Here is a 72089-nt window from a genome sequence, read left to right as displayed (position 1 = left end):
TCTCCGATCTCCCCGTCACCGACTGTTTACGCTCACTTGATTGTGCAGACAGGTTAGCAAACGTTTTGGCCCTGCCTTTGGAAGTGCTTTAGTGAGGATTACAATACTTACACACTGCAGGTGCGAGTGTGAAGGCATGCAACTGTGCCTTAAATTTAAGCTCAAATGGAAACACCCAAATTAGCTCGGAGACGTTCGACGTCATGCTGGCCACTGATAAGAGATCCCGCGTCGAAATGATTGCCTCCTGCTAATGAACGGTTTTGTTCTCAAACACAACTCGACACAGAAAGTGTGGAAATCCCCCTCAGCTGCTGACAGACTGTCAGAAGCCTCAGATTAATGAAGGAGTCTCTTAGTCAGCCTGTTCACAAAGGCCGACACACCTCAGCCCGGGGCTTAGGCGGCTTTTAAGCAGTTAGAGGTCGAAGTTGGACATAGGAATTGTTACAACAACTACATGCAAATTGGCAAACAAGCTTTGATATTTAAAAAACAGAGTATCCATGCGGAGAATCAAGTAAAATAGAGTTCCATCTGTCACCGCTGATGTTAGTTGATGTCTTTAGTGTTTATTATTGCATTAAAGATGTGTTGCTCTACAATATATAAGGAGAGTTGTGTTTGTCATGTTATTATTTCTCCGCATCATATCTGATTCAGCGTCTGTGTATTGGGCGGAGAGCTCAGTGGAGATTTTTCATTTTTGTAAAACTTCCCTGGTATGCAGCCAGAAGGACAGGCGAAGAGAGCAGCAGTGGAATAAGTGAACACTGATAGATTATTTAGACTCACTGTAAATGACTACACGAGTCAGATGGTTGGTATCAGATGACAGTGTCATGAACATTATCTCAGATCAGAAGATCTGCTGTCTGACAACTTTTTATTTGCTCCCTGATTTTCCCTTTCGTATTATTTTGCCTGCAATTGTTTATGCTGCAGTCTTGGCCAGGTCTCCCTTGCAAAAAAAATCTCAATGGAATTTAGCCGTTGAAAGTTAAATAGAGCTTACAGTAAGTGTAATCAATAGGTGTATTTAACACATTGTTTATTCAACGGTGTTCTGATAAGGAGTTTTGTTTGAAACGTGCAACCGTGAAACCTGCTGGAACTCTCCAACAATCATATAACTCGTTTCGAGAGTCATTGCAAACAACCTTTTCTAGTATTTAGGTATGAGGGCGTGTTGGATAAATCATGTCCTGTCTGAAGAGGCAACATCTGTGTTTCAAATCAAGTGCAGGTGATTTACATTGTCCGTGCTTATTGCCAATGGGTCTGGAATTTCATTTCTGCTTGTGAAATTGAAGACGGGTTAACATGTAAGCATTTATAGGAGAATCTTTCCAACGTAACCAGAAGAAAACTCCTTGCAATAAACTCCTCTTTGGGTAGCGGGATGGGACAGTGAAATCCAGCCAGCTACTGTGTCTGGCCATTGTGATGACAGTTGTGGGTACATATTTAATCTGCAGGATGAAAGGATTGAATGTGCAGAATATATTTAAAGCGTGTGCTCTGTGGACGGTCAACAATTCAACAATCGCTTACTGTGTGCAGCAAAGAGTATAACAATGTCCTGGCAATCCAGACTTTTGGACTGTTTAAGTGTGTGTGTGTGTGTGTGTGTGTGTGTGTGTGTGTGTGTGTGTGTGTGTGTATGTGTGTGTGTGTTTACCCGCAGGGCAAAAAGAGGCTTGTGACAGGCTTTGACAGGTTTTGCATGGTGGCAGACCTCCCAGCTGTCAAACAAACAGACAAGCCAAGCAAACTGGAGATAAAGAGCGCTGATACACGGAGAGTGACTGACTGATAGCTGAGCAGATGAGGGGATGGGAACATACAAACGACTGAAAGGCAAAACATTATAATAGTAAATTACCTTCAGTCACTCCCCATATTTCTCTCCCCTCCACTCTACCTCTCATTTCCTCGCCTCTCTGCCCTATTATTCCTCTCTTAGCTCTCTCATCTCTTAACGCCCGGTCCTCACCTGGAGGAATTGCAAAAATTGCAGCGCCCGGTTTATGCGCTCAGGCATATCTAAATACACCTTAAATGCTCTGAGTGCTGCAAACTTGCCTGAGCATGAGAGAAGGCAATCTGTGTGCAAAGAGCTGCTGCCAAGTACGAACTTGCAGGCAAAGGAAAATATACAGAGACAAAAGAGTGAGAAGCAGGAGGAAAATACATTTTGAGACGACTTCTGAGTGCGTATTTCTGTGTGTTTCCTCGTCGAATGGTTGTTGACGGTTTAGTCGGAGTGTGCTGTCAGGGCTTGTCACCTTGACGACCAACCCTGTATTTCACTCGCTCGCTAAAGAGAGGGACCGAGAGAGGGCCCCTGGCTTCTAACCCCCTGTCAAACCCATGTATTCACACACACACACACACACACACACACACACACACACACACACACACACACACACACACCACACTAACTCTCTCACACACACCCACACTAACTCTCTCACACACACATAGCAAATTCATCCTCCCTATTCATTTAGCTCGCCCAGCTCGGATTCATTTCACAGAAGTTACACAACCTGTTTACGTCACACTGAAACTCACTGTGTGTGTGTGTGTGTGTGTGTGTGTGTGTGTGTGTGTGTGTGTGTGTGTGTGTGTGTGTGTGTGTGTGTGTGTGTGTGTGTGTGTGAGTTCAGAGCAACAGCTCACCTGGCATGTAAGGTGAAAACAACAGGTACATAAGGTCATGGGAAGCAGCATGTTTCTGTGTGTGTTTGCGTGTTGTGAGGTGCACAGCTGTGTTTGGCCTTACCCGTGTTAAAGCACGTGCCATTTTCTACTTGAAATCTGTCACCATAACTCGGCAAAAATAAGTCGAGATCATGGCGGCAAACCACAACAATGTCACCCCGCACAAAAGACGGGACGGACAGATGAATGAATAACGGACTAACTGAAAAGTAGACGAGTGCGTAGCTTGAAAGATGGATGGCCTAAATGACGGATGATTTAAGTGACAAGAGAAATGACAGATGCTGTCGGGTAAATGGATGGATTGACAGATAGATGGAAGAGCAGGCGGATGAATAGAGACGCGAAGTGACACAAAAGTAAGACGGAAGCAACAGATGGATCTTTTAGGTAACAGCAGAAAGAAGACAGTGTGTTTAGCCGGTGAGTGATGAAAACGATGACCTCCAAATCTGACTAATTTATTTGTTATCACAAATTTTATGGCTCAACTTGAAGCCTGAAGTGTTGACAGCTTCCACAGTTAGTGAGAACCAGCATCCAAACTAGTCCTGGCTCTCCGTCAGAGAGTGTGGGCTTCCGATTGTTTCCGCATGACTGGATTGGCAGAAAGGAGGGGTGTGATGGGTGGTGGGGGGGACGGGGGACTGGCATTCCCCTGCTTCTTCTCAATGGAGCCATCTGATGCTGAAAAGGGTAGATCCCCTCGCTCCCTGCCTCGCCCCGTCACATCTATCAATGCTACGGCTGGGACCAGAGCAAAAGCTCTCAGAGAAACACGCACACTTCCCATCAAACACACACACACACACGAGGGATTGAAAGGAGGGCTGGGGAAGTTTGACTAATACATCTGTACTTTATAATTATGTTGCGTGCCTGCAACCCTCATAAGGCTTTTGTCAGTGTCTTGCTGTGAGTGTTGACATCTTGCTATTTATGTCCCTGGTGTTGCCCATTTGTTTTTGCTGTTGTCTTGGTTTATTATCTTTTGTCATTTGAGACAAACTGTCTTGTGGAGGCAGTGATATTAATCAGTCGTAGGGCATATTTATTGTGGATCCAGCACACAGGCATCAAGCAGTACTTTATTTTGGCTTGTAAATGTCAAAAGTTATTTCAATACCTCTCTCATGTCTGTCTGTCTGGGCCTGGCCTGGTGCTGTCCCAAAGAAAACCAAATCCAAAAGCAGATCATTAACTTCCTCATCACCGTGAGGTTGTCAGGAAACGTTTTACACTTTTGGTTTTTGTACAGATTAAACAAGATATAATGTGTTCACCAGGCTTCTCGCTCCAGTTACGTATCGAAGGGACAGACACGAGAGCCGTATCAATCTTCTCATCTGACTCTCCGCAAGAAAGCTAATGAGCATATTTCCCAAAATGTCAAACTATTCCATTCATCAAAATGGAAGCGAGCCGTCCAGTGACTTGCGTCTGATATTGGCACTCTGCAAAACGTTATCATCAGCTTCACAAACTGACTTTACTGACTAAATAATAACCTTCAGGACGTGTAATCCGCATAAAAACATGAGATGTCAGATGAGCTATTGATAATACACTCTTTTTTTTTCCTATTATGGCCATTGGATTATTTTTGGTGGATGCATGAACACAAACATCCCAATGAAGTACTGATGCTGTGGATGTGCCACAAAGTACAGTGGCTACAGTGCAGTACATCGGCAGTAGTCCATCAAATAATGTTAAGAAACAGCAGCAGCAAGAATTGTACCTAAAGGTCAGAGGTCGTGAAAATGTTTCGTGGTATCATGTCCGAAAATGTGCGCACTAATTTGTTATAATGTCCTATTAACTGATACAAACTCTACTTCTGCACCAACAAAACTTTTGTGTGGGAGACAAAGTTTTTCTTTTCTCTTTGGCTTTTCTTTCTTTCAGCGGTTCACTCAGGGTTATCCTGATTTACTGTTTCTTTAGTTTGACATGTGCCAAAGATATAAAACCAGTTTAGCTTTATTTTGCTGAATGCATTACTGTTGTCATTTTTTATCTGAAGACAGAGAAACATATATTTTTTTGTCTGCTCGTTGATTAATGTAATGCAGCCTCAACGTTTCACTTGTCAGTCAGTGAGTTAAAAGTGTTACAAATGTACCCATGCAAATAATCACCTCCTCCCTTTTCTCCTTTTCTTTTCACGCACTAAACACACGCACACACACACACACACACACACACACACACACACACACACACACACACACACACACACACACACACACACACACACACACACACACACACAGAAGAAAAGTATATGCGGTTATAGTGGAGCTTTGTGAGTTTCTCCCATGTCACTCTGCACCTCACAGCTGTGGGACAAGAAGTGTTGAAAAGGATACAGTATAACCTGGCACCCCCCCTCCCACACAGACACACTTACAAACCAGCACACACACACTGTAAGTAAACACAGGCTCAAGTTTGTGCACTCTGTGACATGCGCCCGCTGACCCTCCAGTCTCGTCTACACACATGCATTCAGGTCTCTTATTCATTAATCTTCATTTCAACACACACTCTGGCCGCCGTCAGCACATATGCTCCCAACAATCACTTGGCACTGTGCTCTCTCTCTCTCTCTCTCTTCCACACACACACACACACACACACACACACACACACACACACACACACACACACACACACACACACACACACACACACACACACACACACACACACACATGAACAAGCTCTCAGAGGGTGAGATCTGATTGCTGACACGGATATCAGGTCCCCTCCTGCTGCTGAGCTGTCCATCTGGCTGCCCGATCAGAAGACAGAGTGGGGTCCTCACAGCGGGGCTCCTGTCACTGTGCATTAGGAGAAGGCTGACGGCAGATCCGAGCTGACATTGAGGATAATATTGGCATCAACAGAATCCTTTGGCGCCGGTATCACATCAGGGTTACAGTGGAACACGATGACATCCGAGGTGGCCAGGTCGAGTCGTTTCGAGGGCATAGCGTTCCCAGATGATCTGACGGATCTTTTCCTGGAGTTTGCAGGAGTTTGGACCACGTCCAGTGGACAAATCCACGTGGTGTGTGTGAGCTACTAGAGGATAAACTTTGAGAAGCTGGGACGCCCTACTTTTAGTCCAGAACTACATCTGACTAGAACCGCTAGTTTTTTTTTTTCCATTTTCTTTCTGTGGTCTAATCAGAAAGATATACTGAATCAAATCCAGACCACATGAATCATGTCGCTAGAAAATCATGTATCACCCACAAGGATGTAAAGTGCCAATCCACTCAATTTTTACAATGTTGTTTATAAAGATCTCTAAATAGTGGGACCATGTGTTTGTTTGAATCCTTTTTTCTAAAAGGGATGACTAAATCCAGTCCTCTCCAAGCCTCTGATTCACTACAACAGAGACAAATAAACTCCAAGCCTGCGTTTGGCCAAGCAAATCAGTGCTGTTGAATGATTCAATCCCACCGTTTATTATGGTTTTTACGCCATGCATTCCAAATGAAGCCCTGAGCACGAACAGGCATGTAGGAAAAACCAGGCACTTATGATTTGTATATTTCTCTCTCTCGCACTCTCTGTCTGCAGCTCCCTCAATAAGCCTCTTGTTCCCAAAGATCAATTATTCACCTAGTACTGTAATAAATGCAAACAATGCTTGAAAACTTTTATAAAAACTGAACCCCCTGTTTTCACATCATTGACTGCTCATTCACAAATTGTACTGAACAGAGAGGGCTGTGTGGACTGTAGTATTTTATGTCGCTGTCCCCAGCTGTGACTTGGCTGTCAGTGGGACATTTGGGGTGCTGGCTGGGGGCGACAGGAAGGTTTAGGTGTTGTAATCAAACTCCCCTTATTCCCCCCAGGCTCGTTACAATGCTCAAATTCTGCACTAATTGGCCGGCGAGTCACACGGCAGCCAGGGAACCTGTCTGACCAGTAACCCCGAGAGAGATGAGACGAAGGGAGTTTTATTATCTTCAATTTGTAACAATATATAACCTTTAAGTTGATTTTCTGCATCGCTGTGAAATATAACTGTGGAAGCAGCAAATATAACAGACCTATTATTGAGGTTTAAAAGGGCGTTTTGCTTTAACTTATCATTATGAAGTAAATGTTGATTGCACATGTAATGGCATGTAATGGCTATACAATAAGGACACCATCTGCATTATGATTGGTTCCCTATAAAACTCTTTTTTTACTATACAAGTCTGTTTTCCTCTGGGTCGCGATCCCCCGGCCTTGATTTAAGACACAAAGCAAAGTGAGTCAACAATTGTGCAACCCAAACAGGGCTTTTGTTTTCCTAATAGGGTTAGGTTACCAAAGAGTATCAAAGTAAGTTATTTGCGGTTACTGTCCCCAGTAGCGCAAATGGCAGACCATGGAAAACAAAATGCAGTGTCTCCCGTGCAGTGTAGCCAACTCTTTTCCAAAAGTTGCCAGATGACACCATACGCTCATTTGCATATTGGTGACATCATTTGCATAAAACTTAGCGGTTGTGTCAGCGAGGGAGAGACCCCGTGCTGTTGTAAGAAGGGGCCTGCAAATACTCTGAGATCAGCTTTGGGAATGAAATAGAATATTGTCAAAATAACAAAATTAAATGTCTTTCATTTTCCCTGACGGTCTGAATAAGTCGCTAAATGTGTTGCTGGTAGAAGGCTCGGAGGAAAGCGGAAAGCGATCCGGTTGTCTTTTGTGACAGAGGCACTAACAATTATACAACTTGGAAATGTGGGGGGAGTTGAAAAGTTGCCACTTTAACTGTAAAAGTGAATCAGGGTCTACATAAAAATGGATAATGTGTGTTTTCATATAGATTTCTGCAGGATATAGAAGATGGATTTTGAAACTAAATGGATTCTAACGTGGCCAGGTTCTAAAGATAATGAAGTGTAACACATAAAACTGGGTAAAGCAACCGTGGTTTTTCAATAATGGGTATTGGAAGATAAACAATCTTTATCTGCTCCTCTATCTATTGTAACCACCAGCCCCTCATTTGTCTGGCCCCCCTCCTACTTCAATCTTCCTTGTTCCCCCTGGTGCCTGCCTTTCGGAGGTTTACGGCTCGCAGTTCTTTGACTGCTGAACCATTACCCCAAAGAGCAACAAACTGATCTGCGGTCACACTTTATAAGCTGTCAGCTGAACCGTGCTCCTCCGCCGACAGGTGAGGAATGTTTTCCTTCACCTCGCTGCCTGTCTGTGGGTGTCTCACTCGCTCGCACACACAGTTAAACGCATCTTTTTCTCTGCACCTGGGCACAACACTTTAAAGATGAAAAGAAAGGGACAGCAGAAGACAGAAGATGAGAGGTGGAGGCGAGCGGGAAACGTGATCCATCATAAGACGAGTCTTCCTTTCACCTCCCAAGCCATCAAACCCCCCCCCGCCCTTGTTCAAGTAGGGTGTACCTGAATCAAAGCAGACATCTGAGAGTCCTTATCCACCTTCTCCACCTTTCACTGCCTTTTACCCAACAAGTCTTCCAAATTAAACGACAAAGATCCGTCCATGCCCTCTAGAATGACAAACAGAGCTCACGCTCCTATCAACAGGATGACATCATTTCCTCTGTGCCTTCCAAAACAGTTACAAGTCACTGTTGTAAAGCTTTAACCGTAGCCATGTTATGTTATTTTACAATAACACGGCTATGGTTAAAGTTTGGTTCGGTTTCAGGCACAAAAGCAACTCAGGGAAAGATCATACTACATCTACTTTCTTGACGGCAGAAGGAGTACCGGATGGTAAACACAACCTTCAAAGTTGGCTCCTCGTCCCCGACTCGAACCTCACCAGAAGTGCACGGTTAGGGTTAGGAGGCTCGCCGGCAGGTAAAAGCCAAAACCCAGATTCACTCTGCCATTGTCGTAGCTTCCTCTGGGATGCATGCTTGCGATCTTGCACCTGTTCGCTATGTTTTTATAGAGATTTAGGCCGGGAAAAAACCAGGGCAGGGTCTCCGCAGATACAGTCGTACATGATGATTGAGAGGGATTCATTTTATATGAGTCTATAAATAGTTCTGCCTTTAAGGTCAGGGGCCTTTGTTGTCATTGTGACAGTAACAACCACTTGGTTAAGGGTTAGGGAACGACTTGTTATAGTCCGACGTTTTGTTCTCCCATCCATCCACCCCGACTTCCTCCGTCTGCAGACACTACTTCCTCCTTTTCTCTGAGAACAGTCATCATTACTACGTCTGATAGAGGGCTCTGACACTTGAACGTAAATGTAAATGTGTCATTTTTGGGTAACTGATGCTGTCATTTCACCACACACGAGCTGCAGAAGCACTTTCATTGTTAAAAACTGAAGAAACTTTGCTTAAATAAATTTCTTTCTGTCATTTTTTGCTTGCCAGACAGCTATTGGCCGTTTGATCTCCGTGTTGATCCACATTAACTGTGAATTTGTTTGTGCCTGTGTGGCTGATTAGTCTGCGTTTGATGAAGGCTTAGGTTTCTCGCTCTGACTCGTGCCCACCCTGCAGCCATCATGGGTAGCTGCTAACGGAAGAGAGGGATTGTGGGAAAACACAGAGGCCTGGGGTTGGCGTGTCACCATCGCTCAGCATCCTTTGGCCTTGTTACCAGCTTGCACACAAACGCACACACACATATGAAAATGTCCCAGCCATCAGCTTGTATGTGACATCAGTGTTCTGACAAAGACAAGCTGGCCCAGCAGTCTAGATTTTAACAAGCTCCAGCTGAGGGTGGACATAGGCCACTGTGAATGAGTGTGTGTGTGTGTGTGTCGGCTGGTACCCATGGTGACACAAGGCAGCCTTGTGTATGTGTCCACTCCTTCATTTCCTGTTCCTGTGAGGCAGACTTTCCTCTCACAGAACATGGCAGCTCACCGTTGGGGGGCAAATAGGCCCGTTGTGAGTATGTGATAGTGTGTGTGTGTGTGTGTGTGTGTGTGTGTGTGTGTGTGTGTGTGTGTGTGTGTGTGTGTGTGTTCTCTTTCTGACGGGAATGAAAAGTCATGCACTCAAAAAGGAATCAATCGCACTTGTTGCTGATAGAGCCACGACTCCACCTTTTTGCTCTCCTGCTACCTCTGCCTCTTCTCCCTCCTCCTCCTCCGCCTCTACCTCTCTTCAGCTGTGAGTGATTAAGTTGAGCCAGGGGGGCGGGTGGAGGAAAGGTTGGAAGGGTGAGAGGAGGGGACAGGGTACTCACTCACTGGCTGAGTAATGGCTTCCAGAGACCCCCGACTCCCTGGCTCTGTGCAGCACGAGGGCTAATCAGGAGTGACGGCTCGGCCCGTTTGGACAGTGTAAAGGCAGCCCCGCTGCTGTCAGGCACAGACATGGACAGCCACCCCCCCCGCCCCCCTTCTCTCCCTTCACCACAGGACCTCCATCGCTCGGCCGCTAGTCCCTGTCAGATGGTTGTGGCAGGGACTAGTAAGAAATGTAAGAAGGTGGAGGGGAAGGACAGAGAGAAGAGGAAAAGCAAAAATGAGAGAACAATTCAAGCTGATTTTAGGTTGAGACAGATATAGGCAAAGAATAGCACAGGGAGACACATGGAAGGTGTGTTGGTCTCGTGCTTGTGCGTGCTTGTGTATCAGATTGACTGTGTGTGTTTAATGGAACCTCTGAGCAGCTGGGGAAACCCATCGTGTTCATTTAACAGTACAGATCTCAGGCAAAAGCAATACTGAGGTTACCGTGCCTATGTGTGTGCTTCGAGGCGTGTGCATCCAGTCTATGTATGTGTGTATGTGTGTGTGTGTGTGTGTGTGTGTATGTTTGCGAAGGTTGCGATGTGGTCCGCTGATTCGTGCTGTTTCCACGGTGATTGGTTTCCATCACGCGTCCGAGGGCTAAACCATCGACAGCGCTCCCTCCTTCCCAGCAACCTGACTTCTTTTCATTTTTCAATTTCACTTTCATCAACCGCTGCCGCCTGTTTTTTCATTTTTCTATTTCCAACCGATGACAGAAAGCGCGTGAAGTGTGAAATTAGAAAGAGCGTGTGTAAATAATGGCGTGTAACACAGAGAACACACACGTGAACAAATGCGTATGAACCCACACGTACGCTATTGCGTAAGCACGAGACAAAACTCATTACCTTCAAACTGAGCAATGGGAAAAAGTCAACCGAATGCAAAGACTTGCCTCCAAATGACATAATTACATACAGAAGATGATAATGGGAATTCTTATTCTTTGATTTCATCAAGTGGGAATCCAGAATAATGTGCCAAACATGCACAAAGAGGCCTCCGTTACTTTATGGCACTGCCTGAGACATTTAGTCTCGAGTTTAAGTGTGTTATTCCGTTCTTTTGGGGTCTCTCTGTAAAGAAGCCCCTGTTCTATGTCACTCTTTGGCACACACACACACACGCTCACACACATCTTGTTCCCCACCTGGGTTTAACTGTCTGACAGAATGAGATGTTGGCGCGGCGGAGGGCTAGAGAAGGAGGTCAGGGGCGCAAGGGCAGTTGGGTCCCTCAGACGTCCATCAAAATGACAGGTACCCCAGCCTTAAAACTCCCCGACCCACCCCAAAACCTAGTTTCCCTCTGTTTTGCACACACACACACACACACACACACACACATATTGAAATACCATGCCTAAAAAGTAGCCCCGCAGCGAAGGAGACCAGCTCTCCGCAATTAGGACATTCTGCGGCCATGAAATCATTCTGAAAATTAGCTCCAGGAAGCGAGAGGAGGGAGACAGAGTGCTAAAGAGAGACAAAAAGAAAGGAAAAAGAGTGAGAGAAAAAGGAAAAGGGTGAAGTTTGGGGAGAAAGAAAGTGTTCTGGATCTCCTCAACAGTCAAAAGGACAGGCCACATGTGCTGGCAAGGCGAGAATGAAGGAATTTAGAATTATCCCAGATAATGACGGCTGTTAAGATTAACAATTAATCCTCTGGCCTCATGACATGTTAGATTTGGATCTGGGGAAACAGCTCTAAGAGGTGCAAAAGGGTTTGAACAAGGACTCAGTCAGCTAAAATACTCTATGTGTGTATGTGTGTGCCTCTGATGGCTGACGATGTCCAGGCCCGAGGTCCTGACAGGAGAAGGAACCAGGGTTCGGATCTCAGCTCACGACTGAAGAGACCTGCTCTATGTTCTCCGTTCGTCCTGGACGTGGCTACAACAACGTCTTTTCTATTTTCTGCAGATCCGCAGCGCTCCTGTCACCCCTGGTTTACCCTGCTGTGACCTTCTGCCATTACACAAACAGCATCTGCCAGCGATCAGCCTCCGACAAGCCCTAACTAACGCTGGGACAACATTACCCAGTGCCACCCCAACCCTTAGGCCATGCTGTCTCTTAAGCTAAGCATTTGAGAGATAGACTTGGGGATCACTTGCTGCTGGCCATTTCTACTAACTTTAGAATAAATGGATGTGTGTGAGCCCAGCTGTGGGTTGTTAGTAGCGAATTCAGCTCAGCGGGGAAGGGGCACCAGATGGTTGGATGAAACGATTGTGAGTTGAAAGGAAGAGGTGTAAATCGCAATTAGAGAAGACGGAGAAAAGCCTTCGGAATGAGGAAATGTGGAGAAATTGCAGAGCGAAGTACAGACATGATCCCCAGCCTGAACTTTTACATCGTCTTAATCCAGCAGTATCCTGCCGAGACACACAAACGATCACATAAAATGAGACACACAGTTGCTAGGAAATCAATAAACAGCAATTTCATAAACTGACGTAGTGTCTATGTGGGCATGAGTCTACAGTGTGTGTGTGTGTGTGTGTGTGTGTGTGTGCCTGTTCATGCTTCATTATGCGAACGCAAAACCATTTCTACCTCAACATGTTCTTCAGCTCCACATTTTTCCCCATGTACCTCAGCTCATCTTGGAGGGAAAATGGGAGGACATGTGGTTCCAAGGATCTATAATTCACATCTTCTAACTTTACAACAACATGTGTTTTTCTTGATTCTAAAAAGTGTATCAAGCTAGGATCACGCGAGCTGCTAATCAAGCCATGGGGAGAGGTTGGGAATTCCTTGAGAGCCAGACAATGGAGGCAACGGGGTGTTTTTGTGGTATCCGGAACAGCAGGCATTGGGAAATCACATTCAGCTGAGCAGTCCCACACGCACACTATTATTTAACAAACATTTGGCAAGAGATGTACCCATCTTGATTAAAGGCTGTATGCTTGTGTGATGTGTACATTTCTGCTGATGACAAGTTTCTTTCCTAGCGTGTATGGACAAGTTAACTTTGCCTGTGTGTGAACTTGCTTGCGTGTTGTGTATGCATGTCTGCTGTCTGATTAGCTGCTGTTTCTTTCAGGTGTCGCTCGTCCTCCTGCTCTTTAATCAGAGCTGAGGCCCCCTGACGAGGCCGGAAGGAAACCCTGTTTTAGGAAGTGCCTGCCTGATACTGCGCAGCTGGCCTCGCTGCGCCCTCAGTGCCAATCAGACATCTATTCATCTGAGGAAAAGGAAAACTGCCATTCCCATCCTAAGTCATTCCCAAATCCAGTTACTGTAGAATCATGTCCTGAATAGGAGGTGTGGTCTTCTGTGTGTTTGTTTTGAACTCAGTGATTGACATCTTGTTGATGGGTGTGACAGAAATACACACCGGTTACAGTCCATGACTCAACACCCTTGCATAAAATTTTCTAAGGAATGTTCTTTTTGTTTCAAACAAGTCAAACTCAAGTTGCATCTGAAGTGCACCATGGGCCATCAAGGCCTCACTCAGGCACTGAGTGATGATGTCATTCTTCGGAAACCACCATTGGAACAGCAGGAAGGAAAATAAGAGCTGTAGCATGAAAAGAGAGGGAAAGACAGAGATTGGAGGCGACGGTTGTGATGTGAAAGAGTGTTTCTGGGCGCCTTGGCTGAGAGTGTGCAGTGCGGTTTCTGGCAGACTGAGGGTTTTTAATAAACAGCCTGTTGAAACATGACAGGAATATTGGGTGAAATCATGGTTGTTTTACTGTGATGACTGCAGTGACTCTCTGGACTTAGGAGACTAAGCAGATGGGGACAGGGTAAGAGCACGAATGTCGGTTTTTATGATTGTCAGTGGTGACACATTTGGTTCCACTACATTTCAACAAATACCCTTCCAATTCTTATACCACCAAATAGGAGTCCTTCTTGTTTACCAGTCAGGAGTCAGAATTCTTCAAGCAAAGCCTCTGTGACCCTCTTCTCCCACGCTTTACAAAGTCAGAATTGGGGGGCTTGAGTCAATCTTTGCACCTTTCCAAAACTGACAATCCAACTTCACGCAGCAATTGGCCAGTTAAATCACTGTAGGGGGATAGGCAGGATTTCATTTTTTTTATTCTTTGCACTTTCCATCAGTAGTTCTTGCCTTGCCTTGGACAAGAGACTGTGCGAAAGTGTACGCACTATCCCTATTTGCACAATTACTGGATGTAAGTTAAGCTCTAGGACGGCAGGTAACAGCTATAAACTTCTGCCTTCAGACAAAGTTGGACAACATTTTGTTTCAAGCTTACTCACTCTCTTCCTATAGGCCTCTCTCATTTGTTTTCTTTGTCTCTAAACGTTCTCATAGCGGAGTAATAAAGTCTTGGAATTATTTATTTTTTTACAAGCACATCTTTGATTCAGTTCGCAGCCATCGACAACACATCTTTCTGTTTTTCTCACAGTATTTCCAGTAATTTTGTTTCCTATCTCCACCTGTAAATGTAGCTTTCTGTTCACCTTCGACCACACCTTGAGGCTCTCAATACGATCACACAACAGCTTCTACAATTAGTTTAGTTACTCAGTGTAGGTGTCATGCAAATGCTGCAGCCATGGAAAACAGAACACAACAGGCAGGCAATACCAACCCCCCCCCCTCTCCTGGCACTAAGTGCTCTCAAAGGCAATTTGGAGGACAGAGAGGATGCTGATGTGAGCAGAATGTATCCTTGCCTACCCTGATCCTTCAACAGACATATTATGCTGCTGTTAGGGTGAAGGGTGAGAGGTCAGAGGTGAGAGGCGAGGGGGAGGGCTTGCCTCTGGATGACGGCTCTCTCCCTCATGCGTAGACCAGCTGCCCCTCACGCATACACACACACATATGCTGACATTCATGCGTAAGCACACTCTACACATTAACCCACTCAACCTCTGTCTCCCCCAAGCTCCAATCACTCCCTATTTTCAACAAACACTTCTTCCACGTTTGATGCCAGCATTATTCATCCTTTTTTTCATGCAGGTGCTTGATGTCTTTTTGAGATCTGTCCTGCAGTCACAGTTTGACATTTACCCAGTCTGCTGCTCTAGTAGCATCGTATACAAGCACTAGTCACCGTTTGATGGGGATGTCACTGCGAACAACAATGGCACTTGAGGTGAAGCTGATATGGGCTGTTTTTTGGTGCGACTACAGAGCACCATGGCGCTGCGTCGTTGAGCGAGCAGCAACGGGTGCTGAAAGACTGTGAGAGGTACAGGCCTACAGGGCAGATGTTAAACACACTGTGACTGATGGGGGACGGGGCGAGAGACAGGGCTACTGTCAGAGCCTGACAAAACTGAACAAACAAAATAAAAAGCATACAGCACCTGCCACGGAGAACGAAAAGATGCAGGTAGAAATTGTTTTGTTCAAATTCATCTTTCAAGATCAGGCCTCAAAGTGTGAAACATGCTGAATCAAGTGTAATCAAGCTATGATCAAAGATCTCTCTACGAGTGCGATGTAGGTCTGAGCCGTCAAGGTGATGGAAATGAGCACAGGCGCTGATCCGTGGGCCCGATCAACACGTGTGCTGGCCCGTGAGCGTTCAGAAGATTTCCCCTCCTCCTCCTCCTCCTCCTCCTTCTCCTTCTCTGTCATCCCTCCGTCTCTCCCATGGTTTCCTCCCATGGTTTATTATTACGGTATAATCGCTTCCATCTGCCTGTCAAGCCACCGGGTAGACCGTGATCAGGAACAAAAGACAGTGAGAGGGAGAAAGAAGAAAAAAAAAGGGCAGGAGGGGATTTTTCTCTCCAATACAAACACATCTCCTCCCTCCCCTCTCCTCCTCTCAAAGTCCCTCGTCAGACCAAATCAAAATGCTGCAGAGTCACTTTTCTCTTTCTGTCTAGGATATTATAATTCAGAAAGACTTCTGGACAGCTTCATGCACAATTAGAAATTCAGCAGCTTTGGGCAAGAAAATGTGATTCAAATTAGTGCTGTATTACATTACTGTTTACTTATGATCTCTCCTGCCATCTCACACCCTCTCAGTTTCTCTTTGAGGCCGTTTCGTGTGTGTGTGTGTATGTGTATGGACGCATGAATGCACTTACACGTAGGATGCATACACATACCCAGCAGGAATTTATTTATATAAGGAAGTAGTTTGCAATTCCTATAAAATCACAGCATTGTCAAGGAAGTTGTAGCTAGCAACATAAACACATAAAACTTGTAATATAGTTCTACTCCCAAATCACACGGCATTGACCGGTAGCAATCAGCTGTGTTACAAACAAGCGTTTGATGTGAACATCCAGGGTCAGTGCAGGGGCGACGGGATACTCGCTCACAAGCCACACAGGACCCTCAGTCCTCTGATCTCCAATCAGATTAGCCCATCGTCGCAATTACAGCCAATCAAAGCCAATTAAATGCAATTATGACCAATTGTGGATAATTAGAATGCCCCGGAGATTGATAGCTCAGAGAGATGGGGCAGCAGGCTGTCACATTCAAGAAACCGTGACACTCATCGTTTTTTTTTTGCTTCACTCATTCACTCCATCTCTGTCCAAAGCAAAGTGCTGGATCTTTTCAAAGGATGCCCGCAGACTTCAAAAAGACTTCACGACAAGTCAACCTAAAAATATACTGTAAATAACACAGGACTGTGCCCTTTGCTTGCATGCCCTTCTGCGTTCTCTACTCCATTACTTGCACATTAGGGAGGTTCCCACTGAAAACTGGAACACTGAAATGAATGACCACCAATCTGCAGCGTACTGTTAGTTCTGCCAGTTCAACATGGCTTTCCTGGCTGCTTTTCTCAGATGTATGACCACTTTGATTGTCAGCCATTTACCACAAAATAATCTGCTCTTTCGACAGTTGGGTATTTTGGTAATGTGGTTTGCGAAGCTTAAAGTAAGAGCAGGCAAAGACTTGCTTTCATTCCCACTTCCAGATCATTTCAAGAGTTACGTTTTAAAAAATATCAAATGCAGTACCTGTGTATTTTTTGGGGCTTCCCTATATGTTGAATGTTTTCGCAGTAGTTCAAGCCCTCGCACTGGGTGCTATGGAATGTCTTGGGGTTGTGTTATTGTATGGCTTTACGTTTCGGACTGGCAGGGTGTTGGTGTTTGACTTGGATTGATACGAGATATATGGACACACATTTCCATCATTCAGACGTTGCACAGACATGGAGAAATGTGGAAAATTAAACAGGTCTTCAGTTTAAAGTCAAGTTGACATTCTTGAGCTCCACAGGTTCATCGCGTTTGTCCGTCAAACTGTGTGGGGCTCCTGTCAGTCAAAAGGTCAAGCTCTGACCACGTCCTGTCCCGCCTCTTGTTATCATTCAGTCCACTTAAGGTAGTTACAGCATAGCCTTTCATTTCAACAATTCTGTTTTCCATTCAGCAGAGCAGTTGATGTTATCGTTTTGATTAAAATCACTGCTCAGATATTTGGCTTTAATGGTTGACAGAGAATAATGAGGCCTGTTCCAGAAGAAAAAAAAAGTCCAGCCAAGATAAAGTGCATAAAGTGCAGAGCGCAGTCTTTTGCTGGTTTGAGCATTTTGAAGATTTAAATAATTACTACAAAATACTCACGTAAAAGCTTTGTTCTGTTTCAGATTTCCGAGATAGTGCCTGCAGGGTTTTCTCTTTGCATGGGAGTTGAGCGAGACTGGAATAACCTCGGCCACAAAAGCTACATGGTGACCCAACTTTAGATGAACCCCATCATTGTTCATTAGGTGAAAGTGTGGGTGTCTTTTTTATACTTTTATACATTAATCAGTCTTTCTCTGCATTTCTTTCTTTCTCCATCACACTTACACTTAACTCTCTTCTGTGTTTCCTTTTTTCTGTTGGGTTATATAAGTTCATACATATCAGTGTGTGTTTGGGGTGGGCGGGTTTCAAAGGAAACATGGAGGATAAACAAACAGACTTGCAGAACCGTAGAAGGCTCTGCACTGACCGGCTTAGATTGACTCTGCCCTGGTTTATTTGTCTATGTCACTGAGATAAACATCACAGTAACCCTTCGACAAGAAAAATGAACCCGCGACAGGATGAACGCTCACCCTGGTGAGCAGAAAGCACTCATACATGTATACTTTTACATGCACAGTTGTAAAAAAAAAAAATGCACCCACAAACACACACTCTCTCTATTTTACATACAAACACACATTCCTTCATGCCTTCCCTGGCCCCTGCGATGAAGAGATCTCTGTAAGAGCTGTCAGTCAATGCCGGTCACCATGGAAGTGACTCGAGCTCGTAACAAAGACCCTTAAGAGTTTCTCACAAGGCAAAGGGAAGGCACACAGAGAAAAACAACAAAGAAGAAGACAGAAACAGACAGTGAGAGACTCACAGGGAGACACATAAACGCTTGCGAGGCACAGAGATTGACTGACTGAGCGATTGAGACGCCACACAGATGAAGATGGATTGAAAGGACGTGATGGACAAATGAGACAGAAACATATTGAGATAAAGAGGTTGGGAGACAGAGTTGAAGTTGGCAAAGAGGAGAGAGAAGCTGGAGAGAGAGGGACAGAGAGGGGAAGCAGATTTTCTTCCATTGCTAGACATCCTACCAAGGCTCATTACACACGGCTGGAAACCCTTTCCCCAATAACACACACACAAGTATATGCACTGCACATGTATAAAACAAACGTTTTCAAACTTTTTCTGTACATTTTAGGGGTTGAAGGCCAGTGTGGGTGGTTGGCTGAGGTGGCAAAACCAGCCAGAGGGAGCGTGGGACAGTGGGTCAAGAGGTGAGGGGTCAACGGGTGCAAAGGGGGCCGGGGCAATGGGCCTGTGGCTACGGGGTCAGATGGGTGTGTGGCCCCGCGGGCAGAGTGCCAGGCTGAAAGGCACTTGGGTGGGCTTACTTTGGGTCCGATGGGTGAGAGGGGCATGGAGTGGAGGGCGGAGGCCCAGAGGATAAGGGTGGAGATGCACACTGGAAGATTTCCTAAAGCCAACTGAACATCAAAGTAACCCACCCGTGTAATGTTTCCAAAATGCTGAAACGCCAATAAAATCTCACCCAACAGCTTTTGCAGGTAACCTCTGAATTTGGGTGAAACGGCTTTACATTGAGCAAAGGAGTGTGTCAACACAGACTGAAGACGAGAGGAGGTCACAGAAGGATTTATGCCCACGACAAACAACCCTCAAACTGTCTGTCTCTCTTCCTCTCTAACACAGACAAACTGAAGTCCTTCTCACACAACCCTGTGCCTATTTTGACTCGGTTTAAAACACTTTTCTTTTGACTCTGAGAGACGGAACTGAGAGGCAGTCAAGCTGCTCCTTAAGACTTTGTAACACGGTGATAGAAAACAGTGCAGAGCAGTGACAGACAGAGTGAAAGGGAGAAAGAGAGGGGAGGAGGAGAGACAGTGAAAAAAGGCAGAACCTTCAGTGAAAGAGAAAAATACCCACAGAGAGAGAAAGAAAGAAAGAAAGAAAGAGAGAGAGAGACTTTTTTTTGAAAAGAGGCTGATGAGAGAGAGCCAAAGCGAGAAAGGGGCCAAGAGGAAGGAGAAAGAGCAAAGAGCAGTGCCGAAAAAGAGAAAGACAGAGAGTTAAAGAGATTACTTTCAGGTTCAGAGACGCTCTTTCTGGCTGCTTACTGGCTGTCACTCAGTGCTTGGCTCCTAGGGGGAGGGACGGCTGGCTCTCATTGGTGTCATTCACCTGTCAATCGGCCTGACAGGCGGACCATAGGGCCTCATGTTGTGGTGCGGAAACTGTCTGTCAGCCATGCAGCAGCTGCGTATGACATCATCCAAGATCAGGTTTGGAACACGCATACACAAACTGTGTGTGTGACAAAGAACATACATGTTCAATTTGGAAATTCTAACTATGGGAATAACACACCATAAACCGGTTTCGGCGCCGAACAACACACACATATGCACCAAGACACACAACTTGACACCCTGTGGATTGCACCTCACGGCCTTGCCAATCCCCTGGCTGTCCTCCCCTCCACTTTGCTCCCAAAAAGCCCTTGTTACTGGCAGGACAACAACCCTACGACATCTGCACACCAGAACACACACGCACACACACAAACACTCACACACCCGCACATACGACAGCTGGACAGTTAGACAGCCAAAGAGGAAAGACAGATTTGTGCATACATCTGAGCTGTAATTAGCCACACACACACAAACGTAGAGGGAGATCGGTACATGAATAAACTCCGTCTCGCTTACCTACACACACACACACACATGCACAGGACACACACATAGCGCTCATAGAGGAGGCTTGGCAACGAGACAGCACCCATCTGTTTTGAGCTAATTTAACATGGTCACTAAAACAAAGCAGACAAAGGCCCGTCTTGTGAATAATGATAAAGTGACTGTCAACTGAAAAACACGTCGTCTGGCTCTCGTGTGTACATTTTACTCTATTGGTTCACGCAGCACAATGCGGCGTTTTGGTTGGAACATTGGCACGTGAGATATGAGCTCCTGTTGTGTACTTGTGCTGTGTGGGAGGTTTGATTGGGAAGTGCATACATTGAACGTGTGTACATCGCTGTATTGTGAGGATGCTTATTTTGTGTAATATAGTAAAACAATGACACGTTTACATATCATATGAAAAGTTCTTTCAGTTTTGTTTGAGTACTGTTAAGGTTATGATCATGCTACACAGTCCTACCTGAATTATTCCACCTCTTAATACCATCATTATGAGGCCATGGCTCTAGAAACTATACATTTAGACAGAAATGCAGTATAACCGGGCGTTGCATCACCCTAACAACAGAGTTATATTAATATTTAGTGGTAAATAGCAGGCATTCCCAGCAGTACACTGTGCAGTGCCTCTCGGAGGCTGTGAGCCGGGGTACCGCTCGTAGTTAATGATTTGAAAGTGGCGGACAAACCCGGCCAAGGCCGTTCTCTTCTCACGATGTCTATCTTTTCTTGAAAATGGCATTGTAATTATATCTGCGACCAAATCGTTCTCTTCCCCTCCTTCAGCCATTGTGGGTTGAAATCTACACAAATTAGCTTGTTCAAATTTTGCTAGCTCTGCCTCTCAATAGTGCGTATCTAATCAAAAGACGTGGACGTGCTGACGTTATCGTACGCCTGCTAGCTGGCCCCGGTGTCCCCAACTCGAAATCTGATTGGTTAACGCCACAGTTTTGTCTCTGTTCACTTTAAGCAACAGGCGCCCGCACGGTTGATTCTGAAGGCCTTAGGGCAGATCTCTTGGACCCTGGCAACACATCATTGCTGAAATCTGATTGGATAAAAGCTCTAACATAAAGGCCAGCCCTCCAAATCTCCATCTGAGGCTGGAAGCAGCGCAACCAAGAGGAAAGCTATGACATGAAGAGAAGAGACTATGGGGAATAATTTAATACATATTGGTGGAAAAAAATTAAATGTATATTCTGATGATGTTTAGGCCAGCAGAGAAGGCCTTGCTGGCCCTGACAGCCCACCACTGGATTTTACTGCATTGTTACACCACCATAATAACAAGTTAGTATTCTAAGATGTTACATAATGAAATGATCAGTTTATAAAATATGATCCATTCTCATGTCCGGTAAATTCATAATATAACACTGAACGGGGCCATTCTGTGTAATGATTACACGACTTTTGATACTTTAAGAACATTTTGTTGCAAATACTTATACTGTATTTATTTAATTAAAATATGGAATATAGGACATTTACTTGTTGTAATAGAGTATTTTTAAAGAATATTTCTGCTTTTACTGAAGTCATCTGAATACTTCTTTAATCACTGATTGTATTCATTAAGCAGCACTAGTATGTAACTAAGTATGTTACTCAGATGTACATTTTTTTCTGCTTTTCACTTCTACTCCATTATATTTCAGAGGTTAATTCATATTTCAATTATTGTACTTTTTACTCCACTTCATGTATTCACCAGCTACTAGTTACTTTGATACTCTGAACATATTATGTATTGTTATAAATTAAACTACCCAACCGTATAAAATTAGATCCACATTAACCAGCTGCATTATAAATAATCCAATACTGTAACATATACTAAAATACAACTTCCTGGGATCATGTTTGCGGGTACATGTTGCTCACTTCTGCACTTACCTAAGTAATATTTTAATACAGATCTTATGGAGTATTCCACATTGCTGTATTCTACTTTTACTCAAGTAAAGAATGAGAATAATGTACTTCTTCCCCCAGAAACGCAGAATCTCATTACTGTATATGCCATGAGATCAGGCTTGTGTACATACAGACAGGCTCACATGTGTGTTCCTGCAGGCACACACAGCAGATGGGAAATGGGAACTGTTGAACCATATCATTGTGACAGCTATTATGACGGATGACTGTATCATCTTAGAGAGGAAATCCCTCTTTCTCCTCACTTGCATCATCTGAGGTCTGATTACTCTGTCTCTCACCAGCTTGTCTCTGATTTTCTGTGTTTGAGGTCAAAAGACGACATTTCAAAGGTTACGGAAGAAAATGAAACCATTAAGCGCACAGGCACACTTGCATTAAGCAACTAATAGTAAAAGACAGAAGATGAAAAATGCCTAGGTATTGCCGACAGGAGGTTTATCTGTCTTTTCATTTTTCTTCTCAATTTAACTAAACTGACATTAATCTTTGACAAAAAGTTTTTTTTAAATATGTTTATTTATTTATTTTCATGTATTCACTACTGATTGCAGGTCATAGTTTAGCAAACTACCTATTTACGCTGGTAATTATAGTGGTAAAATGTTTATTGTCTTTGTATAACCCCATTGATCTTCGGTTTACACCAAACACAGGCATGCAGGTCTGCTGAATGTCCTCGTCTCTGTCTGTGATGTGTTGCCTGCTGACAATGTTGTGCATTGGTGAAACCAGCCAGGAGGCTGTTCATACAGCATGACAGTCCACAGATTCTTTGAATGCCTCGCATGGATGCTCAAAGGGTTCAGTGTGGTTGCCCGGACACTGTTGCTCACAGTTACATCTCATTTGGATCACATAAGGTTGCTACCCACAAAAGATCATCCTCCTATTCATATTACAGATATTATCTCTGAATTGCAAGTATTTTTGTATCAGATGAATGAGATCAAGCTGATGGCTGTAAATCTGTAATCTTATAGCACTGACCTTTGGAATACTAAAAATGATATACAACGGAGACAAATCCAGCCATTTCTCGTAAGAACTGCTGAGTGAGTGGGAATGTTTAACCGCAGATACAATCAGAGAGCACTGAGCCTTTTGTACAGATTTCTCTCTTCCTTTCTTCTTCGCTTTCTATCATCTGTTTATCCGTCCTGATTCTGCAGCTTAAAGTGATGTTGTTATTCCAGATGGCTTGCTGCTATATTGAGAACAGACAGAGGAATACCTCATTGAAAATGTGGAAATATGTCAGCATGCGGACATCATTATGGCAGCCTAGATCATTTAAGCACCCCTAAAATTACCTCCAGGCCTCATGGAGAAAAATAATAAATGTGTGAGTGAGCATGCATGAAGGCTCACATGTATGCCTCCGCATCTGCACTGAACTTAGATGTGCAGATTTCAAACACATGTCTGCCTGTTTCTCAGAAACCTTGATAGCAAATCATACCTAGCGCTAACCCAATTAGCTTTACATCTAGCTTAGAAGCCGAAAACCTTGGACAACATAGAGATAAATAAGAAAAACAAAAGACAAAGTGAGACACAAAGTCTCCAAGGCAGAAACAAAGTGCAAGAGCTCGATGTATGTTTTAGATTCTTCCTCTGCTCACTGTTTTATATCACTCAGATTGGTGCAGAAGAGCCAGTCTCCATGTGAGGCTCTCCCTAAATCTGCCTCTGGTTGGTCCTGAAAGTGCCCCTGTGCCAAATGAGCAGCGTAAAGCATGCCCCAAGGCATGGCCCAAAACGACACCCAAACAGCAAAGCTGTCAGCCCATGAGCCAATGCACTAAAACATGAGTGCAGCCAAACCGTTGGGTTTTATAGCCTACAACTCCCAGTCACAAGCCCTCTAATGCCCCGTTTAACAAGCTGAAAATCCTCTATTTATTCCCACTCCATCTCCCTTTAGGAGCTCCTCCATTACCATTCACAAACAAAGGCGGGCTGAAATACACTCCATGTAGCGCTTATGTGCTGGTGTAAATGGTGTTAATGCATGGGTGAGGTGAGGGGATAGATTGGCACTCCATGTTTGCACGTGTGCTTGTTTGCTTTCATGCATGTAGCCTCGGCAGGGAGAAAAGCTTCACGTACAGCCATTAGATCAGCAATGGCAACTATCACTGTGCTGAAACGGATACTGATGACAGTTTTGGGTTGGTTTGTGTGTACGTGGATTGCAGCACAAGGAGAGGGAACTGAGAGAGAAGAGGAACAAGAAGAAGAAGAAGAAGAAGAGGGAAGAAAAGAGATAGCGATGTGGGGTCGAGAGGTTCGGGGGAGGATAGAGGTCACTCTCCCCGCTTTCCCGTCATGAACAGAGCAGATTGGATGAAGTCTTCATCAGCGTTACACTCCACCAGTCACAATCCTGCGAAACCAGCACCGTGTCCCCAGTACACACACACACCTCCTCCCCCTTCAACAATGGTGTCACTCATGGAGGCCGAAGAGACACAGGGAGTGCTCCATCATGGGTATTAGCTATGGGGATCAGTTGCTTTGAACAAGAGAGGAGGGGTGTGCTTTTGCAGCCTATCATGTAACAACTGCAGATGAATACCTTTGAAGTTTTGTCTCTATTTATTAGATGTATTTCCCGTTCAAATTGGTTTGTGAGGACAGTAATGCAGCAGTACAGGCGGGACAAATATTCTGGATTGCCTGCTTGTAAAACATCCTTCCCTATTTGTATGCATTTAAATGATTTCCAGGTGTGTATTTAGCTTAATTTTCATCGTAGGTTTCACCAATCTCTATTGAAGCGGTGCATTCTTTCCACTTCATTTTCATTTTACAACACATACTGTGGGGTCCTATTTTACCATCTCTGGGAGAAGAAATTAAATCAGTTTTGAATGCACGAGACAAAATAGCAATAAAAAAGCTCTGTATTGAGCAGATCTGGCTGGAGTGGTTATATTTTCCAATCAGGATTTTGTTTGCTTGTTTGTTTGGCTATTTTTCCCACCCTGAAATACAGAGATTGGAAACATGCAAACTGTCTCAGTGGCCTAACGAACCGGTGGTATTGGAGCAGGGAACACGCGTTGCGAGCCAAATTGTTTTTTTCCTCATAAAACCCTCTGTTTTCCTCTAGTCAAGCACGGCAAATCAGGGGGTCATCATCATTCATTTATGTGTGCTTGCTTGATCACGCTCCACAATCTCCACGTAAAGATGTAAGGTGAATTTATCAACACTAACATTGAACTCGCTGTTTCCCAAAAGGAAAAGTGTCGTTAGAAGTGAAGAAGTGCGGAATACAAACTCAAAGATGGCCCGAATGGGAGTTGTAAAATGTTTATTCCCAGATGTGGGGATTATGAATTCTTTCACAATTTGTAAGTATGAGCAACAACCCGGACCACAGACTGGATTAGCCAGACTTAGCTTCTCCAATATACCTCCAAACTATTTTTTATTTTTTTTGACCATGTGTTTATAGCTTTGGGAGGACATGTTTATGTTCGACACCGTGACAGGACTAGAATTCTCAAGGGTGCTATGATGTGGACAGGAAACTCTGAATCTCTCTCCCTCACAAACATCGTACACATTTTCCCTCTCCTCACCCAGTGCTCAAGAATAACAGCTTTGACACGATCTGCTCCGGGTTGCCGGTAACTCGAGAGCAGCCGTTTCTCGAACACAGAGCGCTGAGGAATCCTGTGGCTGTGAAAGAGGCGCAGTCAAGGAACCAGTCCACATTGAGGCGGGTGGAAATCGATGGGATGGCTGGCCTACACAGGACCCACTGGGCATAGGCCCCTGGTGAGATAGACCCAGGCCATCTGGAAAGGGTAGCAGCCAAAGAGGCTGGCAGGGGAGCCCAGTGTTTTTTCCACAGCTAAGAGGAACATTCACCACATGTCCCTTACAGTGACGATAGAGGGGACAGGGATTTTTTTTCGTGGTACATACATACACACGCAAAATCCTTTTCCCGTCTTATGGCCACAGAAGTGCAGTCAGGCCTCCGTAAACATCTGTCAGCCATTGCCTTCCTGGTCCACCCCTCCTCTCAAGACCCCAGCAATTCAGCGTGCCCTTTGACCTATGACTAAAGAAAGAGAAACTCTCTGCCAAAGACTTCAATTCTTTGACTACCTAACCCTCAAAAAGGAGACAGATTGAACTGCAAGTCTGTATATGGATACATTAGTGGTATCATAACAACAAATACTTGTTTGGCTCCAGGTTCACAGTCCCGGAAAGAGGATGTTAGAGAACGCAGCTGTACGTTACTGATTACCAGAGAATGTGGCAAAGTGGAAACCCCTCTGGTTATTTTCAAAGGTTTTTATACTTATGGAAGAAATGCCTTAAAGTATCCAACATAAGAGATTTATCCAGTTGAAATACCAAACGGTGCCAATTAGCAGTTAAAAGACTGCAAGGAAATTCAAGCTGTTGCATTTACTAGACAGATTATATTCTTTTTTTAATCATACAAGTTTTTCCTTCCTGTTTCGTTAACCAGTCACTTTAACTAATAAGATTTGTCTGCAGTTTGGACAGTGAAGGCTCTGATCTACCGTCCTCTCACCCACTCTACCTCCCATGGGATCCAGACCAGCACCACAGACGCGTGGACACAGACCAGAGCTCTCATCTCTTCCATTCTTGCCTCTCTCTGCGGCCTCAGGTTTCCCCTCCATCCCTCCCGCCTGCTTCTGCTTCCAGCAGCCCCCACTGGCCTCCCTCCCTCCCCACATCAATTACAGCCTATCCCCTGTAGCGCCGGTCCCTCCCTCTGTGAACCCGGGGGTTACAGAGTCAGGCAGGTCAAAGGTCGTTCTCCCCACTGCTACTCCAGGCATCTCTCAGAAGTCTCTGCGTCTGAAGCCCTGCGGCCCTGCAGGGCAACACCCACACGACCCTCGCCCAGCCAGGGGAGACAGGGATCCCCCCCCATTCTAGTCAACAATGGTCTGTTCCTGTCAGTCTCCCCAACAGCCTAATTGTTTCCCCTAAATATAATTTGAAATATGCAATTTTGCATTTGCACTTTTCCTTCTATTACTTGGAGCAAATCACTACTACAGCGCCATTGGTGGTCCAAAAATTGATGATTGATTGTCATGAAGATCAGACTAGTATTGTTTTCGGAATCCTTTTGGCAAACAAACCAACCAACCAAACCATAAAATAACCTCCTTGACCTCCTCGCTTGTTTTGTACATCCATAAATACATTTAAAAAACAACTGAGCGTACTTCCGTACTCACAATAGAGAGAAAAACTTCAGTTTTACCAAAAACACAAGAACCTTACTGAAGCTAAATGGTAGCTTTCAACCAAACAGCGATGATATGAATATGGAATAAGTCAGCTTGTGACCCTGAAAATCAATAGCTAATATGATAAAAGGGGTTACACCAATTTCCTTGGAAGATACTGGAATATTGTGGGTATCTTGCTGAGAAAATGCCAGTATAATCAATTGTAATGCTTTTAAATTCATTTTCTCGTAAGGAGAACGTGAGTTATCCTCAATACTAAATGTATACATTTTGTAGCAATCTCTTTAAATGTATCATTAATTTTACCAAAGATATTGAAGAAAAGAAAAAGTAGAATTGCTTTGGAAATCAATTGCACTGATTGAGAGGTAAATCTCACAGTGAATGGCCAACAATGAAAAGATGTAGCACACAATCAACCTGGTTAAACAGCAAGTCGATGAGTCAGGTCGTTTCGGTGACCACAGCGTTTTGACGTGGAACTCGGCCTCACAGAGCAAAACTGCTTTTCTACCCAGACCTTGCGGTGTCAATACCAGACACATTATCTCTAATGGGAGAGTCTAAGGGTGGAGGGAAGAGGAGACAGGGAGAGAGAGAGAGAGAGAGAGAGAGAGAGAGAGAGAGAGAGAGAGAGAGAGAGAGAGAGAGAGACATGGAGCACGTAGAAGCACGGTGTCTCTATTGATTAACTGGAAGAGGACCTCCACTCCACCCTCTCCTGTGCAGACATATGGGGTAATAAGGACCACTCTTCTCCACTGCCATCCCCCTCTCTCCTCCTCTTCTCTCTCTTCTCTTCTCCCCTCACCCCAGCTAGAAAGCCTTTTAATCAGCCCCCGGGGGAATACATGGATATGATATGGGGGGGAAAAAAGGAGGGGAAGAAAGAGGGAGGAAAAGGAGACAGGGTGAGAGGAGTCCATTAGTGAAGCAGACACAATAGCTACAGGAGCAGAGTGGGCACAGGGAGGTTTCCTTCAAGCACAGAAAATAACATGATAGGCCTGAAAACATACACATCCTGTATGCGTGCACACGCATAACATGCACAAAAAATAAATAGAAGTTTTGGTCCCTCCAATTTATTCTGCAAAGTCACAACTAAGGGTCATTTTAACATCTTATGATGGCGTGATGTGTGTTTGTACGCCATTTGTACTGAGCTGATATAGGTCCAAAATTACCAGGTCACATCATACAGGATCTGTTTTTCTGCTCGGCCAGGGACATTTTCCTCTGTTTATGTAGGGCCTTTCTGTTTTCTTTTCCAAGGAGAAGGCTGCCAATCTCTGCGAGCCAGACCGACTTTATCAAGGCGGCCATCTCGGTCTCTGACATCAAATCCACGACTGCTTCTCAAGCAGAAAAAAAATTGAAAAAGAAAATCTGTCAGCGCCTCGCCCCACTGCTGGCCCCTCAGCCTCTGGACTCTTGAGAGATGGTGAGAGAAAAGGAAGGAGGGAGGAGAAAGTGAGGATGAGCTCTAAAAATCAGTGTGTGGTTAAAGCAGCTTTGATGTTTTTTAGTTATGAGTAAGATGATCATAATTGTGTCTCTAGTCAGCACAAAGCCTTATTGAGCTGCACAATTCAATTTGTGAACCAGCTCAGTTAAGGTTCCAGTTGAGAGGAGGGAAGAACCCACAGGTCAGGCATCACGGTCCACAAAACTTGGACGGTAGCGCCCCCTCGTGGCCAATGTGGCATTAGCCCTTTTTGGGAAAAACAATTGATTTGCTAAATATTATCACACGTTAGAGACTCAAAATAGGAATACAAGTTAGTAATGATCGTGTCTTATATGGCTTAGTGTGGTAATAAACACAGCAGTCCTATATTAGTGCCAATAGGAGATGTATCACTGCTGCTGGAATAAAGTAGAAACACTGCTAACGAGACTAACACAAAGCAGTCAGTTTCCTGCACACCAGTGGGACACATACTGTGGGAGAAGTATGCACAGTCCATCAGCATTAAAACAAACCCCTTATTGAAAAGGAGAAGAAATAAAACCCTGAATATAGCAATGCATTTTCATTATTACAACTCAATTTGCAGAGAACCAGCCCGATGTAAAATTGCTTCCATATGCCTCCGCTGCGGGGCGCAACAGAGTCTGCCAGCACGGCTATCGTAGGTTGTATGATGATTTACGCTCTGTGATTGGCTGATGCAAGCAATTGGGAGAACCAATAGTAAGTCAGAGTTGTGATTCGTTCGTTCGATTGGCTTAAACGCGGGTGTCAATCAAGCAGCGATGGGGTCTGGAGGCAGAGAGCGGCCAGTCTGTTGTTTTTCTCTCTGGAGGACAGAGCTCCGCTAGCTGAGCCCGTCCAGTCACACACACACACACACACACACACACACACACACACACACACACACACACACACACACACACACATACACATACACGCGCGCGCACACACACACACAGACTGCATTCACAGTCACTACACAAGACTGTTCAAATACATTTACACTTTAAAGGGTAAAATAATTACATTTAGCCTACTAAACATTTTTTACATTTCTAAATTTAGTACATTTATACATCAATAGATTAACTACATTTTAATTAAGGACATTATGATAAACTATTAAAATTATGGCATTGCTTCTATTCATTAAAAACCTAATTGTTGACCACACAATTAGACACAAGTATATATCTAGTATTTTACATTTTTTATCTAAATAATAATTCTTGTTATAATAATTAAAGGGGTATGAAATTATAATATTGTCCATGAAAAGAAGTTTATTTTAAAAGGTTGAATTTACTTTGTACGTCAATTAAGAAGAAACATATGTATTCTAAAAATCAATTATAACCCTTACACTTGTTTAAGATATTCACACATATATAATATATTTGTACTGGCTTAATATTTTTTTAAAGCATAAAACAAATGTTTATTTTTATATATAATATAATTTTCCAATAAATGTCAAAGAATATTATTTCAAATGCAATATCAGTCCTACAAAATTAAGTGATTAAATAGGACTACATTTACAGTATTAAACTGTCTTTTGCTTTGCTTATTTAATCATCTCATTTAACCTATAACCGACACCATATTCAGTAAATCCACTTTAGATTATTGAATAAAGTGGGCTACCCATCAATAGGTTAATGCTCAAAATAAATTTTTCTCAGTCACTTTTCATGAAGACTGGAAATGTGCTGATCTGCCCCAAAAGTATGGTAATAAATAATTAAATAGATAAATAAATAATATTATATTTATTATATATATTATAATTAAAATAAAATTGAAAATAATATATGAAACAGTAGGTTTTGTTTTCAACATAGCCTTAAATTACCAATGTTTAGGGAGGACCGTCAACGCGAGTCTAAATTTCAATTCCTCAGATAAAAACAAATAAATAATAACGACAAAATAGTCCCGTGGAAGTCATCTCGATTTCCCTCAGATTTCCCATGAGTCTTTGCGGGAACCAATATTGTGCGCACGCGCACTAGCCTCCCACATATCATGTATAATTCCACCAATCAGCTTTGTCCTCAGAGGAGCATGTGGGGGTGATTTAAGAGCTCGCCCCTAATAAATCTGTCAGAACTTCACAAAGTTGATTTAAATGTGTTTCACATCGTTATGAAAATACTTGTGGATTAATCAAGTGACTGCACGCTCGTGTCACATCAATTGGAGCTGATTACTCTTCACAGCTTTTTTAAAGCGACGCGATTTGGAGCCTGTAGACTCAGGATGTGTCGTGCCACCAAGTCAAACCTGTAAAGCTCGCATGAGGCGGACCGCAAATGTCACTTGTTAATTTCAACGGGGTGTTGTCATAGCTTTGAAAGACTCTGATGCAGCCAGCGCATAAACAGCTTAGGACGCTATTACACACCATTTCTGCCGGTGATGGACTATAGGCTACAATTTGAAATAGCTAAACTATCTCATCAGACTCCTGTGTGAATGCTGCAGTATTCCAGTTGCTCTGTAACAATGTTGCAGCTGCATCCTAAAACTAAGTGTGATGTTGCCAGTCAGATACACCTTACAGAAGCAGTTTGACTTGTCTGCACTAGAGGACTTGTGCTCACTCTGCAGGAGGGCTCGACTTTGCTGACACCGGCAATGTGTGTTAAACTTGCTGTGTTTGAACTAGGCTTGTTAAAGCCGGTCATCATTGTTCCTATAATTGAATACGACTTTCTAGATCTCTCTGTGATGCAATGGCATATAAAGGTATGTGCAGACTACTTCCAGAAGGATTACGGTGGATTTTCATTGCACAGGAAAACTCCAGTAGAGCAGCCACACTCAGAGGTAAATAGGCCAGCACCATAAAGACCCGGTGGAAGTGTTTGTTTTATCCATTTGGACTTCAACTACTTACTTTCACATTGCATTTATATGGTGAAGTGTCGTGATGGATTTTTGTTTTATGTTATAGCCTACACGTGGTTCTATGTCAACTAAAAATATAAGAAAGCGAAAAAAATATATACCTCTTGTACCATTATTTTATCAAACAAATATGTTTAATATCTCTTTCTTCTTCTTCTCAAAAAAAGTGTACAAACCTACGAACCTGATGTCTACAAAATATGTTTTTTGTAATTATCTTCTTGATTTAATGTGAGTAGTGGAAAAGCGACCGACAAATTGATATCCATTCATGTTACCACTCTTCGCCAGCAGGGGTCGCAAACGCTCCAGATCACTGACACTCTCTTGTGTATCGTCTTCAGCAAAGTCCAGCCCAATGACTCAGAGCCTGTAGCCAGTCCTGCTTCCTGTTTTTGATTACTTTAATCCAGTAGTGGAATGTAACTAAGTACATTTACTTAAGTATGCACTTAAACATCATTTTAAACTATTGTAATTTACTTGAGTATTTCCATTTTATCCTTATAGTACTACTCCACTACAATTTGTACTTTTTACACCACTACATTTATTTAATAATATTAGTTACTAGTTACTTTGCAGATTTAAATTATTCATGCAAAAATATAAAACATTAATTATAATATAATAGCTACCCGGCAGTATGTAAAGTCATTAAAATGAGCCTCATCTTTACCAGCTGCAACATTAAAGTGATGAACACATTAATGCATCAATATTTATAATCCAATAATTTAATAAACATTACTCAAAAAATGGGCCATTCTGCAGAATGAGTACTTTTGGTACTTTAAGTATCTTCCTCCTTTGATTTAATCCTAGCCCACAGCATCATATACACACTGGTATGTTTAAGTATGTTGACCTACACATTGGAGGTACTTATACCTAATTTGAGTATTACTATTGTATGCTATAACCTGTGCTTCACTAGGTGTTAGTAGTTAATTTGAAGATTTTGATTTTACACAGATATGATTGTTGTAAATTGTTATATTTTTAACAACCCAACATAAAAATAGATCCACCATGCAGAAGCTTCAACATCTAAATGATGCTACAAGACATCTTTAATTACGATACTATACATAACAATAGCACTCCAAATGTGTTCATTCTGTATGAATATTGTGATATTTTCCTTTTTCTAGTAATACTTCTGTACTTTCACTTAAGTAAAGTTTTTGAATGCAAGTCGCTTTTTGAGTTTTACCTAAGTAAAGGATTCCACCCCTGCATATACAGTACATACTGTATGTATTTAATTTTTTTCTTCCACAATAAACGTTTTCTAAATGTGCAATCAGTGTCTGTTTTTAATTCTGTCTGTCTGTCTTCTGGTTCTGTTCTTCGAATTTAACTTAAGGTTGTCCCCTCGCACCCACATAAGCTTGCATAGGCCTGTTATTCTGGAAAGACCCTGGATGTCTGAGTGTGTGTGTATCATAAAATCAACCCTGTTGATACTGCCTTTATAAAGGACAACTAGTTTTTATGTCTGAGATCTTGGAGGACAGGACTGCTCCTCATTTGTTTTTTTGCATGTGGTTCTCATCTTGTATGACTTACAATTTAAAGTTTTTAAATATATAGGGATTTCTATTCTTCATTTCATCTCTAGATCATTTTTGTGTCTGTTGCAGTAACATGAGCCTACAGCACCTATAGTAATCAATCTTACTCAGCTGGAGGGGGAAACCTCAAAACGTTATGTCAGCTGGGGTCAAATGTATATGTATAGTATTAGCAATGTGAATAATGAGTAGTTATGAACAGCCATAGATGTTTTCAAAACTATAGTTGTGATTAAACAATATGATTCAGATTAAATAGACAACTTGGCTATAAAACTACTGACAAGACAGATCTTGAAACATCCAAACTGTTGCTTCAAGGCCAAGGATTAACTGAGCTGACCTCATTACACCATCAATCTGAAAGGCAACGTATTGATCTGAGATGGCTTAATGTTTCAATTTAGATAACACATCTTTTTGTCTATTGTGTCTAATCTAATAGCGTGTTCTATCTTAGACCCACGGTAAGATTTCACTAAATCAACTCAAGATTTAACTGTTGAGGATTAAAACTCCCTCTTTCTCCTTTCAATTTCAATATCATGAACATTTCTGGAGCTATTCAAAGTATTTATCTTTGACTTAAGCAAAAGTATTAGTACCAATAAAACCCTGCATTCAATGATTTACTTACAAGCAGAGACGTTTTGCTACAAATGTGCTCACTCATACAAAACTGTCAATAAAGATATTTACAAAAATATCACAGATGTGATAACTCTGACTTTCAAATGTTGAAATAGATTGAGAACATAAATAAATAATGTTGCATGTTTAGATATATCTGTGTTTCCTACCATGATAAATCATTGTTAGTAATTATTGTGAGAATAATTAACATTAACATGTGATCAGACAGTCTCTTCACATATATGAATATTTATTATGATTATTGTTAATGATGATATAATCATTAAAGGTGAACCATGCAACTATGTTATTCAGGAAGTTTGTATCAAACATGTATTACTCGGTATCCTTGAAGTAGCTCTCAGTTTCAAAAAGGTTGTTGACCCCTGTTTGAGAGACTACTGGAGTGGATGTAGGTTTTTTAGCCTACTTCCCACGAATGATCATAAATTAAGTAGGAATTGATTTGTTTACGATGTCCAGTTGGTATGGTGTTTTGTAAACGCCAGGATTCCGCCATTGACGTTTCCCTTTGTTATGGGGGTTAGTTATATAGGCAACATCATAGTTGAACAAGTTCAAACTGTAATTCAGCCACTGACCACTAGGCCAAACATGGGCATGGGACATATTAGGTCAGTAGAACAAACGTCCCGGAACTGCATGTTCCTGAGAATCCAATTTAGATCAATGAACTGTTGGATGTAGGAAATGTACACAACACAGACCAATATTTATTATATTATTATTATATATTTCTGAAGTAAAATCAGTTTGGTTTCTGCTATTCTTTTCTGTAAACATTGTGTGTTGTTATAAATGGGGTGAGGGCTGGCGATACATAACAACAGTCGCTAACTCTCATTGGTCAGAATTACAACTGACATTTCTATCGTCCAATCACAATCTGTTGTGGCGAGCGCTTCTGTCCAATCTGCATGAGCTATGCAAATCTTGAAACGAAGTTTCCCCAGTAGCAGCACACCACGGTGACAGCATTTAGCTTTTCAGATGTTTCAGTTTCTGTTTAATTTAGAAACATCAGGAAGGTTTTGATAGCTAGGTGTCGCCGACGAATAACTGGAAAGCAACGTTTTTGCTATGTTTGCGTCAAGAGGTTCCCATTAACCGTTATAAAAGCTGATAGCTAACTGCTAATAGCTAGCAAAGCTATCCAACGATTTCGCCGGTACAGGCGGACCTCTTTGTCTGACAGGGGAAGGCGTGCTCTTTTGTTAGGCTTTTCCCTTTGTCCATTCGGGAAAGAGGAACTATTGGGTCAGTATTTCGCTATTATCTGCAGCTCTAAAAGTATTTAGAAAATGCAAATCGCGAAAAAATACTTATCGGAAGGCCTGATTCAGTTGACGATCTTACTCAGTTTGATTGGAGTTCGTGTGGATATCGACAGCTACTTAAGCGGCTATTATACGCCTCTGATAGAGATTAACTTGGGTCCTAGCTCAGCCTACACCCAGACACCCTTTCATAATTTGAGAGACAATCTTGACGGGTACAGTGTGCACCCAAAATGTCCCGAGTTGGACTATTTCTTTGCAAGTCGTCGCCTACTAGACGAGGTGAGGACCCTTGGCTCACCACGGTTCCCCACACAGTTGAACGCATGGCTGGTGCACCAAGTATCTACAACTGACAAGGCTGACTCTGGGCCTTCAACCAGCAACAACACTAACACCAACTCTGGGTTAGAAAGCACCGGGGACGAAGCAAGGGATGACAGTGAACACCTGCCTGAAAGTGGCCAAGAAGTGTGCCAAACATCCCCTGTACTCGGAGGAAGGCCTTGTAGCACTGGAGCCTGCGGGTTTCTAAAAGAGGCAAGTGTGTGCGTGATATGTAACATACAGTTAAAACAGACTTTGCTGCTAAATATGCTATACGACCAAGACTGTTGGCTGTCAAGCTAAAGTACTGAGGTGGGGTACTAGCGTTTAAATGTCCTCAATGCTTAACAGAGCAGCTAATGCTATCACTACATAACTAGCAGCCCTAACCCATGTTATACAATGATGGGTGTCTCCATCCAACAAGTAACTTATTATTGTGTAACCTTTCCTGGTGCACCAGGAAAGAATAAGAAAAAAAAACCAATGTGGTCATATGTTTGCAAAACTTCTCATGTGCATTCACAAATTGCAATCCAGTGGCAATTTGGTGGCTCAGTTCAATACCATACCTACCAAACAAACAATACAACACCTAACTGGTCTCTTTAAACAAGTAACTTGTTAACAAAACAGCCAGACAGTTGTACAGCATTACATGTCTGCAGCACCTGTCACCCTTCACTCAGGAACTTCAGCCATTCCTGAATAGTCCAAACAGTAGAATTAACTTCACAAATAAGACTACTGTATTGGGTGACCACACAGCTGTACAACTACTACTTGCAAATAAGTTAAAAACTTTAAACCTTTTTGAAAATAAGTACAAATAATAACCAATTGAGAATGTGTGGTTTCATGTTCCGTGTTGTTAACTGCCATCTGTAATCTGTGACTGTGTCCATTATAGTTTTAATAATCACACCCAGACCTTTTTATATTCAACTCTCTCAGTGATCCTGTTTTCCTAGCTCAGGGTAGAAACAGCTGCTTAGTGAATGTTATGTCCTGAGGGCAGTTGATGTCGCCAATTGTGTAACTTTATCCCTTTTCTTCAGACTCACCCGCCAGCTGTGGGCCTTGAGAGGTGGAGAAGTGAGGCTTAGCCCCTCACCCTGTTTGCTTACACAAAAGCGGTGGTCCATACTTGAACACTGCCCCCTCCCAGGGTTTTTTGTTCACATTAATATTGTGATGTTGACACACCTTTTTTAATCCTTACCGAAGTAAGTAATGGCTTAACTGCTTGTTGGGCAAGATTTTGTGGTTTTTGGAAACCACGCTTTAAATGAGAGGACTACAGCTGAGATATTTGAAAGTAAAGATCAATAACTATCTACATTTACTGGAAACTACTACAATAGAAGTCGACAAGCTCAGACAAAACTCGGGCAGAACTGTGCTGGTGTAACGTAGTCTGTCATATTTTTGCCCCTAGCACTAACGTAAACTAACGACTCGGCAGTCTTTCTCTTTTTGGTATGGGTGAGAATCAACCCCCTGTTATCACTTGGGCATGAAACAATTATAATGTTTCTGCGTGTGTGGTGGACACATCAAGACTATTGTGTCTGTGGCAGACAGCTGGTGACCTACATTAAATACTGTACATTGTGTATCTGGAGTGTCTTACAACTTCTAACAGGGTTGGGGCATGTCTAAGAGTAATTAGCCTAACTGTTGGTGTATGAAACGTACTGAGCCCCATTTTTATACACAAAAACAGCTGCTAATGCATTTTACGCGAGTCACAAAAGGCCCTCACCACAGTTGACGGGACGATAACTTAAGTTGGGGTTAAATGTAGTCTGATCAGCTGGGCTCTGTTCCCTCCAGAGTTACAACAACTGCCTATTAAAACAAACTTGTTCTCCGTCAGAACAGTTCTTTTCAATATTTACTAAGGTATCTAATTATCTGCGACTGCTGGATTGGGGTCCACCAATCCAGCAATGAAGCCTTTAAGGATCTTGTATGTCAGCTGTCCTGATCCCCCCCCCCCCCAATAATCTCTCCCCTTTCTCTCCCTTTCTTTGCCTTACCAGGAGGATGATGCTAAAGTTAAAGAGGAGGACAAACCTGCCCCGCTCGCTCAGCTGGCTCACAGTTCCACACTGGAACAAGAGGTACGATCCTGGTTCGTCACAGTTGCCTTCATTTGTTATGCTGTGTACTGTTACAAATGTAGCACGTTGAATCAGTGTTTTGTCACATTTGAAGTTTACTGGAACATGGCTAGACTGCTTTTTATTTTAAGAGTACACACTGAAGGGTTGAGTAAGTCGGTCACAATACACTAAGTCACGCCTGCATAAGAATTACAGTCACGTGACGGCGTACCTATTTTTAACCGGAAATTCACATTCTAACATGACTTCATCACTCTAATTGCACCATTCTGATGACTGTGGGAACACCGTGTAAGATTAGGGATGTTGAAGCACTATAATTACAGGGAAAGGCTTTGTGTTTCAGTTCCCTTTCCTAATAATTTAGTGACATTTTTCTTGTGCATTGTCAACAGTTTTTCTCTTGTGTTTTTATGTGATATTTAAGCAGTTACTGTGGTATCATTTGAACTCTTCCACAAATACTTTAATTCACATTGGAATAGCATAATCATACCCCTTACTCTGTCAGTGCTGTATTCTATGTCATTTCTTTTTGCTTATTTCAGAGTCTGCTTGAAGGCATCACTGGACTGTCTGATCCAGCACGCCAGCATCCTCCTACCATTGATATTGACCAGCACTGGAGCAATTTACTGTCTCTGTCTGTCACCGACCTTGATGTAAGTTTTCTTTTCATGTTCATAAGATGCCTGAAAATGTATTTTATAGTGATCGACCGATTTATCGGTTTTTATTTAATTTTTTAGGACAATAGAATAAATAATTTGTCACAGCAGGGAAAGAATCATTCATCTGCTTTGTGCTTGTTACGTTCATCTTTTCTCTCCGTGCCCTTATGAATGCATAATGTATAAGCTTGTTCTATATATTTATTATTACAACATTTGAAATTAAATGCTATTAAATATCCTTTATCATAAAAAACAAAAGCGTGTAATCATATATTATGACGGAAACCTTTCGACCCTTTCCGTCATTTTGCAATGCAACCCCTGGAGCCCTTGTGGTTTACACTTAATATTGGTTTGCATACAGTAATTCAGATGCATAATCTCTATTATGAACCATCAGTATGTTAGAATGCAGAGTGTTACCGTCCTGTGATGATCTGCATGTTGTGGAGGTTTTTCAAAATCGCAAAGACTAAACTTCTGCTAAAATGTTTGTCTCATGTGTAGGACTTGGACTCCCTTGTCACTGAGCGTCTGTCAGACCTTGACACAGACATCACTGGTGCCATCAGCCAAGATGTCAGTTTGCATGATGCTATGGTATCCAGTGCTGGCGTGTTTGGCGTGGCTTCTGAAAGAGTTGAGCCCAGGCCAGTCACCCAACAACAAAGAACCCTCTTCCGACTGGAATCCACAGGCTCCTCGCACTCGGACGCATCACCAGGGATGGCAGTGGGACTGGCTGCTCTCCCCTTTCCTTCAGTATGTAATTTAACTGGGAATGTGAATAGTGCACTGGGTGGCTGTCTGGATGAAGCAGTGTTTGACCAGATCAATCAGCTAGGTTTGGAAGGGCTGGACACTCAGCTGATGGGCTCGTTGGAGTGCATAGACCCACAGGTCCTCGAGGACCTGGACTCAGACTCCGGTCTCTCCTTGGAGAGCAGCTCTGGAGGTCCCGTCTCCCCAGGTTGGTTCAAATCTCTACACATATTTGTAGATTAAACACCTTTTGATAGCCGTGGCTTGTGAAGCCAAGAAATTGTTACTAATACAATAATGAACTCCCCCCTCATCCAGGCTCATCTGAGATGTCGTCGTCATCCAGTTCATACTGTGAGGATGAGTGTGGAGCTACAGGCTACAGCAGTGAGGTAGATTCAGTCCCCTCAAAAGGCATCATGGACTACAACACAACGTGGTCCCCTGTTGATCTGAGTGAGAGTGTGTGGCATGACCACAGCTACTCATCTCCTGCTTTCTTCAACCAGCCTTCAGTTACACTTCCTCACAAAGGTATCAAAGAGGAGCCGCTCAGCGATGTTGATGATGATGGGCCAAGGTTTGATGACCGGGAGCTGAGTCGTGATGAGCTGCGCGCCCGTTCAATGTGCATCCCGTTCTCTGTCCTGCAGATTGTCAACATGCCTGTGGAGGAGTTCCTGGAGGTCCTTGACGGTCACGGCTTCTCCCCTGAACAGGTGACCCTACTGAGGGATATCCGCAGGCGGGGAAAGAACAAGCTTGCAGCACAAAACTGCCGGAAGCGCAAACTAGATGCCATCACTGGGCTGCAGGAGGAGGTGGAAATGTTGCATGCTCAGAGAAACAAGCTGCTGAGGGAGAAACAGCTTACAGCCAAGACAATGGGTGCTGTGGGCCAGCAGATAAAGCAGCTGACCAGGGACCTCCTGGCCCGGCTTAGGGATGATTCAGGACGGCCCCTCAACCCAGAAAGATTCACCCTGCAGTGCGGGGCTAATGGGAGAGTTGTGGTTCAGCCTGTAAGACGGCCTGCTGTCTCCACATCAACAGGCAACAAAACAGACAAGAGGAAGAAGGAGAAAAAGCAATGATGCGGTATTGCCACTGAGACTTGAACTTTTAGGTTTTTGGATATTTCTGAACTTACTTGCCTGACTCTGGTTTTGGGATCTCCTCTTTGCAAAAGTGTGTGTGGATTCACCGCTGTCGGGAGCCTAAATAGGCAAAAGCTGCAAAAAGAAAAGAAAACTCAGAACATAGATGAATAAAAAAATGTCTGTAAATAAAATTTCTCATGGGGGGAAAAATGTAGCTTACACACTGGACATTTTTTTGCTAATTCTAGATGGACACGGCATCCGGGGAAGTTTAAGGGATCAGCAAAGCTGCTGGCGATGCCACCAGTCTCTCTTTGTGCCTGTTAACATTAAAGTCATTGAGTCCTATCGTTTTTACAAACAAACGTAGACAACCAGATGTTTCTAAAGTCAACATGGCCAACAGTGACACTTACTGGATAGAGATATTTGTTTGTTTTGTTTCCATGTAATCTTGCCTCTCAATATATACCTATTCAGTATAAGAAGGAGGTTGAAGATTGTATTTATTAAAGTTTCTGAAATGCTTATATGCATCATGAGACTGTCGATGGCAGTATCGTTTTTTTTCTTCTCATAATGGTAAATTTATCTCAAAGTGATGAGAATATTGGGACATTGCATATCTAAAGTTTACAGATTTGTTTCAGATATTTGAGGGCATGTATTGTTCAGTAGAAATGTGTACTGAAATGTTGTTTTCCTTATGTCTTGATGACATATACGATACCAATGATTAAACTGACAAGGCCTTAATTTGCATTGGATAAGTGTTTTGGTTATTGTGTATACACATAATCCACGGATGCACATTATCATAACAAAAATGTTTTTAAGAGGCAACCACCTTTTATGTTTTACATTAATGTTGAATAATTTGTTTCAAGCACTATTTTTGCTTAACCCTTTTAAATTACTGAAGCGTTTTGGCAAGATTATATTCTACCTCACGGCTTAGTTTGTTATAGATATTGGCTAAATAAAATTCTAGGGCAACCTAAATGCACTCATTACAAATTCTTCATTATTGTGGGCCTTAATGGACCTAAAACACCCCATTTCTGGAAAAAGAAAAATACAATCACCAACTATTTAATATGATTGAATGTCGTTTGGATGTTGCTTTTTATATATTTGAGATTATCTGAGAGTTGAGATAAGTATTTAGTAATGTTTCCATCTTATTCATGGACACACATCTTTATACAGCGGTCAGCTGAGTGAGTGAGAGTTAACTGGAGAAAGATGCATAAAGTTAAAGTGTAACTCATGAAGTATTTTTTTCCTAGTCCCTCAAATGTGTATTTAATTTTCTGGTGTGACCACGAGTTTACTTTTGTTTGTATACATTTCAAACTGTTTTTCTTTGTTGATGGGGGCAAATGTTTTTTTGATTGCATGGTGATTGTTGACTGTTGATAGTATGATTTTGCTTTAGGGAATTTGAAATGCTCTTGCAGACGTTGTTCTTTCTGATTAAAAAAAAAAAAGATGAAAAAACGACCTGTCTCATTCTTGTGTTGTTATTTTAGGAGCATAGCTACCCTTCTTTGAATACTTAACTTTTTATGGCAGAATGGCATTTAGAATTAATTCACTTGGGGACATACGCTTAAACATTTTTTTAGTCCAAACACTTCAGTAGTTTTAGATACTTCCTTGTTGTATACAGCCTGTGAAGGACTGAGGTCTAAATAGCACCTAGCCACGAGGAGCAAACAAAGGTAGGTAATGAACGAAGCGCGTTTCCTTCTAGGCTCCCGTAGAAGACCTACGACTAGCTTTTGGCGCCTGCAGTTCTGCACACAGGACATAAAGCAAAGGTTGACCGCGTGGTAAGAAGGCATTACTGAAGCAGTTACTCTTTGTTTTAAGGGTGTATATGCAGAAGTAATTCATTTTTAAACGCTGCATCCTTGCATCATACAACACGTGGCGTAATTTTTTAATCGATTGACCCAGGCAAGCTAACGGTAGCTTTCTTTTGCAAGTTGGATCGTGAAGCAGGCAACGCAGTTTGCGCAGAAAGTGAGCTATGTCCTTACGTTACTCCAACAATATTAGCTAGTTAGCTATACTATCGAAGCCTGCTTACATATGTACTCTGTTTAATGCATGCTTACGTATTTTACAGTGCTATGCAATGTTTTGATTAAGTTACATTCATTTCAGCTAACTGCTAGCTTAAAGTAGAATTGTCTATTTCAGGATTGTGTTGCATCCTCCGGCCTTGATCGTTTATATTAGGCAAGCCTAGAGTTAACCGTAACGTGCTTAATGAAAATGCTAATGTAACATTACTGCCGTAGATTATTTTTTGTTGCATATGCATCTTAATCAACGTTGCATTGTAGTGGCAGAGTAAAGTCAATGGCGTTTTCTCCACCATCCAGGCCTAAATATTATTAGCTACAGTTAGCATGTAAGCTAACCTACATCATTTTATGTTTTGATTTGGCTAGCTTTAAATTGTTGTTGTTTTTTTTTCATGTAACGTCACTTTAAATGTAACGTTACTTTAATTGTAACGTTACTTCATAGTTATTACAGTTAGTTCGTTTACGGCCCTTTTATCTGGCTGATGTGGATTACGTTGGTCTCACCTTTTATTGACTTCGACTTCATGTGTATCAGCAATAGCTTTTATTGTGAATTATTTAGATTGCACTGCAAAAACCTCACAGTTGAAGTTATCACACTCCTTCTTGTTATCACACTCCTTCTCGTTTTTAGTGAACAACATGGGCAAGAAGCAGAATACGAAGGGTAAGAAGGATGCACAGGATACGCAGGAGGAGCCTGAGGAATTTGTTGTAGAAAAAGTGCTCGACCAACGACTTGTCAATGGGAAAGTAGAATTCTTCCTGAAGTGGAAAGGATTTACAGAGTGAGTTACCTGGGACACCCCCCGCCCCTGAGCTGGAAGTGCTTCCCTGGTATGGGGTCGTGCTATGCTTTTGTCCAGTTATTTTTGGTTGCATGAAAACAAAAATGCTGTCGTTCTGCAAAAAAGCCAGTTAACTATGTTGTTTGCATCTGTGTTGAAATTGTTGTTAGGGGTGGTGCATATGGTGATCCTCTCCCTGCTCATTTAGGGCAGACAATACCTGGGAGCCAGAGGAGAACCTCGATTGTCCAGAGCTGATTTCAGCATTTTTGGAAGCACAGAAGAACGTCAAGGAGAAGCCTGCTCCTGTTAAACGGAAGGCATCGACAGATGAACCAGAAACAGAAGCTAAGAAGAAAGATGTGGTGAGTTTTCCAGCACATATTACTTGACGCCAAGAGATGACGCCAATTGAATTGAGCAGTGGGAATCCTAATTTCTTAAAAATTATATATTTTCTGTCGCATGTAAACATTACCTTGTTGTTTAGACCACCCACAAATTGTTAAAGCAACTGTTGTCATTGCTTATAGGCTGAGAAACCACGCGGCTTTGCTAGGAACCTCGACCCAGAACGGATCATTGGCGCAACAGACAGCAGCGGGGAGTTGATGTTCTTGATGAAGTGGTGAGTACAGAAGGAAATAGTCCTCTTTATGCGCGTTCAGCTACAACGCTGTTGTAACAGCGTTACCTGGCTGAAACCTCCACTTTAAGTAACGTCTAACTTTAAAGGTGAAAAGATTTGATCCATGCCGTAATGTTTTTCTCCCTCTTTGCACTTTTCTTTAGGAAAGACTCGGATGAAGCAGATTTGGTCCCTGCCCGGGAGGCCAACACTCGCTGCCCTCAGGTGGTCATTTCCTTCTACGAGGAGAGACTGACATGGCATTCCTGTCCAGAGGATGAGGCTCAGTAGTGCTGTCTTCTGGTCCCTTGCATCACTTACACCCTTTTCCTCAGGACAGAATGTTCTCCTCTGGCTTGCCTTTTTTAGTTTTAGCTAGGTTAGTTATTTTCAGAGATGTTTTGGCCTTCGCATTGTTTGGCTGTGGAGGAGAGCTATGTTGTTGTAAATATTAGCCAAACCGTTTGTAAGAGAGCAGGTGGTGATGTTGTGATAATAAAAGTCTTCCGGTATATCATATAATGATTGATGCGATGGCAATTTAGAAAGCATACTCTTTGATGAAACTCACCACTGTCCATATTCATATCTGGTCAAACTTTGGAAATTCTAAACGACTCCTTTAGTCTGTTATGGTTTCAACCACCTCCTTGTATCACCGTCTCAATATTATGTAAAACGCTGGTTTTTTGTTTCCCACACTAGTGCTAATGTTTTGTTCTTCAGTGCATTTTGTATACGGTCTTTAAATATTATTTGAAGTTCTAATAAAGGTTTTATGTAACCAAATTGCACCGCTTATTTTTTTGTTCCAAGTAAATATGTCTTAAGAATTGGCAAATATTTGCAGATTTGGTTTGAAACCTGAAAGTTGTCATAATTAACTTATTTTTGTCCCAGTTTGGGGTCATTCTTACCTTGTATGGTGCTCCATGTACACATGTGTGTATCCAAATTTAAATCCTTCCCTTGGTGCCTGCAAATGCATCGAAACTGAAAAGTGATGACAAAATGAGTTTGTGACCAGTTAGGAAGACATTCAGCTGACGACTAAGAATGTATGAACTAATGTTGGACCTCGAACCCGTTTCCTGCACTTGACCGGTCTGAGATATTACACTAATACTTGTCCAGTCTTAAAGAGCTGAGTCACATGTTCACTGTGGTGGCAACTCAAAAGGCCCATACACATACATACATGTAGACATTTGTATATCGATATCTCCTTATTTAACTGAAGCATTTAGATCAGAGAAACTTTATACTTTTATTCTACTAAATGCAGCCCTTTAATTACCTCTTCACTCTTTACCTTTCACTTCTTAATCTTAGGAATGCAAGCCTTTATTTTTCCATTGAGGCTACTTTCCCCTGAGTAAATCATTTCAACCGCTGTCTGTGGGGCACACACTTCTCAGTACGTCCTGTAACAAACAAGTTCAGCAGTGATTGGTCCCACTCGGGTTATGTCACCAGAAGGCATGGCTACCTCTGCAGCAGTGTGGGGAACAGTCTCATGACTGGCATTAGGACATTGGAGATGGACTTTGTACCTTTGAGAATTAGTGTAGATGATGTTTCTAGGGCACCGTGCAAGAGTTTTGGTTCTCCATTGAGCAACCCCTCATGACACATCCTTAAACAGACACAGTGACGAGTGGCAGCTTCCAAACAATGTTGATAATGATAAAAAGCTGTGCTTCCTGCAATAAGGACCCTATTGAAATGAATCCCCACATGAAATCAAACCTACAAGTACAGTGGCAGGTTTTAGACTACATTTAGTTTAAACAAATGGGACATCTTCACTCTGAAATATGTTTTGATTCAATCAAAGCTCTAATCAGTGCAGCACAGCCGTCCCTTGTATGCTAATCTCCGATCATCACACACCCCTTTACAACACCCCTAAACATGTCTCTACAAAGAAAACAAGAGTCACCCCATAATCAAGCACCTCCAAAGAGAAAACAGTTTCCTCATGTCGCTGTGTGGCATATTATAATGTTAATGTCATTTAACATCCAACGGTTTGAGATCTGAAAATGAGTGAAGAAAAGGACTTTGTGTGGACTTACCGGACTATATTACCCAGATGTTATCTGTGGCTCTTTGTGTACAGCACATGATGGTTGTCTATAGTCTAAAACATGGAGCATTTCCCCCTGAGTCAGCCTCTTTCTCCCGTCAGCACTTTTTGAATTTCACTTATTCCATAACCAGACAATTTGATGTTCTCGCTTCAGACTTCAAAGAAGTACTGTAGCGGATCATGAGAATTTGAAAGTGAATAGCATCAAGTGAACAACTTAATTCTGCTGACTTGACCAAAGATAAAGATCCCTTTATATGCAAATGAGTTGACCACAGCTGAGGTAGAAGGGCATTAATAGAAGGCCACATCCCACTAGTCTTGTTTACTTCCACTCCTGGGTTGGATACGATTTTGGGATTTACTTCTGAGGACTTTGGTAAGAACTCTTTGATTTGTTTCTTAAAGCTAAACTGTAACTGCAGGCAGAATGTGCACACGTGGTGACAGTAGTGCAAAGTGTGGCCTGGCATTTAAAGGATAAATCTTAGTCAGGAGAGTAACATTGCTAATTTCAGACTTGGTGAAAGAGTAAAAGGTGACCAATGTAGATGTTATATCTGGTGATTTGGTGGGAGAATTAGCTGAATCGAGAGTGAAACTGTGAACATTGTTGGTGTTGGTTTAAAGCAGGGGTGTCAAACTCATTTTACTTCAGGGGCCACATGCAGCACAAGTGGGCTGGACCAGTAAAAATCACAGCATAATAACCTTTAAATAACAACAACTCCAAATGTTTCCCTTCGTTTTAGTGCAAGAAACTACAAGTACGTTCTGGAAATCTTCAAATTTGATCTTTTTACAAAACATTATGAACAACCTGAACTTTCTTAAGAAAAAAAGGTGCAATATTAACAATATTATCAGTTTATAATTTACACATGTGTGTTACAACCTACAGATCACAGTGTGTCTACAAAGGCACAACACATTTTGTCACAGGTATCTGGAACTGTATTTTACTTTATGATCAAAACAACTAATTTTTACACTTTGCAAAGTCATCCCGCGGGCTGATTTTGGCCCCCGGGCCGCATGTTTGACACCCCTGGTTTAAGTGAACCGTAATGAATTGATGGTATTTTTATTAATAAAACCTCATCCTACCAACACATTGTACATACAAGGACAACAGACTGGGGACCCTGAGAATAAACTACTGTAAGGAACAACCATCATATCAAAATGTTAAAATATTTCTTAATTATTTCTTAGTTAATAAAAAAACCCTCGGATTATTATTACTATTTTAAGAAAGTTAGTTTATTTGCATATTAGGTCAAACAAAAATAGACACAGCACATGTGAGCAAATCTGTGTCTGTCCCCGCTGATAGTGTGCAAACCTTTAAGTTCATTCATCTATTCTATTGCATCTATTAAAACTTCATGGGCGGCATATTGTGTGCAAGTTCCCTTCATTAGTATTTTTAAAAAGCACAAATTAAAACAGAAAACTGAGATATTAAGTCATTAGGAACAAATTGATTGAAAGCAAGTAATGAAACATTTGAATAACAGATTAAAGCACCTGTGATGTAAAACTACTAGAAAACTATTTGTCTTTTTTTTACTGCATATACACTTAAATAACTTAGTTAATTTTAAAGATTAAGTCCTCTACTTGTTATTAAATAATTTACAAGAAAGATTTCAATGCTAATTCTAAGTATTTTAGTTAATAGGGTTTGTTATGGCACCTAAATTGCAGATGTAAAAAACAAAGCTTTGAAAACTAACACATCTTTGATTATAATATCAATAGTACTGATGGGGAATGTATTATCTATAGCTAACAGAGTGTATTGGTATTATCTGATGTTATTGTTGCCTGATACTCTCCACTACCTCCCCATTAGGTCGCCTCCTCTCACCAGGTGATACCATTTAAACTGATTTCCCCCAGTGAATTAGGGACAGGTGCACGACGAGGACACAGCCAGCACATTTTTCTCAACAGGCATATCCTTGTCTGTCTGTTCGGCTGAGTTAAACCATCGAAACTTATTTTTTACGACGTTTTATTTGATATATAATTTATAAAGATATGGCCTACAGAGGTTGCACTGAGTAGTTAACAGTTTGTATTAGCAGCAGTTTGTACCAGCAGCAGTTCAGTCCACGCAGTGCCGAGCATCGAGCCACATCACTGAGCTGCTCCTGTTGCTTCAACAACACCACATTACTGCTCGGGAAGTGAGGACGGGAAAGGTAGGATTAAAAAAAGAAATTGGAACTATCTCTTCATTTAGTAGGGTAATGTCATTTTCCTTTTTTAAATGATTGTATCAATTTGAAATGGATTGGTAATTACTCATTGGCTAAATTAGTAGTAGAAAGTAAGCCTACCTATTACCTCAAGTTGTATTTAGGATATTAGACTACATTTCTGTAGGTTGTATTGCTCTTTTTCAGCCATATGATCCTGGATTAGTGTTGGAATGACATGGTTGACATACTTCGTTGGTTGTAAATCTGACTTATTTAGAGCATTAAAACAAAGTAATTTATTTGCATTATGTAACCCATAGTCGCTGGAAAAGAATGGAAGTTGCTATGTTGAGATTTTCCTATTCTTTGACCCCATTTGGCCTAAAGAGGTTGTGTGGGATTAATTGATTTCTTTATTGAATGGCACTGAATTGTTTTCTCTTGAGCCTGGTTGGATCATTGTATGCACAGCCCTGTTAGCATAAACAGGAACATGTCAGGATGAAGAGCAGGCGGTCTCGGACGTCTTATTACACGGTACATCTAATTAGATTGTATCAGTCACTCAGGTGACCTCAGGACTTTGTTTCCAACTAGTTTTTTTTGTACTTATTGATCTGCTGGACTCGGTGCTTGTAAATTGAATGCGTCTCATTAAGGTGTCAAGGGGCAGATGATCCAGCACTATGCCGGAGCCTTTAGATATGTCATGTCAGGGAACACTGTTGTAGAATCTTAAAGGAAAAGCTGCATGTTCGACGAAGAAGTTGACACGGCGTTCCAGCAAATTTGCTCTGTCCGATTGTTGCATCTTGTTAAACTTTAATCTTATTTAAGCTACCTGTTGTGTGCCAGGAAAGGCTTTATTTGTTTGTGTGTGTGTCCCCATATTGGGGTGTTTAGGCTCAAGCTAAATCCTCCTGCCCTTTGTTCTCCTTCTTTTAAACTAAATCTGCTCCAAAGTATTAATCACCGGCCAAATCAGATCATTAAACTAAGGACTTTGGCCTCTGGACCTATTAAATCTGTGTTTATTTTTTTACTGTGTTCACGAAGATGTTTAACACGCTGGCAGTAGTGCATTTGTGTCAATATCAGTTGGAACAGACCCTTCCAATGCAAAAGACTCATTTGTTTTATCTCTTGCAGGCTTTTTGTACCAACGATGGACAGTATGATGGACAGTATGCTGGACAATCTGTCAAACTCTGTGAGTGGTCAAACCTGCTCGTTCACATGATCTCTTGTTTGTCTTGTCTGTGCAGTCGCAACTGGTTTGAAATCCTTGAGTTGAGGATCTGTGGAAAATAGCTAAGCTGAAACGCAGCCTGTGTTTTTAAAGTGTAAAACTTGTGCCTCTTTTCGACTCCTCACGTAACTGAACGCTGGTTTTTAATTGTGTAGGAGTTGATCAGCATTTGTGTTCGTGACCCAAGGCTCCTTAAAGATGACCTCTGGCACACGCACGTCGACTATGAGATCTGTTTACATGTAAGTGCCATTTGGGAGATAAATGTATTTGTCTTGGTTAAATGCGAGTGTGATAAGTGTCTTGACTTGCTTTTTGTTTTTGCAGACCAATAGCATGTGCTTTCGAAAAAAGTCTTCCAGTGTAAGGCGGCGTTACAGTGAGTTTGTTTGGCTGCGTCATTGTCTGGAACAGAATGCTCTGATCATGTATGTTCATATCTCCAGATTCATATCATTTATTGACGTGCGTTTGCTTACTTTTGATAAATCACATTTCCATTGTATACGACTTTTAAGGAGCATGGATTAAGTTCTCTAAGTGCATTTTGTTCTGCTCAGGGAGTTGCCAAAGTTGCCGTCCTGGAACCCGTTCTTCAGTTTGAAGAACCCAGTGCAGGTCTCTCAGAGGATGAAGGGCTTCCAGGAGTTTTTAGAAGAGTGAGTTGATGTGCAGCTAGAGCAATAGCATCACATTATAGGATTGCCATCTAGTGGTATGCTTTTAATCCGCCCCCTCCTCTCCCCCACCTCCTTTACAAGAATGAATCTGCTGAAAGCATGGGCCTTACTTCACACCAGTTTAAATATCTTTGTTTAAATGTCTACATTTACTGGTTGACATTGTGCCCTTTGATATCCTTCCTTCTCTAGTGTTCTTCAAACCCCTTTGTTGTTATCGGACAGTCGACTCCATCTGTTCCTCCAGTCAGACCTCAGCATCGCGAGGATAGAAAAGTGTGCTCGCGGTAAGACCAGGTACACGGTGGCTGAAGCGATCCAGCGTTGCAGCAGTTACATGAGCAGATTGGAGGACAAGGCCTCCTGTGACTCTGACTGTGAAAGGTACGAGCTTGGAGCGAACGGTTCACATGTTTTTGAAATGGGTTTTGAATGTCTAAGGCCGAATTGACCTCCATCACTTTTACTCCCGCTGCAGCTCTTCTTCGTCAGGCTGTCAGAGTCTGGACACGCCAGTACGAGGAACCCCGGTCCCCTTCTCCGACAGAGACCCACTGTTTAGCTGTCTTTCAGGATCCCTGCCCCACTTGTAGCACCCTAATGCACGGCCATAGCGCTGCTTGTGACACTTCATTGGAGCTCTTGCTTTTCTTAACTTCCAAAGAGCAAAATGCTTTGTTGTACTTTGTTGTTATTATTCCCCTTAGACATTTGTTTTAATATTGTGCTTTAGTTTTCTCTTAGAGCAATACCATGGCCATGTAATTTAGTGTGTATTTATAAAAAAAAATCAATTTTTATGGAAATGTATAGTAAACTTACATAATGTTGATTTCTTAAATATTTACTATGTTTACATTTTTATCTGCGCTGAAGCTCTACCTAGGATGGTATGAGCTTTGAATTGTAGACAGGGATTTTTAGACAAAATATTTGAGTAGTTTTATGATTTATTAATGGATGAATAAATGTCTTTTTTTGAAGAAAAACAACCTTGCTTCCTAAATGTTTATTGTTTTGTCCAGAACTTTCCTTTAGCTAAACCTTGACATGTGACTGAGTTCAGTGCAGCAGTCCTGTATTGTTGCAAGAGCCCAGTAGAGGGAGTGTAGACATCATAGGACCTCACAGTAAATGCAGTGGGGGGGGGGGTTGCTGATAAAGTTGATTCAGATGACATTTAAACTATAGTTCATTATGTGCTGATCAGTCATTTTTAAAGTTATTTTTCTCTTTAAGCCATTGTTGGTGCAAGAATTCTGTGCCCTTGAGTCCATATCAATAATTCAATATTAAGCTGCACTGTGTCTGAGAAATATTTGTAATACACGTAATGATGCTTGTTATATTCTCATCAGTGACTATCAGCCATAATGTATTTGTACACGTATGGTGGGTATCTTGGTTGTACAAAATTGTCAATGTCCCTATTGAGACCGGGAGGAACACTAAACTATGAGCAGAATTCATCCTTCATAAAGGTTATTCACTTTTTGTTAAATGTTCTAGAGTTTTTACTGAGGTCTTTAATAAAAATAAAAAACAAACTACATATTAAATCTCTTCCAGTTGTCGTGCCCTTCACTGCTCTATATAAGCTGCAATCATGATGTAGGTGTGAATATGCATGTTTGATTTATAAAGATATTTAGTGTTGCGATATTGACGAGAGGGGTCCAGTGCCGGTCACATTTCATCCCTGTCACTACTGTCCCAGGTGAGGTGGTCTAATTAAAGAAAGGAAATTAATTTAACTAATAAAGATGACATTTGGGGAATCACCTGCAAGCAACGAGACGGATTCATACTGTGTGTGTGCAGTGCAAGAATGCGGGACAGCCCTGTAAATTGAAAGCTGATGAAAGCAATGAAGGCTCATTAAAGGAGACGGCAGCTGTCCTTGCCCACCCCTCCCAACACCAACTGCTGGACTGACATGGGCCGGCCCAACAGTAAACATGACCTGTCCCCCGTCTCTGTCCTCTTCTCTCCTTCCCCTGGATGGTGCTATCTCCCTGTGAGCACAAGCCATAATGAAGCTGTCAGTGACTTCACACCGCAGCCACTGAGCTGTATTCATACGGCAAACACAGACTCTCACACACACACACAGTGGAGTGTCTGAAACACTGACAGCTGTAAGCACAAACACACACACACTGGTGGGAAAGCTGTGGATGAATGAACATCTTCTCTTTTCCTCATCCACTGTCATTTCCTGAGTCCCAATGGTTTGTGGTTGGAGCTCTCCATCTCTGTTGCTGTTGAGGTTGACCTTATCAACGTACCCCCATGACAGCCATACAGCACGACACACACGTACACTGTTTGGTTCAGAGCCAGTCAATTTTCTAACAAAATGAAAGCAACCTCAAGTGGTGGCATCTTATGATTTGGTGTGTGTGTGTGTGTACACGCACGTATCTGCCTCTTTGTAACGGAGAACATCTAGCATTTGGATATTGAGTATTCACCGTACATGTCTATTTCAGCTCGGTAATTTATAACTCAATTTCCAGTGTGCATTGATGCGCTTCATACCTCCAAAACACCAAACAAAGCCCAAACCCAATTGTATTTCAAAGCAATTAGAGTGTCCACTGAGTTGTGAACGGTCCACGTTGCGGTGGCTCTGGGCCTGTATGATATTTTTAATTGTTAATTTTCTGTCACATTAGTCAACTTCAGTGCCTCTGGACAGGTGACCGAGCTCCTGAAGGCAACACATAAAATAACACGGAACATATTCTCAGTTTTTTTGATGCAGCATAGAGTGGATGGTATTTTTATGAGCACGGGGGGCGGGGGGGGAGAAGGTTCAGCTGTGACGAGTTAAATGACAAGATGGTATATCATATTTACAACTTGTTTTATAGTAGGAATCTTTTCTAATGCTTTTCAATATGTGACTTGGTCGTCAATATTAGCATTAGATTATGAGTCTAAATTATTAGCTCATTTGGACTTTCACCTGAAGCCACCACAGGGAATGGCTTCACCTTCTTGACCCTACAAAAGCCAACAATGGCAAAATCCATATGAGCAATTATCCTGTGTAACTCTAACCCTGCCCCTACGCTTATTTTTGCACCTATAGTGTCTTTCCACCACTCTTCCTATTTTCATCCCTCTTTCTCTCTCAACCTTCATCATCTCTCTGTAGACTGCTAAGTTAATTAGCTGTTCTCATTTGTAGTTTTTTGTTGCTCGCCCTGGACGCCCCGGCTCACTGTACCTCAGCTCTCCAACTGTTGAGGAAAGGAGGCCTGTGTGTGTCGACCTCGCAGCCGCCTCCTCTTCTCTCTCTTCTCTCTCTTTTGCGCCGGGCAAGAGGATGGGTCAAAGGTGACAACTTTCATTGTATTTGTGATTATTACCTCTAAAGTGCTATTGCATAGAGCATCATTAAAAGTCAATGCATCTCTCTCTCTCTGCCCAACCCCACCACCGCACGCCTAAAACACACACACTCATTTTGCACGCACTCTGCACATCGCCAGCCATTTAACAGCTAAAATACGACCTGTGCGCAGATAAATGTCACAGGGCCATCTATCTGCGAGTGTTAAAAGTCGGCTAATGGAGATGACATATTAGCGGCCCAAATGACTGCCATAAAAACTCCCACCATACCTCGCCCGGCCACTGTGACTGCAATAGGACACGGCACTGACACTGCAACTATCTGTCTGCAGGAAGACGGAGAGGAATGGAGGGTGATGTCATATCTACGTGGAGTTCTTTTCATTCAATATATTCAAGCGCCCTGAAGCAGTGATTGGGAGAATAACGACTCCGGCATAATAAGGGCCACAGTGTAACGCTGTATTACACACTCTCTACATAACACTTTCGATGTATTGACTTCTCACCTTTGACCTTTCATAGAGTAGTTGGTCAGAAATTATGAGCCAGGTCAGCTTTCTCGTCAATGACTGTGTGTGTCAATAACAAAGCTGCCACTACAATCAATACCCTGCTTCAATCCTACTTGAAGATCCTCCACAGGTACGAGTTCACCTCCTCCTTCATCCCTCCTATCTCTTTATTAATTACTCTTCTCTATCCATGCGTGTCTCTCCCTCTCTGAGTGAATGGAGCAGTTGTAATTGCTTCTCTCTGGAGCAGTTAGAAGCGGCACAAAGGAACCGTATAGAAACCACATTTGCATTCGAGATGAGCTGAGATGGAGAGGAGGGAGGGAGCACTGCCCTCCTGCCCTATACTGAGCAGCACCACTTATTCTCTCTCTCTCTCTCTCTCTCTTTCTCTGTCTCTCCTTCCCTCCCTCCTTCTCTCATTTATTGTCTCCCTCTCTCCATCCCTCCCTCCACCACCTTATCTGCTCCCACCACCCCCACCTCCTCCCTTTCGCAGCATGGCTCCCCTTGCATTGTCTTTCCAGAGGGTTCCAAGGTCGACGGGAGCTTGCTCATCAGAGCAGGGTATTGTACACTTAGTGCTGCCATGGACGAGCTAATTTGTGTGTGTGTGTGCGAATGTGTGCATGATCCTGGGTGTGTGTGTTTGTGCATGTCCCGAGGCCTGCGTGTGTGAACATATATGTGTAGAAATATATGGTTGTGTATGTGTGTGGCAGTAATTCTAATGGCTGGTAAAAAGGGGTGAAGGAGGGGAGGCTGTAATTAATTACTCATAAGCTCAGAATTGCAATTTTTTTTATAACCACCAATATTTCACCACCTCTTACACCTATGCCATCACTCTCGCTCACTCCTGTGGAGAGCGCACACACACACACACACACACACACACACACACACACACACACACACACACACACACACACACACACACACACACACACACACACACACACCAACTCCTGAGGGCTCTTCTTTTCCAGCTTGATAAGCATTTCTCGTTTGTTTCAGCGTTTTGATCAATACAGTTAAAACGCCAAACCAAGCATAATTAGGTCTGAGATGGCTCCCACTGTGACTGAATAGGCCTCACCTAGGGAGGTGCTCACCATTATCATCATCACTCCATGTGTGTGTGTGCCTATGTTAATACCACACACAGCGTGATCTAATAGAATTGACAAAGTGCACATCGGGACGCAGATTAAAGGGGAACTCTGAGCTATAGGTTGATTTTAGCAGGTGATGGAATCGCCCATTCGCCGTGCTTTCACTCACCTCCATCTTCATTCCTGTAATCATTTAGACAACCTTTACAATGCATCTCTGCCAGCAGGTTCATTTCAATATGTTATAGGCCACTTCAATCATTTTTTATTAGTTTATTTACTCAGAACGATACATAGATGGAGACTAGAGAGATCATAAATTGTCCACAATTACCATTATACACAGTGAAGTGACTCTCCTTTGTGCCATAATCCAGGGTGACAACCTTGGTAAAAATCCATTTTAGACATTAAAGAAGGACGACTTCAGGTACTTGGAGCACATTTACTCTCACATCCATTGCATTTACCTCTGTGTATTATTTTTGTAAACAAATCAATAATTTGATGCGCCCACAATGTGAAAGTCCCCGTCTGCAGGAGCATTATCCTTTTATCACCTGTGACTTCTAGTATCTGCATCATTTTGCAAGGGCTGGTTTTCATAATTTTTCAATTGATAAATGTTTTTTACAGTAAGAGAAGTGTGAGGTGTAGGATGACAGAGAAGGCTTCTATGTAAAATATAGACTGGAGTTTGAGTTGAACTGTCCCTTTAAAGACAAGGCCCAGGGAGAGGACATCTCCATTCTGATCACAGCCAACAAAGAGCTTAATATGATGTGTGGCAGAGTGTGTGTGTGTTTGGAGGGTTGAACAGGTGTATATGAGAGAGAGAGAGAGGGAGAGAGAGAGAGAGAGAGAGAGAGAGAGAGAGAGAGAGAGAGAGAGAGAGAGAGAGACATACGGCTCTGTTTGGGGGATCATCAAAGTAGAGGCGTATGTTGTGCATGTGTATGCATCTACAAGCAATCTGTGTGCGTGTGTGTGTGTGTATGTCTGTGTGCGTGTGTGTGCGTGTGTGTGTGTGTATGTCTGTGTGTGTGTGTGTGCCGGGAGGATGCGTGGCGGGAGGAGGATTTAGACCCATCATAAAGGAATTCTCCCCCCCAGCCCGTAGCTCATCCCGACACTTTTATGCCTTTTTATTTTCAGGCCCATTGCAGCCAAGCCCAGAGATGTGATTTATACTGCCTGGCAGCATGGGCACTGCAGCAAGAAAGACAGATGGAAGGAGAGGAGGAGGAGGGGGGGGGGGGGGGGGGTTTGCGGGGAGTTGCCGAGGGAAAGAGGGGAAGGGATGTGTGCGTGTGGGGTGGGGGGTGGTGGGTAATAAAAAAAAGCAGAGATGAGGAGGATTGGGTCCGAAGAAAAAGGGGAGAGACTGAAGTTAGGGGTTGAGAAAGACAGAAGGAGAGAAAGGAGCTCTCCCCTCATCTCCCTCTCCTCCTCGCTTCCTCTCTGCCACATCTTCACCTCTACATCTCTCTCTCTCTAATGAGTTATTGGCCCTGTCTGACTCAGGAAGAGAAGCCCCATCTCTCCACCAAACTGGCGCCCTGACAGCCTAAATCACCCCCTACTTCCCCAACCCTCCATCTCCCCCATTCCCCCATTGCCTCACGCCTGCCTGAGGTGTGTGGAATCTTCATGCCGCTCCCTTTGATTGGGATGGGAGGTATTGGGAGGGGGGGGTGAGCGTTTGACGGGTTCAGGTCTGAGGCTATGAGGAAGACGAGAAGGCCGCCGCCCACAAAGAGACAGCTCACTTACAGGGAGCATGGAGGAGGGGGGGAGGCGGGTGAAGGAGATGAGTAGACAGAGGTGGTGGACAGAGGTGACAGGGTGGTGAAATGGGAGGCTGCTAAAAGCCAGGAAGGAAAGAAGGGGATCTTCATGTTGCATTTAGGTGCATGCTTTGGATATGTGTGTGTGTGTGTGTGTGTGTGTGTGTGTGTGTGTGTGTGTGTGTGTGTGTGTGTGTGTGTGTGTGTGTGTGTGTGTGTGTGTGTGTGTGTGTGTGTGTGTCAGACACCTGCCCACCATTGTGGCGGTTGTGCTGTCTCTGCGCTGTAACGTCTCTCTCTGTCACCTGAGAGGAGATGACCTGCCATACCAACTGTCATCCATCCATCACAAAAGAAAGCGCACACACACACACACACACACACACACACACACACACACACACACACACACACACACACACACACACACACACACACACACACACACATACTTTCCCTACATGGTATACAAAGCCAAACACTTTTTTTTTTTACTTTGTGGTTTTATATATTTTCTGTCCTGCTCTCTTTCTGTCTCTATTCCCGACCATAACTGTCAAAATGTATTTTACAGAAGGAATTGTTTCCCAAATTCAGCTCTAAATGAGAGTAGGGACTGCTGAAACACATTCACTTTATCACCCCATTAATCTGTGGTTATTATGCCCAGAGACCTCAAACTTGATACAGAGCCCTCATATCTGTCTGGTTGAAATCATCCTGTGTAGGCTCAAAGGAGAAACGCACTGCTATCAAAAGCAGAGAAGCACATTGGTATAATCTACTCCACAACTAGGGTCAGTTGTAACGTCAGTTGGGGTTAATTGTAACAATCATAAAAAGTGCTCATTTTCTAATTAAATTGTAATTACTTTTGTCATTAATTTTTAATGGGGTCATTTGTAATGTCTCAACAACAGAAAATTGCACGCTGCATGCCTCTGCGTGCTTTGAGAAAGCAAATATGTATATTTGTACGCGTGTCTCCAGAGCTAAAATGGAAACAGCATGACACCAAATTAGAATCTCAGTCTGGAGTAAACTTGTTTTTATCTTACAATGCAGCGGCTGGGCACATGTCACTTTGCTTAATGTAAATGGAAATTAGAGACGAGCGTGGCAGCAGGAATTTGTTTGTCGAAAAACTGTGTTTGTTTGGATTTGCACATGGAATTATGGTTTTGTGTGTCTGCATGGCATAAACAACTGAACTCACATAAACTGACACAATTCTTTCCTGCATGAATATAAAGCCAGTGTGGGAATATTAGGGTTCATCTCAGATGCTTAGAAAATACTCAGGTTGCTTATTTGTGATTTTGAAAAGATTGTTTTCACAAAATTGAGAGTTTTGGAATTAAATTAATAAAAAAAAAGATAATACTGGGGCCTTGTAGTTTTTAGCAAATAGTAGCCAAACTGGAGTACATTTCACATTTCTTGGGGAATATTTGCAGCTTTGCATTGTTTGTTACGGCAGCAGTGCACTTTAAAATAAACTACAGTGTCCATGTAAAGGAACGCATCGCCCCCGAGAGCAACAGTGTGTCTCATTGATGTGTTTTTAATAGTTTGTGTACAACAATGGAGGTTTATGGCACAGAGGAATCAGAAATCCTTTATTAGTCCCACAACGGGGACATTTACATTGTTACAGCAAAGACATATAAAGTGAATCACACGTTAATACAAATAATAAAGATTATTAATTAAGTACACAAGTATGTTAAAATAAGTAGCCGCATTAAAAGGAAGTCGATATATAAAAGTGGTGGAGAAGTGGCTTGAAAATTAAATATTGCACATGGCAGTGATAATTGCAAAAATAGTGATGAACTAGCTCTGGTGTGGTGGTCTTCCGGGGGCCGTGGTGATTCTGCAATAACAGAGTATTGCTTGACAATACGACACATACAGAATATCACCAGCCTGATCTAATTCATGGTTTGTTCTCAAGCGTAGATCAAATAAATATATCAACTAACAAAACATCATGTTTGTGTGTTACTGACGGCCTTTTTAGTGTTAGTAAACTATACTAAAATAGTCCTGAAACACCACTCCATAATTCAGGATCTCTTCATCTTTTTAGGGTATAAATTGTATCCCAGCATGTTATATCAGTCCCTAATCATTCCCTTGTGCCCAAAACCCCATGTGGCTGCCCTTACAGCAGAGGCAAATCAAAAAGAATCCCTTTCACAAGCTCCCCCCTCCCTTCTGGCCTCGGTGGGAGGAGCACTTGTGATCTCAAGAAAGGTCAAATAGGTCTCCTCACATTAGAGCGTTTTAGGTAAAGGCTTGACTGATGACGAGGCAGTATTTTTGCTGGCGCTGAAGACGTTTATGGGTATGAAGGTACTTTCCATAACGTCACCAGCCGTTCAGTACCACATACCTGCTGAGTAAATGCGTTTCCATCACTGCTTGTTGTTTGTCCTTTGAGCAACTCCTTTGTGTTTTTACTTACAAGGAACCAGCCCATGCTTTGGGTTTTATTTAACCATAACAGTCAGTTGGCTCCGGAGTTGTTTTAGCTTGGCACAATTTATGACCGTTCTAATTGCTTGCCCATCCCGTCTCATGGCGCGTATCTTTGAACGAACAAACACGTGCTGCGCTGTTTCTCCAACTGCTCGTCGTCGTGGGCCTAGCAGCTCTAACTGGCACGATGAATTTGATAAATCTCCTTATCGCCCCGGGAGACAATTAAAGCGCATGTGACAGGGGTCCCTATCTCTGCTCTCCTCCTGTAGCGCTTCATTTAGAAGCCATTTGTCTCCGCTATGGATTTCCTATTTTTAATGGCGTGCGTATGCAGGGGTCGGGGCCGTGCTGAATAATAGATGCCTTTCGCTCTCTCTCTTTCCCTTTCATTCCCTCTCTTGCTCATTTCCTCCTCGCAGGGCCCCACGGGAGGGTGTCGGTGTCACTCTGGAAACCAAGGTACAGTAGTCCTGGTGCTCTCCAGATCCTGGCAGGAGGCTATTCAATCTAGCGGAGAAGGCTTTTGGTGAAAGCCAGCGGCAGACAGTGAGCTGATATCAACGGGCACACGTTAACCCTCAGCCTCCCCCCTCCTTCCCCACATCCCCAGTAAAGGACGTTTATCACAGAAAGCGGGGCCGCTGCGCAGTGAGGTGATATATCGCCCCGGCCGAGCGCGAATGAATAGACTAGTAATTATCCCGTTAAAAGGGTGGCCAGACAAAGAGAGAGCCTCGCTATAATTTAAATTGTTTTGTTTCCCCCACAGTCGAAGCCTGGCCCGCTGACTGACATCACAGAATGGGAAAAGTGAGCCTATTTATAGCCTGAGACGTTCAGCTAATTGTAGAATTTAATAAGGTTTCTGGAAGAGTGGGTTCTGTAAAAGCCATAGGCCTGCACCTCCTCTCAAGTCTGCTCTTATATCCCCTTCACATCTTTCTTTGCCTCTGCAGTTCTGCTGGCTCCCATATTCCCATCTGTATCTTTTACTGCAACCTATCTTCCCATCTTGCCATCTTCTATCCTACCATTTTCTGTTTTTGTGTATCCTGACCTATCCCCCTGCACCTCACCTCCCGGCAACCCCCTCACTTTTTCTCTCCTCCCTCATCCTGTTATCTTCTATCACATAAAATCTACCTTAGACTAATACTCCTCTCAGTTTGCTTGCGTGACTCTGATTGTGTGATTCTCGGCATGTCACACTGGCTTAAGGTGTGCATGGATGTGTGTGTGTGTCTATGATTACAAGTGAAGATGCGTCCAAGTGTGTGTGTGTGTGTGTGTGTGTGTGTGTGTGTGTGTGTGTGTGTGTGTGTGTGTGTGTGTGTGTGCATGGGGTCTCGTCTGGTGTGTGTGAGACGGGGGTAATTGAGCTCAGAGGGTTTTCTGTCTTTGGTGGCAGAGGGGAAATTGGAATCTTCAGAATCCATTAGAGAGACCCTCTCACAGTGTGTGTGTGTGTGTGTTTGCTTTTTTCTGTATACGTGCGTTTTTGGGTGTGTGTACGTGTGTGTGTGTGTGTCATGTATGCATATTTGTATCGTGACAGAGACAGAGGGGAAAAAGAAGCACGAGGGGTAACAACGAGCACGCATCGAATGGAGAGTATAAATATCAAATATGAAGCCAGAAATTAAGTGAATGCTTACTTTGTACTGTATGTGCGTCTGAGTCTGTGTGTGTGAGTGTGGAGTCCCTGGTGTGTATATGCCGGCTCTCTGACACTAACTGACTGAGTACCTTCATAGACTGCAGGGGAAATGGGGAGAAAGAGGAAGAGGGAAGGTGAGCGGGGAGAGATGGGGAACAGCAGGTAGCCAACAGCAGATGGTCTCATGCTTCCTCCCTGCAGAGCTATCACTCTCCTCTCTCCCTGCACTCCTGCCTCATGTTCTTTCCTGCATCAAACGTTGTATAATGTATCACCTCACCTCAGCGTCCTTGGTCATGTATAGTATTTACCTTATTTGCTGTCTTACACTTAACTCATACCATCTGTTGGCAGGGTTTTGTAGGGTTAACTTGTGTCACTTGTTATTCTATGACATTCCATATTTTTCTGTATGTCAACACTTAACATGAAAGTACCAACAACAACCATAAATATATCCTAGTGTTGCCTGTGTAGACAAAGCCTAACGTATGTAATTCCTCTGTGCTATAGACCTATACGTCTTCACTTAACATGAGTTTTGTTTAAAAGTAATACACTCCCAATGTTGGATGACATGTAGCTGATGCTCCGACGTGGTTTGAACGCACTTTGGACGAAAACTTCTACCAAATGAGTGTAACAGCAGGGCACTCCGCCATGCCCTGTCTCGCAATGTTAACCAAAGTGAAAAATAAATTGTGCATCCGCCAAGGGATTCTGATCCGCTCCAAAATTGAATGGGTTCTTCATTGACCCACGCTACACCCTTCCACTAAGTTTCATGAACATCGGGCCTGTCGTTTTTTTTCCTGTAAAGACGACAGCTGTGGCACTTCCCTCTGATATGATGCCATGGTGAGTATGTGGCTTACATCCTGGTATAGGCAAGAGCTGCCACTATTTACTCCTAATGTGTGAGCGTTTCTGGGTTTTTGGTGTCTGTTTTACTTAACGCAGAGTTATGTGGTTGCCCCGAACTGCCATGGATTTGAAAATGAAACTGTTTAACACAAACGGAGATAATCTAATGCTGTAAATACTCAAAGATGTGTTTTGATCCATGGCTGAAAAGAGTCAAATAAAAGCACAATTTACTCCTGTTTGAGTAGAATCCCTAGCATGAGGAGGGTCACTGGGTAAGTATTAACATTTACAATGTTACACTGCAGTATGGCTTTCCCAGTCACAACATTTAACCCAATGAACATCAAGAGAGATTTGGGAGTGGCGTGTGTGACCGTGCTCTCCAACACCAAATCTTTTGGGAAGAATTGCGTTCCTACCAGTTGATTACCACAGACTTGCAGAATCTATGCCAACAAGCTGTTTTGGAGGCTCTTAGTGGCTCAAGAATTTACTAGGACACCATATGTTGCTTTTTTCTTCATCTTTTGCTTCCACCCTAATACATTGGAGAGGGATTTCTCAAAACATTAGCATATCAACCCTGATTTTCTGTGGAGTTTATACAATCCTTTAAAAGTAAATGAAATCTATTAAAACGATCAAATGTGTATTTTCTCACTTTTCATTTCCTCATCAGCACTCTTATTACATAATCCTGAAAAATTCCTGTCCACTATATCTCACAGGATTTACATTGGTAATAAAAAGTGAAAAACATGTAAAATGTTGCATTCTTGTCAATTAAAGTGATAAGTGGGGGGTTTTGTTCAAGACCAAAGTGTGTGTTGTTGTGTGGAACGAGCTCAGATCAATAAAGTCACACCGTTAGCTGCTCACAGCTTCTTTAACATCCAATGTGTGTGGTTTTGTGTGTGTGTGTGTGTGCGTGCGCGTGTTTGTTTTTAGACGTGCCCCCATGTGTATAAAGTCCTGTTTACGTCGCTAACTGCGCTTAAATTGATATGAAACTGCAGTGCAGTGGGGCACTAATGCATATGTATGTGATTCAGTGTGTGTGTGCACCTGTGTGTGCATGTGTGTGTGTGTAATGATTAGCCTTCTCTTAATGGGAAAATAACGTCAGAGCCACTGGGACGTTTAATCCATCTGAGCTGATTCTGTTTCCATCACATTTATTGATCAACTCCAGTGACAAATCAACAGAGGGGCTACTGGTGTGTGTGTGTGTGTGTGTGTGTGTGTGTGTGTGTGTGTGTGTGTGTGTGTGTGTGTGAGGAGAGCACCTTACGCAGCATTTTACTATGTCTGAAACTGAACACCTAATACAATAAGATAGCTTCCATTTTCTTCCTTCTCTCTCAGTCTTTCTATCCTTTATTCCTTTGTTTTATTTCTTCATCTTTTTGCCTTCTCTTGTTTTGTCTCTATTTTCCTGCTCACACTCGTCTTCCCTCCCCCCCCCCCGCTCCCTCTCTCTAGTCGTTAAGTGGTATTGGCTTTAAAGGGGCAGCAAATCAGTTGCTGATTAATACTGAATTTTTGGGGCCATTTGTCTGCACCGTTGCCCCTGTCCGTGACACCCGCCCCCCTTTTCTCTCTCTCTCTCTCTCTCTCTCTCTCTGTCTCTCTCTCTCTCTCTCTCTCTGTCTCTCTCTCTCTGTCTCTCTCTCGTTCTCCTTCCCTCGGCGGTGATGAATGACCGGCCGATTGCCAAGGGATTAGAGTCGTCACGGTTACCTGTGCCTTGACAAAGTGGTCCTGATTGGTGACCAAGGCACTTCGGGGGGGGGGGGGGGGTCACATCTAAGAATGGACTAATGTATGTGTTTATGTGTTTGTGTGGTCATTTTCATCTGAAGTTGTGTGGGGTCTGTATTTGTACAGGTAGGGTTAGTGTAGGCCTACGCAGTGTATCATGTTTGCTGCTGTGATTAGGGGCAGCACACTGCTGTGCATGTGCGTGTGTTTGAATGGGGCAGGGGTGAGCTCCAACCCTCCCAGACGCTGATTCTGCGTGACAGAGATTGGCGAGGTCCCGGCAGCGATGTGACCACACTGACATCCGAGAACTGGGTAAACGGGTGCTTGTGGACACTGATGAATCGGCACTCGGAGGAATCGAACACAAGCCTAATCAGCGCATAGATCTCCCTGCAGCAACATTTTTCAGTTTTGTCCTGCCTTATCAAGTGCAGGCCGTCAGCTCTGTCAAATCCCATTGGTCTGACCCCTCTGTCACTTACACCCCTTGGTGATTAGGTGAATTACAGATTATCAAGCAGGAGCTGGGATTTCAGCAGTAGGATTGTGTGTTCAAAGCAGAGCAGGAATTTCACAGGTGCAATGAGGACCATGTCCTCCGTGCCCCTTCATTTTGGCCTTACGTCCCTAAAAATGATATGCCCTGAAATACTATATACTATGACCTCTTTTATGACATACTATATCACAAATGTTTTTATGGCATACTATGCTATGACATTTCTTGTGACATATTCTACTATGTCTTTTGACTTTTTTGAAGTGGAACCGTGATCAAACACCAATCACAGCCCCTCCTCACAACAAGGTGGTCCGTTCAAACATGACTCCCTCCTCACCCAATGCTGCTGGAAAAGCTTTGCCTCCACCACCCTAGCCTCCACCTTTTCTAGTTCAGAGTCCAAACATGGCTCAAAGGCTAAAATGGTATTCAATGTCTTGCTTTGGGCCGACTCTTCTAAACCTGTGGGGGACTTTCTGCATTGTGCTCCCTGTTTGACCTTGTGATGGGGACACCTTTTCAGTAAAAAACAAAAGATCAGCAAACTTTGTACTTTTAAAAGCTGATATTGAAGTCACGCTAACCGGCTTCACCTCTGGCCAGTAGAGGCTCCTGCTCATAAAGATGACTTCAACATTGTGTGGGAAATACAGACGTCAACATACATAACTGATGCAGGCTATCTGTCTCTAGAGTTGTTATATAACACAGTGAGCCTATGTAGAAATCTACTTTGGATTGCCGAGGTGAGAGCAAGTACAGTTCTGGGATAACTAAGTGATTTAATTGAAGATAACTGCTTTCATTATGTTCATAAATACTCTACAAGGGATTGTACTCTCAGGAAACACACAATCACTTCACCACTTGTTTCTAAACTTGCTTTGACCGGAACCACAACAAGTTGAAACCCTACTAACTCAAAGTTGAAACTTGTATTGAAAATGACATTTTCTTCTAGGGAAGAGGATTTTCTGATGAGACGTGCAGAAGGAAGGAGAGGAGACTTCAGATATACAAAAGAAGAGAGCCTTTCTCCGGTGGGTTTCTCTGAGAAGCTGTCAGCGTGGGGGATCCGAAGAGGAGGAGGAGGAGGAGGAGAAGATCCCTCCTGTCCCTTCAGGCTACAGAGAGATGAAGGATGGAGAGACGAAGGGATGCGTAGTTTGGTTAGAAGAAGATTATGTCAGGGCAGTGGAGGCTGAGGAAGAGCCTTGACTAATTATAGTCATTCATTACAGACACAATTAAAACCTGGCTAATTTACTGCAGCCCCGACGCTCGCACACCCAGCTGATTTATACCAGAGCTCAATGACACCCGGAGGACATACTCACACACACACACACACACACACACACACACACACACACACACACTCATACGCAGCTTTGCATGAACTTGCATGAACGTGGAAGAGAAGATATAATGTTTATGCGTCTTTTTTTTGGTGTCTGTTCAATACTCTGTAGGTCTGTACTGTGTCCAAGTGTCCAACAGCACAACGAGTCGTGTAACTTTCAGAACCACCTGTGAGTGTTGTATGTGAAATGTCATGGAGGAATTTTCCATGCAGTCGTCACATCAGTGGATTTCCTTGTGAGCCATCTTTAAACACAGATCCGCAGCGTTCACCAATAGCGAGGGATGCTTCGCAGACAACACTGAGACGAGGAGTTCATCACGTGAATACATCTTTAGAATATACTGTGTGAATTTATTGTTCCAGGTAGTAAATGAGTAAACAAAGCAGTTAGCACACTCCTTAGCTTTGGAAGCTCCGTCCCTCTCCGATAAAACTCTTCGTTGTATGAATTGATACAGACAAAAGATGCCAGGAGGGAGTAAACGTCGCAGTGCAGAGAAAATAAAAACAATCTCTATTTGGACAGCACTAGCATGTTCTAGCTGTGCAGCATTAAACCGGTTTGCTCACCAGCTACATTAGTTCACCAGCTAGCGTCATGCCATCAAGCTCTGAAAGAAAAGCTCAGGTGCAAGTAGCATGCACAAAACTATGGCTACGGGCGAATAGTCCAAAAAATGTGAAGGAAAGATGTAAAGGAGAACTGCACGATTCATGTTTTTAAAAAACATTTTTTAGCAACTCTATTTATTACAAATAAACAGTGACAATGCTGTACAGTTCAAGGATTCATGTACAAAACACAATCACACCTCCAAAGATGTATGTTTTTAATTCATCCATAGTGTACAATTAAACAGTGAGGTTATTGATGGCCGAATGGTTAAACGCTTAAAATGTTGCTGCTGCAAGGAATTGTGTGACAGCGTTATCTCCTTCCCTTTGGTAAAGGATGGTCCAGTGTTCCCTATGTTCACCGAGATAAGAAACGATGCATTAAAGCACCTTTCCTCAGCATTTAGAGAATTTGAACAGCTCCTAACATGGCTGCCACTTATTACCTCCGGGTCATTACACTTAGTTAGGAACCTTCCTAAGCAGAACATACTATTCTAACAACTTCTTTCATCCTGTCTCTCTCTTCAATCTTTACATTTCTCTGATGCTGTCTCCAACTCCTCCTGCTGTTACACCACCATCACTCTCATCCACCCCCCACACCACCATCACCACCACACACATTGACAACAAAACATAACTCCCTCCACTGTGTGTGTGTACAGTGAAGTGTGTTGGACTTTATCTGGTGGCCAAAACAGTGTGACCTGTGTGTAATGGCTTTGTGTCAACCACCCGTCACACACACCTACAGGACAAATCAAAACAAAGAGATATTGAGAAAGGCATATGAGGATGTATGGGGAGAAAAGACGAAGAAAGAGAACAATATGTCAGCAATTTATTGGTCCTCCAATAGGTTATCAAGGTGTTGGGTTGCTGCGGCAACCAGGCTCCGCCTCCTTCCAGGATAGGCCATGTCTGTCTGCATTTGCTCCTCCCTTGAATTTATCAATCAAGGAAAAAATCTGACAGGAGACCCGCCCATCTGGGTGGCTCTGCCAATAGAAATCTCTCTCTCTCTCGCTCTCTCTCTCGCTCTCTCTCTCGCTCTCTCTCTCGCTCTCTCTCTCTCTCTCTCCCCCTCTCTCTCACTCCCTCTCCCTCACCTTCTCAGATAACAGCCCTCAGGTGATGCAGCGCTCTAAGGGTTAAGTCGGCAGCATGCTGGATCTCTGCAGAGGTGACAGATGCTTCCTATCCCACCCAGCACCACAGGGGAACCGGAGACACTCAGCATACCAATGAGCCACCGTCTGACACACACACACACACAAACACATGCACACATGCACACACAGGCATAAATATGCATATGTGAACACACAGAGATCACAAACGTACCCAGACACACACACCTCGACACATGCATATGCTCAGATGCATACACTATGTACCTGCTGGGGTATATAAAAGATGTCATATTTATGATAATCATCTGCATACACATCATTTGAACATCTTCCTGCTTTGTACGACCGGCGCTAAAACAAATAGACGAGCATGGCTCCCCTTCCAGTGGGCGTCAGGCAGATGAGATCCTTTGTCTCAACACATGACCTGCTATTGCGGGCCACTGCACACAGCTATACAGTAGCAGTTACACACACTCACATAAATGCACACATGTGTGCGGATACATTCAAACATATGGTGCAAACACAGTATGTGCACACAAGCAGACGCACACACACGCTATAAAAGTGACAGCTGTCGTTATGATGGAGTACTCAGAGAAAGGGAAGTGAAGGCTTATCCACCGCTCAACATGGTGTCGAGAAGACCTGCTATTCATTTTCAGCTTAATATGTTCCAGCCCATTGGAAAAACATTGCAGCATATAATGTAAGCAATTTCATTTGCGCCCACCACCTCTCACAGCTTTCTCTCTGAAGCACCCGGCAAAATGAAGAGACCAGATTTAGCTGATGGTTGACTGATTTCAAAAATAACACACAGCCTGGGAGTGCGTAGATGTCTGCTTGGTTTCGTGTGTGTGTGTGTGTGTGTGTGCGTTAAAGCATTTGCATTTGAGTTTATATGGCTATGTGTGTGTATTTGGATATGTGTGTGTTAATTAATCTAGTGACATCCATGTCTCTGTTATGCATCTCTGCACATTCGCTCTCCGTCGCAGCATCACTTGATTGTGATGTTTATCCACCAAAGCAGCACAGATGATCAGCAGAGTGACACTGGATGAATGTCTCTACCATCACAGATGCAAATATGATACAAACAGACAGCACACACAAACTCATTTGCACACACACAGACACACGTATCCAGCATTGCCATTTGAGGGACCAAAGTAGTCATTCTCTTTTTGAAAACAAAACATTAGTTTACACGTGCACGTACGCACATTCCCATACGATGAATAAAATTATTTTTCTCGCTGACAAAAATGCTCCCTAACACATGCACACACATACACAAACAAGCACAGTGAGCCCCAGCCGGTCCCCTAGCATCTTTATATGGGTAAATAAATGGTGTGCTTGGCAGTGGGTAAATGCATGTGCTCTCAGCCTGCGGGCCCAGATGGCAGCCCAGTCGTTTGCTTTACCTTGTTTTGTTTAATTACTACAATCAACTCTCTATTTCTTCAATTAATCACCACCAACCTGTTCCATTAGTCTCTCTCTCTCTCTCTCTCTCTCTCTCTCTCTCTCTCTCTCTCTCTCTCTCCCTCTCTCTCTCTCCCTCTCTCTCTCTCTCTCTCTCTCCCTCATATGCACACACACAACTATATGCACACATCAAATATAGAAACATGGCAAAAAACACACAAAGACATGTTAATTTTAACAGAAACCACAAGGAAGGCATTAATGTAAATGCAACACACACACACACACACACACACACACACACACACACACACACACACACACACACACAGCTGTGCCCCCCGTCAAGTTATCAGCATTTTAAATGATTAAACTTTATTTGAACCTTATGAAGAAAATTCCCCCCCAAAAAAAGACAAAACAAGCATCCAGCTGAGGCAACACCAGGATGGAGAGATGGAGTGGAGAGGGGGAGGAGTGGAGCATCAAGGCAGCGTGGAGGTGGCTGACAGCGGCCGGGCACATGAGAATAACGGGGCGGAAAGCACTTCATTACGTCCTTTTATTCCGTTATAATCACCGCACGGCCATCACTCCTCGGCGACACCGGGGCCCAGGCACTGACACGAGGATTGATGCACCGGAAACGCAGGGCTCCTGCAACACAATAAACAACACCATTAACCAACGTGGCCCCGTCGACGCCGTAAACAGTTCATATTAATTATAGTCTGCCCGAAGCGCGACTCCACGTTGCATATAACACGCCCTAATATGAAGATTGTCAATTATAGTTTTATGTGTAGATGATCTCGGATGCAGGTTTAGCAGCTTGTAATAGAATTAGATGGAATCAATTTGAAACACAATGCGAGGCAGAGATGAATTGATATACAAGCAGGCCCTAGTAATTTTTATCATCAAGCAAAAAGGTACATTTACTCCAAGTAAACACTTTATGCACACTTCATAAATTGGCTTTCCTCGAGTAGAGCACTTTAGTGATAGTCTTAAGGTCCTTTGTGTGAGTGCTGATGATGAGGTTTATTAGAAATCACTGATGCATCCCTATTAAAAACAGACCCAATCACAGTTTTATCTCGGTTATCAAAACATTACAGTGGTAATTTAATGTCGAAACTTTCTAACTGTAATCTCTGGGTCTTTGTGTGAAGATTTAGGGAAACAAAATGCGACATTAGGGCACAATTACCCCGCGTGGGGAACTTGATCACAACACGCCACCATCCTGTCAGGTGGAGTGGTGAGGCCGCCGCTGGTTGTCTTCTACTGCCATCTACAGGTGAAGGTGCGACACATCCTCCACTCTGTCCATGCCGAAAATCCCTCTTTTATATATATATGTGATTTAACCACCTCTGTATGAATCTGCATATATCTTCTAACATCATACTATTACCATTGTATTTAAATATGTGTTGCATTTATATTGGTTTGGCTTATTTGTAGCTAATAGTTGCATTCGTATTCTATTGTTTCTGTATGTTGCACATTTGTTTGTCCTATTTGAAGATAATGTACCTGCAAGATTCTTGCTGTTCAGAGTTGTATCCTCATGATTGTTTGCACTTATTGTACGTCTCTTTGGACAAAAGCGTCAGATAAATGAACTGTAATAATGTAAGTAATGTTAAAGCTATCAGTAATGTTATTAGTAACACCTGTGCTTTTCCTACTCAAATCAAGACGTCTGTAGTGAAGCACCTCGTTCTGTCTGTCAGAACTACTAATACTTCAATAATAATAGTAAGTAAATAAGTTAGTGCCTCTACCATAACATCATCACAATACAATCACCAGCATAATCTCCATTACTTATAAATGTAGTTATTTGGGAGCCTCATCCAATTTGAATGTTGCCCTTATTATTTAGAGGATAATAATAGTTTACATGTTAAATTGTGAATAAATACATAGCTGTATGTATGCATGTGACCCATCAATCAGGCAGAAAGCATGTGAGTGATATTAATGTGAATTAAAGTATATAGAATTCAGCTTCACTTCATTCGTCCTTTGAAAATGAGAGATTCCTACAGTGTGTTGATATCAACCGAACTGCAGCTTTAAGGGTTTTGACACAGCAAAGTTTACTCTGGATGTAAACTGTCCTTGTTCTGCACCAAGAGGAAGAAGCCTCTGTAAACAGGGATCCTCAGTATGCATCTGTCCACAAACCCAACATGCTGTTCCGTTTGTTTCATGGCAGCAAACATGAAACAAAAAGCTAGAAAGCTAAAATAAAGTGAGACTTTTTGTCTCTAATGATTTACAACTACCTCCCCACCTAGCTCCGTGCAAAGGTATTTCTCGTGTGCACTTTGACCTCATGGAAGCAGCACTTTATAGAGAAAATACAGGCAAAGGATTGACTTACTCAAACCTCTACATATACATTTACAAAACTATAAAAAGTTTGAAATCCATTACAATGGAATGTAAAAGATAACATATGGCCATTAGAGAGCATTAAAACTGTAGCTCATGTTTACTCAGCACTCCCCAAAGGCTACACTTTTCTGCACCACTCCCTGCTTACGTAACTTTCATTACTGCAGAGCGATATCAGGATGAAACAATGCAATGATTTTGTGTCACTCTATCTTCAAAGGGATAGGGGCCATTCTCATACGGATTGAATAACGGGCAAGGAATTTTTTTTGTTTGCTTGGGTTATAAACAAACTGTAAAATGATCCAGCGCAAAGATGCATCTCAGGCCATCTGGGAAACACTTTCCCTCACACTATTAACAGGATCTGTAAATATTGTGATGTTAGAACTGGTGGACAAAAAAACTCATGTCAAACTTTTTTTTGTTGTTGAGCAGAAAGAGATGGGGAGGGCAGCTCACATTATGAGCTGTTGGTTATTTCCTCCCTTGTTATAAATTCCTCCTGAACATTTCAGCCTTATAATTTCCATTTATTCAAAGTTTGAAACTGCTTTATGAGGCATTAAGAGTGAAAAATGACACATTACTGTTGTTTCCAATATCAATATAGGGTGAAATACTGCCACAACATAAACTGTAACTGCTCTCCTCTTATCACATTACGCAGACAGTAACACAATCTTTGGCCAACATTACTGTGTTCAATTCAGTCCAACATTGTGGCCTTGGCTTACATGTGCAGCCCTCAGTAATAGGCACTAACCCCCACCTTCTCCGCACACGCACGCACACGCACACACACACACACACACACACACACACACACACACACACACACACACACACACACACACACACACACACACACACACACAAAACCTTTTGCCTTTAGCCCTGTTAAACTCAGGATATGAGTCCTGAGTGAGAGCAATAAAAGCAGTCCAATAAAACGGCCCTCTGTTCCTACTTTTGCAGCTCCTTCTGTTCTTTACGTACACCTACTGTAGGCTAC

The 72089-nt window shown here is 42.8% G+C and overlaps 3 protein-coding genes across 4 annotated transcripts; all 3 read left to right on the top strand.

Annotated features, from left to right (window-relative positions):
- The first annotated feature begins 34982 nt into the window (after window positions 1-34982).
- On the top strand, window positions 34983-41805 carry nfe2l3 (nfe2 like bZIP transcription factor 3). The gene is made up of 5 exons (XM_029443475.1): window positions 34983-35850; window positions 37683-37763; window positions 38315-38428; window positions 38948-39410; window positions 39521-41805. The coding sequence occupies exons 1-5, from the start codon at window positions 35335-35337 to the stop codon at window positions 40294-40296; spliced, it is 1950 nt and encodes a 649-aa protein (XP_029299335.1). The 5' UTR covers window positions 34983-35334; the 3' UTR covers window positions 40297-41805.
- Window positions 41806-41994: 189 nt separating this feature from the next.
- Window positions 41995-44606, top strand: cbx3a (chromobox homolog 3a (HP1 gamma homolog, Drosophila)). Of its 2 annotated transcripts, none has more exons than XM_029443992.1 (5): window positions 41995-42137; window positions 43036-43189; window positions 43398-43554; window positions 43723-43817; window positions 43982-44606. In XM_029443992.1, exons 2-5 carry the CDS (start codon window positions 43044-43046, stop codon window positions 44106-44108), a joined length of 525 nt encoding a protein of 174 aa, XP_029299852.1. In that variant the 5' UTR covers window positions 41995-42137; window positions 43036-43043; the 3' UTR covers window positions 44109-44606. The 2 variants fall into 2 exon arrangements, with proteins under 2 accessions (XP_029299852.1, XP_029299851.1); XM_029443991.1 differs by having other exon boundaries at window positions 42069-42330.
- Window positions 44607-47814: 3208 nt separating this feature from the next.
- On the top strand, window positions 47815-51040 carry snx10a (sorting nexin 10a). Its single transcript, XM_029443320.1, has 7 exons — window positions 47815-48119; window positions 49269-49329; window positions 49524-49610; window positions 49696-49796; window positions 49929-50027; window positions 50241-50432; window positions 50527-51040. Exons 2-7 carry the CDS (start codon window positions 49285-49287, stop codon window positions 50639-50641), a joined length of 639 nt encoding a protein of 212 aa, XP_029299180.1. The 5' UTR covers window positions 47815-48119; window positions 49269-49284; the 3' UTR covers window positions 50642-51040.
- Window positions 51041-72089: the final 21049 nt, after the last annotated feature.

The sequence above is a fragment of the Cottoperca gobio genome, chromosome 11 (assembly GCF_900634415.1).
Source record: "Cottoperca gobio chromosome 11, fCotGob3.1, whole genome shotgun sequence".
NCBI lineage: Eukaryota > Metazoa > Chordata > Actinopteri > Perciformes > Bovichtidae > Cottoperca > Cottoperca gobio.
The sequence above is the reverse complement of the archived record's forward strand: the minus strand, read 5'-3'. Positions and strand labels throughout refer to the sequence as shown.

Bases quoted from the DNA above. Each gene is read 5' to 3' on its own strand.
- nfe2l3 (XM_029443475.1), top strand. From the start codon at position 35,335: ATGCAAATCGCGAAAAAATACTTATCGGAAGGCCTGATTCAGTTGACG. The intron at 38,429-38,947 runs GTAAGTTTTCTT...TCTCATGTGTAG, and splicing joins TGTCTGTCACCGACCTTGAT to GACTTGGACTCCCTTGTCAC. The intron at 39,411-39,520 runs GTTGGTTCAAAT...CCCCTCATCCAG, and splicing joins TGGAGGTCCCGTCTCCCCAG to GCTCATCTGAGATGTCGTCG.
- cbx3a (XM_029443991.1), top strand. The intron at 43,190-43,397 runs GTGAGTTACCTG...CTGCTCATTTAG, and splicing joins AAGTGGAAAGGATTTACAGA to GGCAGACAATACCTGGGAGC. The intron at 43,555-43,722 runs GTGAGTTTTCCA...CATTGCTTATAG, and splicing joins AAGCTAAGAAGAAAGATGTG to GCTGAGAAACCACGCGGCTT.
- snx10a (XM_029443320.1), top strand. From the start codon at position 49,285: ATGGACAGTATGATGGACAGTATGCTGGACAATCTGTCAAACTCT. The intron at 50,028-50,240 runs GTGAGTTGATGT...TTCCTTCTCTAG, and splicing joins TTCCAGGAGTTTTTAGAAGA to TGTTCTTCAAACCCCTTTGT. The intron at 50,433-50,526 runs GTACGAGCTTGG...CTCCCGCTGCAG, and splicing joins TGTGACTCTGACTGTGAAAG to CTCTTCTTCGTCAGGCTGTC.